The sequence below is a fragment of the Triplophysa rosa genome, linkage group LG18 (genome assembly GCF_024868665.1).
Source record: "Triplophysa rosa linkage group LG18, Trosa_1v2, whole genome shotgun sequence".
Classification (NCBI taxonomy): Eukaryota; Metazoa; Chordata; class Actinopteri; order Cypriniformes; family Nemacheilidae; genus Triplophysa; species Triplophysa rosa.
Window position 1 is genome coordinate 3544361 of NC_079907.1, and position 72089 is coordinate 3616449.

The 72089-nt window shown below is 38.8% G+C and overlaps 1 protein-coding gene across 1 annotated transcript; it reads right to left on the bottom strand.

Annotated features, from left to right (window-relative positions):
- Positions 1-5160: 5160 nt before the first annotated feature.
- LOC130569254 (cadherin-10) lies at positions 5161-47558 on the bottom strand. Its single transcript, XM_057358775.1, has 12 exons — positions 47283-47558; positions 39297-39632; positions 24774-25068; positions 21780-21899; positions 20784-20951; positions 19670-19857; positions 18755-19008; positions 16127-16263; positions 13929-14047; positions 13732-13840; positions 12094-12345; positions 5161-6290 (listed from the first exon to the last, which is right to left on the bottom strand). The coding sequence occupies exons 2-12, from the start codon at positions 39492-39494 to the stop codon at positions 5800-5802; spliced, it is 2331 nt and encodes a 776-aa protein (XP_057214758.1). The 5' UTR covers positions 39495-39632; positions 47283-47558; the 3' UTR covers positions 5161-5799.
- Between the last annotated feature and the right edge of the window lie 24531 nt (positions 47559-72089).

The following is a 72089-nucleotide window of genomic DNA, read 5'->3' on the forward strand; positions in this document are numbered from 1 at the left end:
CACAATTGAAAATTTTAGTATTCTGACATTAGCAAAGTAAAACTCAATGACTAATTTATTTTCATTGTCATGCAGTGTTGCCTCCAGGCTAAAAATCCCCCCAACCCGCAAAATATTTGTTACCGTATTTCTTTTTTCAGTACTAAGCTATGTTATGCAAGAACATATTCTGAATAGTGGTTTTATAATGAGCTGCAGAAAGTTGGGGGAAATCAGATCTCGCTAACTACCAAAATGTTCAGCAGAATACTCCTATTTAATGCAGCAAAGACTAAAGAGAAAGTCTTAAGAACAAAAGCGGCGTGTCTTACATCCTACAGCCCGAGAAAGCCTTCTAGAAATGAACAGGCACAGATGTGAAATGCTGATGACACTGTTTTTAAACTGGGTGATATCAAAGAGATACCTGTCAATCGATCTTTTGTAGCCTGGTGGGTCACAGCCTCGCACCTGCCGGTTCACACGCGCTCATTTCGAATAGCTGACGCCACTGAATCACGTAAGCGAGCAGAGAAGGTGTTCGCTTTACACGTTTCCGTCCTTGCTGACTCAACAGGTAATAGCGGCGCTCCAAAATGGCCTCCGGTAATAGAAACCTACATCCTCCAATCGGATTACGGCGTGCGGTAATTGACATCTTATCGAACGCGTTTGACCGTCCTCCAACAGTTAACTCTGGGACTGCCAGCGCAACAGAAATGAAAATCTTAAATGATGTTTTTTTCCATTGACGTGACTCTGGAGAACAAACAATGTACTAGTTTTGTACCAGCGAGCGCTCCAAATGATTGATGCGTGTGGGGATCTTTCACGCTACGATGCGGCGTCCCTTCGGACCGCAGGCGTTTTCCCACAGTTCATTGCAGTCCATGGGTCATTGGACTCTCCAAATAGCTCCCCGTGTGAGGCCCCGGCGCCCCGCTCGCAATGGACACTGCGATTAAACAGTTTCGAACACAATGAGAAGTCAATCCTCGCGTCAAGTTTCGCCCCGTCGGTGGCGAGCATCCGGAGAAATTAAAAAGTCGTGACTTTGACAGACGTCTGCGTGCTTTGGCAACCTAATGGCGGCGTTTTTCTCTTCTGATTGAAGAATTAATGATTCCTCCACATGTGTTTTAAGAGCTTTTAATGTGACACTGTCTGCTGCTCAATATCATTAAGGCTCATTTGAAATGTTATCGAAGACAAATGATCTCAATTAGATACAAAATTTACGGCAGCAGAACTTTCCCTGTTGTCATTATGGTAAAATGGTCTCTAGTCTTATTCAGGCGGTAGACTGTTTGATGATTAGGGGTTCATGAGAAATAGACACGGTCTGCGTGAGCAGAGAGTCACATTCCAACATCCATTATAAGTACATTACCTTGGATTGCAGCGGAGAACGGCTGCCCCTCTTTGAAAGATAAGGGCACGAGAAGGAGAAGAGGACGTCGCTTGGTCATTTCGGATTTTAACGACACATTTCTGGCACCAGACTGCCCAATAGCTCGAGAGCGCTCTTAGATCATCGGCCGGGGGTAATCTTCGCTGACAGCCTGTCTGGTCTGCGTTCACCTTGACCTCAGGTTTAATTTACAGATATGGTCGCGTCGGGTCGCCGCGCGCCCTTTACGAGCACAAAATACAGTTCGAGCGCACGAGCAGATGCACCAACAAACCCTCCAGGTGTGACGGCTCTTCTGTGACTCATTGGTCACATTCGAATGTTGTGCAGGGGTCAGGCGTGGTGTGTTTTTTAATTTGGATGGCGCTTGATTGCAATCGTGTACGGTTTACGGCGTTCAAATGGATAAATGTTTTGCGGGTGGATTATAGTCATTTAAATGGAACATTAAAGTGCAGTGATATCATGCGATTTGATGAAATGGCCTCCATTAGTATGATTGTTTTTTTAAGCCGTCTTGCCTGTTCACCGGTTAAGCATCATACTTAGACGTTCATTTCAGAGATGGCCAGTGGGGTTAATAGTTAGATGGTGTTTAAAGATTACATTAATGAGTTGTCAGTGAGGATACTGGATATTCACACCGGGGCAAGTTGTCACACTTTTTTACATCAGTGAATGTAAGGGTACTCTACTCTTAGTGTACTTCAAGTTTATTTTTATCTAAGTATACCAAGTATACAATGTCGTCGTTATCAATGTAGCAGTAGTGTACTTGTAAGTGTACCACGTGGGACTAAATTGGCCCACTTTGTGGTTTATAAAAATATACACAATATTTTAAATATAATATTAAAGTTTTCTTTAAATGTAAAAGTAGTTAACTCTGAAGACACGACTAACTTCATTTTGGATTTGTACTGGTTTCAAAACTTTGAAATATTCAATACTTTGTACACCTTGAAGTATTGTCAGTAAACGTCTAGTTTTTATACTGCAATCAAAGTTTTCTTTAAGTAAACTTAACATTATACTTGTAGTATTTATTGTTTATACTTGAAATATACCTTTAACTATACTTTGTTATGTTATCCATGTTAGGTTGGAGCATTCACACTGAACACATGTGAAAAAGCCTTTGTGACAACTAGCCCCGGTCTGAATTGCACTATAATTTATATTAAATATATAACTTGGGCCATAGTACTAAAATATTTGATCCATGTGACTGTGTGAACAGCTGAAAGATACATACAGGGACTTGTATATAATGAGTGTACATAATAACTTATGTTAAAACAAATTCATTGTACTCATTGTCTTTTTCTGGTCGGTCTACATACAGTGTGTGGGAGAATGTATTAGTCACGCCGAGACAGAAGTTATTCTATATGATGGATAAATGGCTTTTTCTGTGGAATGGATATATTTCTGCATTCCCCTGCTCAATGTTCAGTTATGACTGTAGGGGAGATTATGCTTTTTTTTTAAGAGACTGCAGAAACACTAGAACACTTCAGAACTAAAATGGTAGAGCAGCTCGGTATTTTTGCAGAGAAAATATCTTCACAAATGGCCAGTCAGGAGATATTGATCAAATGAAAAGTGGATCGTGTTTAGTGATATCACGCTTTTGATGCATTAGTGTAAGTGAAGTGAGGCTAGATTTACATCTCCTGCTCGGATTGAGTTGTGGAGTGAGTGTTGGAGGTAAATGATTATGGTGCCTCTGAAATCTTTAGCCGGCACGTGAGACAGTAGTAAAAATGTACTGCCGGGCACCTGCATAAACCTTAGTGCACCTGCAACCATGCACATCATGTCATCTAATAATACAATAGTGGCCAGGAGGAGCGAAAATATGTAGGCTATTCTATATTTAATGTTCTTTTGTAGTATTATTTTCATTACTTTTACTGTGGAGTGAAAACCAAAGGTTTGTTTGCCTTTTAGTGGATACATGGAATGTGAACAAGGTTATAATCCTGTTTAACCCTTTTATTTGTGTACTTCTACTCATAAGAAAGAAAAGCACTGATATGTTCAATTCTCCTAGGCTTCATTGGGATTAAACGGAGAGCAAATGGAAACTTGTGTCTCAGATATTCCTCGTGAGAAATAGAGCCATAAATCTCAACAATGTCACAAACTGAGATTTGCCAAATCTGCAATCAAAAGTCAAAATGATTGAAGATCTCGATATGAACTCAGTTTTACTCAAATTTACCCAACTCCAGATTATTTACTATACAATCGTACTCTTAATGTATTTTAATAATGGTTTCATTTGTTTCGGTTTTTCCCCATGCTGGCTTCTAAACATTGTTGTGAATTTCAATAATGTCTTCGATCTTTATAGAACATCCTTTATGTCTCAAAATCTTCTGACCTATAGTAATGCATCTCAATTGCAACGTTTCTGCCTTTAAAGCAATTCCTCTTGTATCTGAGGTAAAGGTAGAGCCAGTGGTTCCACCAATAGGAGATTGGGAAGGTGAACTCTTTGAACAATGTTTTAGCATGAGAAGATAAAAGCGTACGGGTGTGTAACACTATATATGTGCAAGCACCAGCAGAATGTCTTTACTTCTGCCGTTGCTTCTCTCAGCAGTTTTAAGCTCTTTCTGCTTTCACAATTAGATTATAACTGTTCTTTGGTTTGTTTTGTATCGGTTTGTTGTGTTTAGAAGTTACCCGCACGCGTACTATGAGCCTGGAAACTACGGTCAAGAAAGTGGGAGCTTTGTGTCATTTTTAACATCATCATGCATTTTAATTTTTCACTTTTACATTTTAATATTTCGACTAGGAAGTGCCCCTGACCAATGGAAGTGAAGGTCACAAATTTTACAGTTCCTCTGAGGGAAAGCTGAAGAACTGTTTCGGCATTGCAAAACGATTGTAAGTCACATCGACAAAAGAAAGATTTTTATTATTGAGCCATTCAAGGTCAGCATTGAAAATAGGGCACTTCTGCTTCTAATAGATGCTTATTTCTCTGTTAACCTTACCCATGTAATAGCGGTCTGGAGTTAATGAAATAAAATGGCAATTATATTCTACCTTGGCTCGGCCATGACTGCAGTCAGAGGTCTTTACACACCAATGAGAATGGACATGCTGGAGCTTTGCCTGCGGACAAAATCATATCACAAACCTAATCTTTTATTCCATCCCTTAAACTACATCATTTGTCCATTTTATTAATAGAAACGTTTTGGAAAAAAAAACACTTGGTCTAGACGATAAAGACGCAGGCTTTAACTACATTTTTGATAATTAGAATGTTTTAATCTGTGAAGAGTTTAATTAAATGCAGTAGGCGATATTAACATTGGTCTTTATAACATTAAACTACTTTAGGTGGATAGTGTTTAAGGATGCTGTTGGTTACTGAATTTTTACTACTTTCTTCTATTTTTAACATTAAAGAACTGCAATTCGTAACTTTTGCCTCTATATCGCCATCTCTGTTTGAAACATAGAATTGCAGGTTACTTTATGCGTCTTGTCAAATGACGTCAAACTGACAATTCTAGTAAAATCATTATTATATGCTTACCGTTGTGAATCCGGGCAAGCACTTCAAAGATTTTTATGTACTTGCATTTTTTTAACCAAAAGACGTTACAGATGTGTAAAAGATATAGACCATTTGAATTCTCTAAAATACTGTCTTTCAAAATGAATAGCCACTTCACATTCGTCTTACAAAGAAGAACATGCCATGAAGAGAAAAGATTTTACAAACTTTATTATCAAAATAAGTATAAAAATATAAATACTGTATAAAACAATGCGACAGCATTCAAACGACATGAACATAATGACCGATATTCTACAAATACACAATTCATTGTACAGTTCTAACTCTATGAGCTGAAATGAATCCACAGTTTGACAGAACCCATATAAACCTTCCACAGGAAAACTGCCTCTTAACAGAGATATCAAGTAGTTTACACAATGATCATACTTGTAAAACATTATACACACACTGCACCTATTTTAGACTTGGTCTGCGATAAAAGCTAAGCTTTTTTTAAATCGTTTTCTTCTGGGTTTTTTTGCCATAAACATCGATAGTGTAGAAAGCTACTATCAGTCACCTTGGTTATAAAACACATTGTCCACACCATTGATTACAACAAATCCCTACACTTAAAAGGCATCTTTACTGATTCTTTTGAAGGGGGAAAAGAAGGAGAGATAGACCAGAGGAGGAAGGACAAAGTTAAAAAAGACAGAATGAAGGAGCAGGAAAAGAGAAGAGGGCATGTCTATGTGAAAAGTTGCCAGTAGTTCAAGTTTTGTATGCGTCACACAGCAGAGAACGGGGGAGATTTCAGTAAGTATGTGTTCATTTAGTGCTCTGAGATCTTCAAGTGCGCTGCGTTGCATATCCAGTATTAAGTCTCTCTCTGGGACTCTTGCCCTATATACATATCCGCCAGTTTTTTGAACTGTGGTCCCCAGTGACTCAGATAATCGAAGTCCTGGTCCCCTTCGGTGGCGGCCGATTCCAGCGAGCTCAGAGACTCGGCCAAAGAGCCGCTGCCTTCGTAAGCATAGGTAGCCAAGGAGTCGTAAGGGGGCGCCGTGGGGTCCGAGTCGTTTTCTTGCAGTCGTCCGTTGATAAAGTCTCTGACATCCGTGTTGTCCTTCAGCGGGGACGTGCGGCGGAACGGAAACAGCATTTCGGGCATTATGTCCCGTCGGAGTTTGTTGGTATCGATGACCTCGGGGTTACGGAGGGTTCCGATGTCGAAGGCCTGCGTGTCTTCCTCTCCGCCACCCTCGTCGTTGTAGCTGACCACGTTGTCCCTCACGTCCTCTTTGGAGATGATCAAAGGCTCCTTTTTCTTTTGCCGCCGGAGGGCCGCGAACAATACCACGATCACTGTCGAGACGGAGACAAAAGAAAATGACATCACCATGGTGTAAATAAGACTGAACAAAGCTCTGTCATAGTCATGCATCCTCTAGGCCAGCGAGACACCAGACATCATGGTAAAAGAATTATGTAGTTAGGTACTTTTTTATAACAGCAACATCATATTTGTAGCTAGCGTAAATTCAGTTGAACTTTTATAAGGTTCTTGTGATTACAAAATTGTAAGCATTAATGATTTCATAAACCAGTGTGTTCCAAACCATTGACAAAATTTACATTTATAAGATACAAGACCTCCAATATGGATCAACAACTTCATTCTCCACTTTAAGTTTTCATTGAATTCTAAGCTGTGACATAAATCACAACACAATCACAATAAAATGATACACACAAAGCCAAAGACAGATACGGAGTACGACTGCTGTGGCAACCCGCAAGGCACACTCCACGGACCCGCGAGACCTTATGATTAAGTTCATTTAATTCAATCAAGAAGTGGCCAGGCAATCGATGCTCAGGGACAATGAAGTCGTCTCGATCAACAAAACCAGAAGCACACAGTCAGCTGAAAAACTGCGGCCGGGCAAACGCTATGGATGTGTTAGTTTTCACGGTGCTCAGAGAGGCAGATAGAGAAAGCGAGAGAAAGCGTGCATAATCTCAATCACTGCAGAGAAGAAAGAGCCGCTGCAGAATCACAGGCTGTTCTTGGATGGCTAAAGCAGAGCACAGATAAGACGCCCAGTAAAAACTGCACAGCACTACAGAGAGCTTAGCCCAAGATTCTGAGGAATGTTTCAAAAGGTGTCATGCGCTTAGGATACTCATGAATACAGAGAAGAAAGACGCAGTGTAATGTAGATAAAGACGTCATGCTGCCTGGAGCCATCACCTTGCGGTATTAAAACTTAAAATGAAAAGGTTGCTCTTTTCTTCTCTTACGTAGTACAGATTTGCAGGGTTCCAAAGGGACATGTATATCTAACGAGTTGCAGGAAGACTTCACTTATCAATTTTCATAGTTTCAGTTGAGTTGAAATTCAGCGTATCTTTCTCACACGGTCACTGGTGGTGGCCGCCATGCAAGATTCGATCAGCTGTGAACTGGAAGGCGATATTGTAGCACTTGTTGTGATCTATACACTGTAAAAAAATTCCCTGTTAAATTACAGTAAACAACTGGCAGCTATATTTGCCAGCACATAGCTGCAATTTTACAGCATACCTACTGTAATCTGCAACAACAGTTTATTACTGTAAAAGACATTATAATTTGCACAATATAATACTGTTATTTTACATTTATATTCATGCATTTGGCAGACACTTTTATCCAAAGCGACTTACATTGCATTATCCTATACATTTATACACAGGTATGTGCAATCCTCTGGGATCGAACCCACAACCTTGCGTTGTTAACGCAATGCTCTTACCACTGAGCTACAGGAAAGCTTTTATTAGTAATAAACAATTAATGGAAATCACAGCAGGAACACTAAAATAACAGTATTATATTGTGCAAATTATAATGTCTTTTACAGTAATAAACCGTTGTTGCAGATTACAGTAGGTATGCTGTAAAATTACAGCTATGTGCTGGCAAATATAGTTGCCAGTTGTTTACTGTAATTTAACAGGGAATTTTTTACAGTGTACTTCCTAAATGAAAAAAAGTAATATTTTATACATCTCAATGTAACAAGCATTAAGTATTTCATTGAAGACTGTTCTTGACAGCTAGCTCATATTTTAGTTAAAAACCCATTTGAACCAATTGAAATGATTATAATGTAGGTTCCACTCATACATTTTCTTTAAACAGATATAATTTCCGACAGATGGAAGACAATCATTCTTTCTAAATATATTTTAATGTCACTGTTGGCATAAAATAATGAAACAATGGTAGAAGATTTACAGTAGTAACATTGTCATAATTGATTCATTTTCATGTTGTTCAAAACCTGTTTGAGACTCTTTCCTCTGTGAAACACAAAAGACGACATTTTGAGAAATATCTTCGTGGTTTTGCGTCCATACAATGTAGGTCAACGTCGAGGGCCAATGTTGTTCGATTACCAACATTCTTCAAAATACCTTCTTTTGTGTTCTGCCGAAGAAACAGGTTTGGGATGGCATGAGGGAGAATGTTTAAAGAATGACATTTTTTAGGTCAACTATCCCGCACTGTGTATAAACATTAGACGCTCCCCTTTGTCTATTTAAAAGAAGAAAAAAACACATGGCAAGGCTTAATGAGATCAGGCAGACCATAGTTCACAATGTTCATAGTTTGAGCCAGAAGAGGCGAGAAAAGCGAATTATGTCTATAAAAAGGGAACAGGTGCTGTAGTTTGCAGCTTGTTTTTCCTGTTCAGTGGCGGCTGTCTCTTCGCAGCAGGTGAGCAGAGAGCTCGACCCAGCCTCCCACTCAGGTGTTAATTATGAAGAAGGCACGGCAGGGGGGCAACACGCTGCGTTCTGCCCAGCCCGGGGCCCGCGGTGCGAGCAGGGCTCATCCTGTGATCTGGAAGGGAAATGCTGGTGGAGGAGTCTGGATGAGGAAAGCTCTCACTCGGGCCTACGCTCTTGTAGCGGTGTGTACGGTGGGGTTCGGGGGGGCCATTAGCAAATCTACGGGAAAGGGCGGGATGGAAACAAAGAAGAGGAAAACAGGAAACAAAAAAAAAGAAGGAAAAGCATAATATTTTGTTTAGCAGGTGTATCTGAAAGGTTTATAATACAAGGTGTCAACTCAGCGCTAGCGGATGAATTTAGGGGAAGAACGTGAAAGTGGAGAAGGGGACGGGGTAGGGTGTCTGGTCTCAGTTTGCTAAAGAGAGGAGCAGCGGTGGACTAGATGGTGCCTGAGGGGGGACAGCAGAATATGAGATGGCTAAAGTGGTCTGACACACGGCACACAATAGTCTACACTGTGTAATCGGCAGAAACTGAGTGAAACTATAGTCATACATCATTTTTTGTAGATATTAACAGAAAAGATCTTAAAGGAGCCATGTTCTATACTTAGTAGCGTTTGTTTTGTGCCATAAAAACGGGCAGCAATGCCACCGAAGAATCATTCAGTCAAAGGTTCCTAAAAGAACCATTTCTATCTTTCTTTTTTTGTAGACCATTTTGCTAAATCTAAACAACAAAACCTTCTGTTTCAAATTTTAACCTCTACAAAAATACCCACAGAACAGGAATAAAAATATGAAACAAACATCTTCAAGACTTAACTATATAGCGGTGCTGTCTTTCTGAAAACTTGCATCTCCATGTTTTGTGATTTCATTTTTTTGCCATAAATCATTATTAGTCACCCTTTGTTTGTCACTGGGTTTTGCAAATATCTAACAAATAAAAAGTACACAGCAAAATCGCCAGTGTTAAAAAGGGTCAAATGAACACTCACAGTGTACTATATATAATCCACACTTAAAGAGTGTGGATTATACTGTATAAACACTGTGAGTGTTAATTTGACCCTTTTAACACTGGCGATTTTGCTGTGTATTAGAAAGTGCTGGTCACGGTATTTAATAATTTGGAATGTATGGTGTTTTTCTATTTCCTGAAAAACAGCGAATTTGGATTTCGAAAGGACAGCAATTATATGTGAAATCTGAAAAAAATGCTAACAACTGAAAAAGAAAAAGTGTTGTTTACATTTCGCAAATTGGTCTATAGTCTAAAGTAACCTTTCTTTAACCCTTGTGCAATTCTTTATGGAACCATTTAACCAAGAATGGTTCTTCTATGGCATCAAGAAGCACTTTTGTTTAAAATTGTAAAAATGTTGGTCAAGATTTCTTGCACTAAACATGACTATTTTTGCCCCGCCTTTAGAGTTAAATACGTTTTTCAACCATACCTTTCAGATAAAATCAACACTTTTTTAGATATGATGATACACTTGGAAATACCTCTGATTACTGACAAATGGATTGTAAACTATGTTTAATGTGAACTTCTGTGTACATAAATAACTGATGACATGATTGGACTAACATACGAACTAAGCTAAACGAACACTGAAAGACAGAGAAAGTATTTAAATCCATAATATGAATACGTTGAGGGCCACCAATCAAATCAAACAAACCCAACCCGCTTTGGCCAACATGAAAAATAAATAGCTAAATGTTCCTAAAGTTCTTCAAAATATGACGTTTGGGCGATTCGTACGGGGTCAGACAGCAGGAAATGTTGACGGATTGCCTCGGGTTAGATTGGGGACGCGGGAGATGCACTCATGCAGTTTCAACAATTACTTATTGATGAACGTTTTTAACGTAAGCACAACATGTTTTTCCTTTTTTCCCCTCAGACGCACGCTGTTCTCGACCGGCCGCTTTTTACTTCACAAAAAGGCACAAGTGGCGTTTTACGACGTCAGGAAGAAGCGAGCGACCTACTTACACCTCCGAAGAACACAAAGGCCTTTTTGTCGATTGCATACATTTAATTTTGAAAGCTATTTTTCCCCACCACTGCACTTTCTGAGCGAAGGGGGAAAGAGAGAGAGAGCACCTTCAGTAATGTCCTAATGGAGTGGCCTACTTTTCATTGTCTGGAGGAAATATTCGGAGAAATTTTAAGGGGGAAAAATGAATAAATAACAAGAATAAACAACAGAACGGATGATGCACGGCCCACACTGCGCTGCTGCATCATCAGACAAGAGGTCAAGACGGGTTTCGCTTCGTTCGCCAGACGCTGCGCAACGCACAAGCGTTTATTTTTGGTTCGCTGCATCAAAAAAAAAACAGATTCGGTATCTGTGTGTGGTTTTGAGATCCTAGCACGACCGAATATGAGAACTTGGAGTGCAAACAGCCCATGTCTGCCTAGCAAATAAATCATTGTTATCAAACATGTCACTTGCTTTGACAGATCCTACGCCTCCAAATGTTCTCCAAACTGGACGTCTCAAGAGTACCTGATGTAGTGTGGGGCATGGCTGGAGTTACATATTCTTAGTTTCTTACCTAGCTTAGGTTTTTAACCCCCGCAGTTCTAAAGATTAGCTTTGGTGTGACTTAGATGGCACAATTAACAAACTTTCATAGTCCACCACCTTCTGCGGGTTTTACAGCCAATCTGTGCCAGTACAAGTCAGTCTGGAACCATTAAATGCATTTCCACCAAAGGCCATACAAACTGTCTACCTAAACCTGTTGGTTTTGCACTAGGAACCATTAACGTCAGAGACCGGTGACACGGTGCTGTTCTTCACGACAACACTAACACTAAAAAACTCTAGGTTGCACCTGAACGTGCTCATTAAAACCAACAAAGCCGTCTCTACTAGAAGTGCTTGATGCGGCATGATGCGACATGCATTCAGCTGACGTACACGCTAGAACACCATTTCAGCAACTTTATTTCTCCCACCAGAACATTGTGACCTCACATCAATGCCGGCTCATGAACAAACAACACAAACTCACAGCATTGCCTGAGTCTGACTAACCAAACAAACCACGGCACTTCTTGGGGAAATCCATTTTTTGAGAGTGCATAAATGTGTATAGCGTTTACAAAGGGAAATGTGCTACATTTGAGGCTTCACATCACACATAGTAGTAAACACAAGCTAATGCATGTAAACAGTGCTGTGTGATCAAAGGTCCTGTGTTGCCTAAAGACTCTTTAAAAAAATGCCTATGGCACGCCTGTATGTGTATACAGCATATATACTTTGTAGTTAATGCGCAGTATTTACAAAAAAAAGAAAACATGCAAGTGTGCCGACTTAAAGTAAAAGCTTATGCATTACAGGCCGATCAATACTTACTGAGAAGTATTAAAATGCAGAGTAATATGGCCACCAGCGCTCCCGTGCTCAGACCGGCCGAGAGCAGCAGGGCTTCTGTGCTGCACGTCTGCACGTTTCCACGACTGTCGCAGGCGCAGACTCTGACCGTCAGCGTGCTGGTGCTGCTCTGGATGGGGTAATCGTTGTCTGAGATGACCACAGGCAGCAGGTACGAGCTCACCTCTCTTCTGTTGAAGCTGCCTCTGCGTGTCATGATCCTCGCTGTGTTATCTAGAAAGAAAAAGAAACGGTTACTGAAGATACTGAAAGTGCTTTTTGACTGTCAAGTTTAAATATGGAGTTGTGATTTTGATCGTTTGTAAATAATATATACTAATGTATCATTTGCATGCGAGGAAGCAATGCGGACCCACAATCCATCTATACCAGACTTGGTTGTAAACTTTCTGAACATTTTACCCACAAATATAACAGAAGCTTATTTAAGCATTGTGTGATATTTGAGTCTCTGGGACTCGTTTTCGATGTTTACCAAAAACGCAGATGCAAAATTATGTAATTATTAGGCGCAAAATATATATATATATATTTTTTTAACCTTAGACATTCTTATTTATTCAAGAAAAAAAAAAATGTCCACGCATATCATACACTTTCTCTTATATTTATTTTTATATCTTTTTCATTTGTTTATTTAATTAAAACAATAGCATCTTTTTTTATTAAATTGTCACTGTCCTGCCAAAACCTCGGATTCAGATTCACTGTTTTTCATGAAAAGGGAAAAACACTACTTTTTAAATGATTAAATACTGTGTTGTCAAAGTTGACAAGCACTTTAAAATTTTTTTTTTTTTTGGTTAGATATTTGCAAAACCCAGTGACATAATAATAATGATTCATGGCAAAAAAATAAAAATAGCAAAATATGGAGATACGAGGTTTCAGAAGGACAGCAGCGAAATGTGATTCAACAGAGCTAAATGAAAATTTTTAGAAAGATAATTTTCATCATTTAGAAATGATGGGATGAGAGACAGGGGTAGGAGCCAGGAAAGGACGAGGAGCCGACCAATTGATAAATATTAACAAATATATGCTGTTGGCATAAAGTAATAAAAATAGCAAAATATGGAGATACGAGGTTTCAGAAGGACAGCAGCGAAATGTGGTTTAACAGAGCTAAATGACAATTTTTAGAAAGAAATCATTTAGAAATTATGGGATGAGAGAGAGGGGTAGGAGCCAGGAAAGGACGAGGAGCCGACCAATTGATAAATATTAACCATATATGCTGTTGGAATAAAGTAACTTAACTTTGTAAAGTGTTTTTTACATCACTTTTATGACTGTATTGATTTTAAAAGCTGCGGGTCCACAGCCTGAGTAAAACAAACACGAGACGAGAGTTAAAAGTAAAGTGTGTAATATCTGTACAAGCCTCCCTCCGGTGGTGTAAACAGACGGTCCCGCCCACAAAGTCACACTATTGGTTGAGCCAATGTTGCTATGCCAAGCTAGTCAGGATGCAAAGCGAGCAATAGTTAAATAGCATTGATTGATGACTTTCTCCTATCTCAGCTTAATACGGGGAGTAATTTAACAATGAAAAATCACACGCATCACGTTTGAATGCATGTAATTCTGCTGAAGTACCTTCGTTGTCGAAGATGGTGAAGTTCGGATTGATGGTGCTTAGACTGAAGACAAACTTGTGGCCGACGAGAGGTTCATCCGTGTCCACGGCGCTTATGGTCTGAATGAGCTGGAAACAAATAACACACTTAGATTCATTTCTATTTCTTTGTATTTTTGATTTTGTATTTCATTCACTCGCATAAAACACGTCATACCTGACCGGCTTTGACGTTCTCGCACACAAAGGTCTCGTAGTACATGGCGAACTCGGGCGCGTTGTCATTCACATCTCGTACTTTGATAAACACCGGGACTCTGGTTTGCAGGGCAGTACCTAGACGCCAGTGATGAATGTGTTTCAGCAATCGTGGGAGATATTCAGTTTGCATTCAAGAGTCTAATTTCAGGTCTCTAAATTTGTCTGTCAGCTCTTTACCCCGGGCTTGTATTCCTCTACAGAAAACATGAATTAAACCACAACCATGGATGACAGTTTGATTTTTGTCATCAGTCATTTACTGCTGTGCTGCAGTTTCAGCCGCCGCTGAGAACGTCTCGGGGCTCTAGAAGTTTTTTGCCCATCTAAGATAAAGTTATCGCATTGTTTTAACCCTCATGATCTGTGCAGGGTCTGAGAGACCCGAAAACCATTGAAAAAAAAGCTCAGTTATGTATCAGGTTTATGCACCTTCATGATTTTCTCTAATCTTATTAGAACCTGATTATAAGCAACACTGGAAACTTGATAACATGCTTCAGAAATGACAAATTACATCTGTGTGGGGTTTCAGGGACCCTGGATTTTAAAACAAAACAAGAATAAATGCAAAAATCTCGCACGGGTGTAGTAGACCAGTGGTTCTCTAATAATTGGGTTCCTCGCCACAGCAGAGCAGTGCAGTGTTGGCTTGCTCACCGGGAGACTGCATTTATTTATTTATTTATTCATTTATTTATTAGATATTATTTATTATAATGATCTTGCTTGGTCTATAAACACCATGCACTGTGCTGTGTTTTACCTTTCTGTGTTTTTCTTATTTGCTCCTGTAAAGCTGCTTTGGAACAATGCACATTGTGAAAAGCGCTATATAAATAAAATTGAATTGAATTGAATTGGTTCTCAAACTTTTTCGTTGTAAGGCCCCCCTTTGTGTTAAGTGCATCGCTTTGTGGCCCCCCATATAAAGACGTATAATCTTAAACTTAGAATTTTAATTAAACCAAAAACATTCAGTTATACAATGCTGGAACCTCAATTCTTTTGGTTGGTGGTGTCATTTTTATGATGTTTGATTGCATAAAATCTATGATAAATTTCTATATTTCATAAAATGCCACAAAATCTGTGGCCCCCCTGGATCCATCTTGGGGCCCCCCAGGGGGCCACGGCCCCCAGTTTGAGAACCACTGTAGTAGACACACTCCTGGCAAATATTGTTTTATTTATTTGTTTGTTTTTGTTTACAATTTCTGTTTTTGCTGGGATAAAATTATAACACTTATGTAATTGACCATCATGTTTCTAAAAAGTGTCTATAGTATACGATAAAACAGCTTCAATATGATCTACCTATTGACTGCTTTAACGGCAACAGCATAAACAAACTTTTGGTAGACCTCTGCAAAGAATCTGTAACTGTTGAGTTGTTTTAATTTAATTCAATTCAATTGATATACAGTAACATATTAATATAAATTAAGTAATTAATTAAGGTAATTGTTATATCATAACCAAACAGACTGGAATTTACCTTTGGGCCCAAGGTTATTTTAGCTTACTCAAATTAAAACTTTGAAAATGTTTATTTATATTAAAATCAAATAAAATATTGCCCTAAAAATGATTGAAAAAAACTTCAAATAAACGTATATACTCAAATTATAATAATAAACAAAAACTAAAATAAAAATAAATGAATCTTAAATAGCAACATGACAAATAAACAAATAAATAATAAAATGACAAAAGCAAATAACAGAATTCAACAAAAATTAACATAAAAATTAAAAAATTAAAGCCAATTTAAATTATTAATCAAACTATATTAAACTTAAAACAAAACTATAATAACTATGTTTGGGCCTAGCATGTGCGATTGATGAAACGGTCTATAGTCTAATAATGATCTAGTATAAGTATATAAATCTTGGACAACGAACAAACAGTAAAGCTATTCTGAGCAGAACAAGACTAAACAGCTTTCAGTACAAAAAAAATGCATGTCGTGCTTTAAAACTTTTTCTGATTTCACATTCTGAATTTAAAAAACATTGAAAGCGATCTCTTGGCATTACTAAACGTACTCTACAAAGGGAACAAAAAGAGAACAATTTGGCTGCATTGAAGCGCAGATTACCGCCCAATCAAGAGTGAACATTGTCTCATTTCATATCTACGATACAAACTTACTGAGTTCTGTGGCCAGAACGGAGACGTTGTGCCATTTGGATGTTTCTCTGTCCAGACCCTGCAGTGTGCTGATGGTACCATTGTTGGAATCGATGTTAAACAGCCTTTCCAGGTCTGTGTGGCGATCAATGGTGTATCTGAAACAAGAATGACTGTAATGAATGCGAGACAATAGAGAGCTGATTATGGCCGGACGCGGGGACAGAACGTTCTGGGTTTTAAGACGTTGTAAACATGCCCAATTGAAGAGTACATCGCACATCCAATAATAAAGGGTAGAGAACAGAGACAAACCGTATAAATTAGCACAGAGTGGTTTAGTAGCGATGGATAGGTTGTGGGTGTAACAATGTATACGCTGGATGGATTGTCCTGTAAGTCGCTTTCAATAAAAGCATCACAATTTTGTACCGACATCCAAACATCAGCAATGTCAATACATGCTAGTTTTTAGATGATCAATTATGCGTTACGCAGCTGCGACAAACCACGTCTTAGCTCACGCAACTATCAATTATCTATAGCCGCATATCACGTGTTGTGAATTCCGAAGTGGTCGATTTGCGAGAGGCTGAATGCTGATCGCGATGTTCATCCCCTGCCTTTTGTTTCCATGAAATAAGAAAAGGAAATCTTTCCTATTAAAGCCATTTATCAACGTCAACTTACATATTCTGCTGACATTTAAATATGCAACTGAGTGTGGCGTGCTTGAGGGAGCCAGACGGACAGGCTTTTCAGACGATCGCTCATAGTGCGAACGTGGACAGGAGACGAGAGACAAGGCAGAGTCTTTCACATCAAGTTTTTGACTTATAGAAGTCAGAATTTCGAAGGGAGGGCGGAGGGGGGCAAGACAGCGCCTGTATTCATCTTGCTGAACTTCCGCAGGGAAATCACCAACTGAGGCTCCATGAATAATTTGCTTCCCCCTGCCTTTACACACGCATGCACGCACGCTCGCACTCTCGGGGACATGTTGATGGATTAGATTTAACTGAGCACAAAACATCTGATCATAAACCAAACTGTGAAAGGAGAATATGCGTTGTGCTAGATTTTCATACGGCGGGATGACTAGGGATGAGAAGAGGAACTCTTTGTATATGTGGGTGCTAACAGTGGATTTCTATTAGCTTTTATGCCATCTACATGCTAGTGTACTCATGCACAAAACCACGGAGACATTTCTCAAGATATCTTTTGTGTTACAAAGAGGACTACATTCCAAAAAGTCATACAGGTTTTGAAAAACATTAGGGTGAATAAATGATGACAGACTTTACATTTTTGGGTGAACTCTCTCTCTTTATTTTGCATAAATACATTTAGGTTGGACTTCAACTTAACTCAGAGTTTCATTTTCCTGTTTTCTCATTTCGTTCGACTGTTGCACATTTTTATTCGTCCTTACGGAAAAGCAGCACTTGTTTGTTAGCTGGATATTCAAAGCATTTAATTAGCGTGTCGCTGTGTTCAAATCTCTATTGGACCGTTAAATGGCCTGTTACAATAGCCACGATTATCTGTTGACAGAAGCTTCCTTATTAGCTAAATCAGCCTGGAGTTTGTAATGAAACTAATGTAATGAGCGCAATACGATTCAGAGGGAGTGCAACACTAAGGCATTATAAACATCAATTCCACAGCACAAAAACATTGAAGGTTTTTTGATCTTTTGAGACCGAACAGTTCATTGATCTATAAAAACATATTGCAACTTTCTGTACTCGAAACTTGTGTAATGGAAGATTTATTGAAACAGAGCTGCCACATATGAGCCATAAAAACCATGCGACTGATTACTACACACAACAGATTCGAAAAGTCTTTGAATAGGTTAGTTCAGTGGTTCTCAAACTTTTTCGTTGTAAGGCCCCCTTTGTGTAGAGTGCATCGCTTTGCGGCCCCCCAAATAAAGACTTATAATCTTAAATTTAACATTTTTATTTAAACAAAAACATATTCGGTTATACAATGCTGAAACATCAATTCTTTTGTCTGGTGGTCTTATTTTTCTGATGTTTGATTGCATAAAATCTATGATCAATTTCTATATTTCATAAAATGCCACAAAATCTGTGGCCCCCTGGATCAATCTCAGGGCCCCCCGGCCCCCAGTTTGAGAACTACTGGGTTAGTTCACAAAAAATAAAAAGTGAAAATTCTGTCATCATGTATTCATTCACCCTCGGACTCTTTCTTATGCGGAACACAAAAGAAGATATTTTGTGAAATGTTTCAGTTTGTCTCATTGTTTGGGGGCCAATGCTTTCTTCAAAATATATTCTTTTGTGTTCTACAAAAGAAAGATAGCCATACATGTTTGGAATGACATGGGAGTATGTAAACGATGAAAGAATTTTCATTTTGGGTGAACTATCCCTTTAAGGCCCCACCAAAATCTGGGGAAAGCATGCATCATGTACTGGTGAAGCAATTTAGACGGATGTTTGGTGTAAAACAACGAATGTTGTGACCCATCTTCATTACATTTGCCATACAAAGAAACGTCTAATACATTCAAAGAATATTTTTGAACACTATGTCTGTACACTGAATCAAACCCACCACCTTCACTCTCACGATGCCTAATTATGTTCTTAAAATCAACTGATGGTTACTCACTTGACCAGGTGATTGACCATATCAGGGTCCCGGGCCGTCACCGTGCCAATCGAGCTCCCGCCAGGGGTGTCCTCGTCCACTTCGAAAATGTACAGGGCTCGACCGAAGACGGGCGGTTCGTCCACATCGGTGACCGTGATCCTGACCACCGCCGTGTCGCTGAAAGGCCCCAGGTGCTCGAAGCGTCGATCTATGTGCGTGTTGGTCACCTGCACCCGCAGCGAGTATAACCTTTTACTCTCGTAATCCAGTGGCTGAAAGAGAGAAGGTCACGAGGGAGAAGATAACATGTTAGGCGGGTCCTCACGTCCCGTCTGAATAAAAGGAAGGCTTACATTTCAGATCTGTTTCAGCTCCGCGCGGATTAACGGCGTGGTCCGGCTAAACTTTTGTAAATCGAAACCCCGTCAGTTTTCGATACTTTTATTGCAGAGCCGTTATCGCTGCCCCTTTCTTTCGAGCTGAATGTCTTTTCTATTAAAGGCAGAGCACATCGTCCATTCAGTGCTGCCTTTTAATTATGAAACGATTAAAGACTCAAGGTGCGATCTTTTACCTTTCGTCCATTCAGGCCTGCTATCTTTTATTCTAGTTCAAGCAATAAGATTTGCATAATTGCCTAAGTCCCGTCAAAGCCTGACCCAACATAGAGTGGATATAAAGCTATAGGCAGATTTCAGCAGGCAAATGGATCCCAGCACTATACAAAAGGCAAAAAGGACTTTTTTGGTTGTGAATAGTATTAAGCACCTTTGTAAAGTTGAGAGGACACGAAGGCTTCGATTTAGAGGATTATATTCTATGCACTTTCCTTCGTACCGGTGCGCACATGCAGGGAGAATGAAAAGGAAGAAAAAGCCGCAGGATTTTATTGCAAATGTAATGTATAAAACATGAGCTATAGGTGCTGTTTACCCGTTTCACAGTTATAACTCCTTCCTGGCTGGTTCCGTCCGTGATTACATTAAACACGTCTTGGCCGTCTCCATCCAGGATGGAGTACCACAACTCTGCGTTCTCGCCAACGTCGGCGTCGTACGCTTTGATCCGGCCCACCGACGAGCCGATATTGGCCGACTCCGGCGCGGAGAGATGGTAAGTGCCTAGAGGAGGGAGAAAAGGAAAAATAAATCAATTGAGTAAACAGTCAGGTGTTTGTACGGACCCTTTGTTCTCAACCGAGGCGCTTCGGCGTGTATTTGTCAATTTATTTATCCTCCTCTCAGGGGAGAAGCAAAGCTGCGTCTCTGTGGTTATTCTTTAATAGAATTTCAGCTCCGATGAGTCATTGGAGGAGGTTCCTTTTAAACCAGAACTGTTTCTGATGTGCCTCTTGTATTGGATTTGAGACTGTGGCAAAAAAGAGGGATTATCACCCCAAATGAAGCTCTTGCACTCTCTCTCTCTCTCTCTCTCTCTCTCTCTTTATTCTCATCCTCTCTCGTTCTAAAAGCTTCTTTCTGTTGAAATTTTGTTCTGGGTTCATATTAGTCAGTCGGAGAAATGGCTGTACATTCCAGATGAGTTTGTGCTGTTCTGTGGCCGTTGAAACGTGACACATAAATGCAAAACATCCAAACAACTTCATTCAACGGCCTAATTCCGTATGCTGATGATGTTGATGTGATGTCTATTTGCAAGTCCAAGCGATGTGGAGTTCATAAACATCCTCATAATCTTATCTGCATAAATTATTAATAGTTGAGTGGAAAACACATTAGATTTAGATCCTTCAGACGTGCACAAGGCTTTTTTTTCCTCACTGCTAGATGCCGCTAACGTTCATACATTGGACCTTTAAATCAGCCATATTCTACGCTTCATCCCTGAAGTTTAATGAGACGAAGGACAGATAAGAATATTTTAACGGTCTAGGTATTACATTATTTCAAAATGGATTCGAAAGTAGTTATGGGCTCAAATCCCAGGGAACTCATGACAGCCAGACGCTTTTGATAAATGGGCTTGTCAGCTGCGTAAATGTAATATAAACGAAATACCACAACATGCACATGAAAGGCTTGCTTACTGTGGGGAAATCGAGGGGGACTGTTGTTGACATCCAGAAGGGTGATGTTGACCGTAGCGGTCCCAGAGAGCCCACCCATCTGTCCAGCCATGTCCTTAGCTTGAATCACCACCTGATAGTGTTCCCGATTCTCTCGGATCATGTTCGGAAGGGCCGTCCTTATGACGCCTGACAAAAAAGATGAGCACAGGTTTTGTTAGGTGCACCCTAATGAGCGTTCTGTCTTCTTTATTTATACGTTAATGTCACGCTAAAAAAAGACGGTCGGATGAGACGAAACCAAGGAGATGAATTCCATGCCTTCGGGTATTTTAAAGAGAGAGTTCTAATTGAGCAGGATGTCAATCTTTAAATCATGTTGTGATGAGGTTATTAGTGTATATGAACGCTGAATTCTTCACCGCAGTACGCTTCAATTGTGAAACTTAATAAGGCAGATGGAGAACGGCCAGTTTTGCTGTCGATGTCAACAAAAAAAGTGCTTTGTGGTTGCTAAGGTTCTGGTCTCTGTGCACTGCCATTGTGGTTGCTAGGGTGTTCAGGGCTTAAAGTGACAGTTCACCCAAAAATGAAAACTCGGTCATCATTTACTCATCCTCTTGTCATATCAAACCTGTATGACTTTCTTTCGTTTGCTAAACTCAAAAGAAGATATATTTTGAAGAATGTTGGTAACCGAACAACGGCGGTACCCATTGACTTGCATTGGTTTTGTGTCTATACAACAGAAGTCAATGGGTACCGCCTACCGCCTAGTTGTTCGCCTATCATCATTCTTCAAAATATCTTCTTTCGTGTTTTGCAGAAGAGAACTTGAAAGGTTGTTGATTTGAATCCCAGGGAACGTGTATATCGAAGAAATGTATACATTATATAATGTATAATTGTAAATCACTTTGAATGAAAGTGTCCGCCAAATGCATGCTGTAAATGTACCATAAATGTAAATATCCAATATCATATCAAAATGTGCTCCGTAATATCTGTTCAACCTACCAGTTTCAGGTTCCACTGAGAAATACGGCTGGCCCTGCAGTATGCTGTAAACCAGCTTGGCGCTGTTTCCATACGCTTCATCATCTGCATCAGTGGCGGTGACTCGCATTACAAATGCACCTTGAGAAAGCAAGCGAGAGAGAGAATTATAGAGATTTGTGCGCAAACATTTCCTGAAATTTCAGACCCAACAAGCCCCAAAGAATCTGTAAAACGTGATTCACTCATCCTTAAAACCTTAACCTGGATTAAAGCCTAAACATGCACCATGACCCATATTTAGCTAAAATGTGGGTATGTAGACACGCCGCCACCACTCCAAATCCCCAACACGAGCAGCGATCAAGGGGAATGTGCGATCGCTCGCCACGCTTTCATCTTCCTTATCTTAATGTCTTGCTTATCTAAATCCTGGTCTCATAATTACTCCGGCAGCACGGTGGGATGGACGCGTCTTTAATTGTAGGTTTTCTTTCGCTGGCTCTCTCGTCGGGTCACTCCATTCATTTTCTGCTCTGATGCAATCTGCCGTATGTCGCTGAGAAACGTCAGGCTAATAATCTGCTCAAAAAACATTATAATTAGACCAATTAATCCAAAGCTAACATGATTTTGGGGGGTTTCGTTTTCAGCTTGACACCACTTTGGACAGCTGTAGGAGGAAAAATACAAATGTGTATGGTATAAAAGCTCTTTTAAATCTGCAATCTAAATGCAATGCTTAAAAAAAGCAACGAGACACTAAAGGGCTTGCGTTATAGCGCATTTACAATATTGTGCCTTATCCAATCAGATCGTGCCAAATGTTGTTCATAAAATGACCGAAGACTGCTATGTACCATTAACAAACAACAGTTTGATCTTGTGTTGCCTTCAGATAGAACAACTTTAGCCCAGCAAACGTCAAGGACAAAATCACTCACATTCCTATTTGCTAACAGCCACGCTTTCCATTACAATCCCGCGTCGCTTCCTCCGCTTCGTTTTTTTCATATTTGTACTACTGACATCTTACTGTTCCGTCTTCAGAATTACTTTGGAGGTGACTTCACGTTTTCTCAGCCTCACCTTTTGAAGGTGGACCGAATGCCCGTGTTGTTTCTGCCATGGATCAGCGGCGTCCTTGGCATCGACAAGACCTCCGCCGAGCGCCGTTCCCTCTCCGAACGACTCGGAGAATACTAATGAACGAGGAAACATCTGTCGCCCTCCGATCCCATTCCGATAACACGGAGAGAAACAGAGCCTCTGTCTTCATGGATGGCCAAATCTGATTAACGGCAAGCACGTTCGCAACACATGGCCGGTTTGTACGGTTTAAAAGCGAGTGCCACCGCGACCCCTCGGCTTGGCAAGCGGAGCTGTTCGTGAATTCATGCACAGCCAGGAGAAAGTAAGAGGTGAAGCGTCAAACGAGCACAGCGTCCCATTTACGTTCGAGGGCCGTGGATGATGAAACTTTGAACCCGATAGAGCAATAAAGAAATGAAAGGATGAACAAGCTTGCTGGAAAAAGAAACGGAAAAGAACGACGCAGCTTGGGTTTCAGAGGACTTGGAGGAAAACTACTGTTGCTTCTTTTGGCAGATTGTGTTGAATAAATAACTCCCCACCCAGAGTCAAAGCGGCTGTAACAATAAATGCTTTCACATTCGAGTGAAATGAGAATCAGAAGTGACAGTGCACGGACCAACCTGCCATTTATCGTGTTAAGAATCTGTAAAACAACACGGCATGTACTCAAGCTTGCAAAACACAGGTACCGTTGAGAAACCCAAGTGTCTCAACAGAGAGGATCAGGCGCTGTAATGTAAGAACCAAACAGAGAGTCCCTGAAGCTTGAGTGGTCCTGCACGTGTCTGAAAAGATGACTGCTAGTGTTTCAAGCCTGAGGGATCTACTTTACAACAAACTCCACAGCAGTAATCTCTCTCCAATGAGAGACTTACTGAATTATAAATTCCCAATTTAAACACTCCTTTTCGAGTAGATCCCTCAGAAGCCCGTCGGATTGGTTGATCTTTTTCGAGAGTGTAAACACTGCAAAGTATTGGAAAAGTATAAATTTCATGTTTACCAACGTTTCCATTGTGTCAAGCGCTCTCAAACAATACTTCATGAAGCGACAAACCCAACTAGGTTCACCAAGACATACAAACACTTCAAGCATAATTTCCTCATTTCCTTGTGATTAGTCTTTGATTCATTCGCCGGTCACAATGATTAAGATCCACAATGATTATCTTATCATAGCACAAAATCTTTAATCAAAGCCGGCTGCCTTGTTTTTGTCGCAACCGCAAATGAGTTTTGATTCATTTGCGATAAACCTGCGGGTTAATTTGTTGCTCGGTGAAGGGTAATTGATTTCTAGCCACAGCATCCCATTCGTTTACTTTGATTCTTGTCCGCTTCTTCTAACGGGTATAAATTTACCGATAATTGAACGAATTCAGACGAGATATCGGAAGATCTTTATCCTTCCTGCGAATCACGTGAAGTGTGCGTTTGGCGTAGTTTTAATCAGCGATGATGATGAAGTGGCTGGGGAACTTTTCTACTCAACATGCAATCATTTTGAATGATCCTCATGGGAGCTTTTGTTTTTCAGCACGGTTTGTCCAGAACTACTTCGATTTGGACTGGATGTGGAGGCACTTTGGCATAATTTGGGTTCTTGTGTGAGTGAGTGTATGATTGAGTTAATGACGCGGTACTTCTTGCAAAAATAACTTGCACCTGGATGTGAAAATCTGCATAAAAAAGCAAAATGTTTTCGTAATAGTTTCCATTAGATGCAAACTGTCATTAATTTGACGCTCTGAGTGAGTTTCACCATTTAAAAAACAAGTAATTGGTAATAGTTTAGTCCCAAAAGAACATTCTGTCATTATTTATTGACCCTAGTGTCTAATCCAATAAGCACTTTTAGAAGACATCTTTAAGAATACACACACAACCATCAACCAAACTATAAACCCGATTTCTACTCACCAACATTAGACATCTCTGAAACGCTGGCCACATAGGTGTCCTTGGCAAACTTTGGCTCGTTGTCATTAATGTCGTGAATCTTGATGATGAACTCAGAGGCCCTTTCAAGATCTTGTCCAGAGGTTTTGTTGACTGCTTTGGCGCTCAGGGTGTACGAAGCTTTTTCTTCCCTGTCTAGCCTCCTGATCGCGTGGATGTCACCCGAATTCTCGTCGATCTCAAATACAGTTCCAGCCCCGTCTCCGGTCAGCACGTACTTCACGCTTCCATCTTCAACATCCATGTCTGAGTGAAGCTTAAAAAGAGCAAAGACCGTTTCAGGACATAAAAATCTACATAATCGTTTCACTGGGATTAACAGTTCTCTGAATTTACTGATATCTTAGCGTGTGGCTGGCAAATTGTTCGCAAATATGCTCAGTCTGTGTAGCCAAAATGTTCAGCTACTGGCCTTAAACCTTGTGCAAATAGAAACAGAAGTTAAACCATTTGCTAAACACAGTTAAAGCCTTTCTGGTGGAAGTCAGAATGTGTGTCGTGAGCAATGTTTTTAAATGAGTTCTGAGTATGAATGTGAATTTGCTCAAAGGTCCGGGCGGTTTAATTTCTTTGTGGGTAAAACTAGTACTTCTTTCATTCACATCAGCATCCGTAATAACTTCAAAATTCTTACATGGATTTGTATTGTTACATTTGAATGACAAACACACCAGCAAATGGTGATCTAGTCATTATCTGCATGCACAGACTTTAGGAGGCAGAAAGGGCCTGTGTTTGCTATGGTTGATGGCATATGCCAGATATTTTAGAAAACTGTCAATGGCATCCTGTACTTTCAGGCTGTGGAGGAAAGATATGACCTGTTTTTGTTCAGAACAGTTAAAATTACACAAAACGCTCCTCCAGAGCAGAACTTTCATTTTACACCTGTCTCTTAGCAACAGGAGGAAGCTGGGCAACCCTCTTCATCTGATTGCGTTTCATTTTTGTCTGATGATTTAACATGAGGAGGCCAAACATGTGACAGCTTATAACACACTGGACAAAATATCCAATCAGTTCAGACACCATGAAGTTTTTCATATTAGTAAATTATCAATCCACATCAGATGCAGAGACTCATTTTCTTGCAACCCACGTCACAGAAAGCAAAGGACATTTCATTTTTTAAAAGCATGGTATTAAAGGGGTCATATGGCGCGAATACGTGTTTTTCTGTGTCTTTGGTGTGTTATAAGTTTCCCATGCATGTATTAGACACGTAAAATTGCAACAATGAAAGTGTCAGAACAAAAGATGTATTCTATCTAAAATCAAACGCTCACCCAGACCTGCCTGAAACGCCTCGTATAACCACACCCCCACAAATCAGTTCGTGGTATGACTTGACCAAGACCGCCCACATGTATATGGCAGTACGGTGGGCATGCCTGTCAGGACAATTGCTTTGGAACCTGATGTTACAAATATGGTAAGAGGCGTTACATTTGCATTCGACCAATCACTGCGCACTGGTTAACTGGCCAATCATAGCACACCTCGCATTTCAGATTATCTTTTTAAAAAATATGCGAGTTTCGGAGAGGCGGGGCAAAGAGGAGATACAAACATGCACGGTATGTGCAAAATACAGCGTTTTTTTAACGTTAAACCGTGTATACACATTGCATTACATCTAAAACAAACGATGATATTCGTTTTAGCCGTATTATGTGACCCCTTTAAATGTAAATACGATCTTTGAATAAACTTTCATAAAAGACCAAACATCTGGCATTTTTATCTGAATAAATCTAAAGGAGGGAAGACACAATGGAAGCATTTCATGTATGTCGTGACGTCGTGTAGAGAGAACCAATGATATATTTCATTTACACACAAATGACAGAGAATAATACATATTTTGCCAATTTCATTGTTACTGATTCTATAAAACATATAATGTGAAATAAAGCGATACTAAATCGCTTAGTTTGTCGTTTTGTTACTACTAGAATAGTTACATGTTTAATTTATTATGCGCCGTGTCCATGTGCTTCGCGATTTCTTAGCTTTTACAAACTTCAACAAGTAACGTTAGGCACCACATATTTGAGAGATTTTTAGTTTTGGAATACCATCATTTTCTCCGGTTCACGACCCCGATGTTAAAAGTAAGTAGCAAAAAAATCCCATTTGGGTGACATCAGAACAGGAGACGAATGAAAACAGTGAGTAAGCGAACGTTGCACCTTGCAATTTCAGAATCTGACTGAATGCTCCAAAACGCACGCTATATTTGGAAACGATTTAAATGCATTTCTATCATGTAGATAATTCAAAGTGCCACAAGTTAAATAGCAATTTGGAGGTTGCCTCATCACAACACAAGCGTTGCTTCTCTATCTAGAAATGAATTAGATATCCACATGTTATTATAGAAACAGCAGAACGATGCACGGAGAAATAGGTGTCGTTTTTATTGTATGCTTTTTTCCACATTGTTGGTGCGCAAGATTGTTTCTTTTTTATATCACCCAGTAGCTTTTTAGTTACAGTGTTGCGTTTGAAGTTTTCTGGCCGCATGCAGTGACTGTTTTGATGAAGTTCTTTAGTTTTCACGACGAGTCAATTATACATGTTTTCGTGTCGATCGATACCGCGTAGTTTATTTCATCAAAACACAAACAAACCATCTTTTCTGAATTATTCCCTTTGTTTTGAAAGTAAATGGGTATTTCACTTACAAAAGTTACATCTGAATTGTCTGATTTAGTTTTGTGAAGTCTAGTTTCATGCAGCGTCTCATTTCGCCTGCTTATTCCATTCACTAAACGTATTTACAATTTGTGATGGAAAAGTACACTCGAGTGTGCACTGCAGCAATAGAGTATGCAAGTACTGTGGTATAACATTTACGAGTGTGCATGGATCTGTACCTGGAAATAGTAGGTCTACTTTTTAAGGATACGCATTTGAACATGCTAGTATGCTTTTGGACACTAATACTAATTTCAAACAATATTGAGGACGGATAGTATGCACATTGTGGTGAAGCGGGTGTTTGTTTTTTGTTTATTAGTCTCTGATGGAATTATGTCTGCTTACATCACCGATAGCAGTATGACATTACAGTTTTATGGACATAGTTTGAATTCCGATTTTTTTTGTTAAACACGCTGCACTTAAGACTGCATGGAAATAAATATATCGGGGAACAGCTTTGTAATAAGACTGCTGTAAAAAACAACTGTTTTGGCAACATATGGCACTTTTAACATGTGTGCGTCCAGATGGTGTAGACGAAAATTCCACACATTGTGTTCAAGTAATATTAAAAGCAAGAGCACAGTTTGTTTTGTGCTTTTTCATAACATCCTGCTGAAATCTAATATATTTTGAAGAGTCTGTACTTGACAACCGTCAGACGTGCTTATAGTAACATCATGGGGAATATTTGGCTTTTTTGAGTTGAAAGACACAGGCTGTGGTATTAAAATGACAACGTTGTGTCAGTGTTTGTTGTTTTCACCAATCGGTCCTATAGCCATATGATGTGAAAATTTAATATGTGATTTTACTAAGAATTCTAAATATATGAAAGCAAGCTGCAGTTGTTGTTATGCATGTTGCACAAACGGCAAACAAGTTTCTCAGGGTTGGATGGTGCAACAGCCTTTTTGTGACATGGCAGCGGTCTCTCTATGAATATTAATTCTTCATGGCTGCTAGGGAACCTTCCTAGACTGCCCAATCATGTAAATAATATTCATATTGTAAGAAGGAATGTGTCGCATGTATACAGTTGTGCCATAGATAAGACAATGAAATGCTGAAACGTTATTACTGTGAGCCCACAATGCAATATAAAATGTTGAATGAAAATACCATGGCACACTTTATGACAAGCGTCTCTCGTGGCCTGGACTTGATAGCGGCAGCCAGTGTTTTTAATCAACCTTCTGTAACATGATGACAAAGCCACAGTGTTTACCATCACCAGAAGAATGACAGAAAAGTCAAAATAAAGAAATCCAGAATTTGTCAGCGGCAGAAGGGAAAGGGGTTGGGGGAGTGTCTGCGTTCAGCTCAAAGCCACTAATCTATGCAAACATTAGCATGCGAGTCATTAGCATGTGGTTAATGAAATGTTTGTGCTCTCTATCTCGCGGGTCCACATCCTCCCGGGTGACAATGCGAGTGAGGGACACAGCATGCCGTAAATCCAAAGCAGATATAAATAACTTGAGATAAGATCCAATTATTTTTCCGCATATTTACAGGCAATGACTTCAGACCCGACCATGATGAGGGTAAACAATTTTTTGGAAATAAATGACAGCCCAAGCTGTGTTTCATCCCTCTTTTGCTGATGAAAATGTCAAATGAGTTTTAGGTCAGTATAAAGAATTGTTTGTTGTTTCATACAAAGCCGAGATCACACTTTGATGCGCGTACAGTGGAAACAAGCATTTTTATTTTATCCTTGGAATCTTTTAGTTCCGACTTGTTAGTTTGTATTCACGGCAAAGGATGTTTTTCTTCTCTAGTAAAAATAGATTAATTTGAGAAGTTCAATTTGTTGTAATAGAATGCATCTTCTATTTGAGAATTTGGTAAAAAAATAAACATAATTAAAATGGCTGTTATGCTTAATTTATGGATTAATATCTACTTCCCAAGTATTCTTCGCTTGTTTTTAAATATACTTTTACTGAAGGACGGAAAAGATTCTGATGAAGACAATGATTTGTTGCCATGACTGTGCTGTACTTTCAGGGCAGAGTTAACATTTAAAGCAGACAGAAAGCCATGACAGATGACATCGTCCGCGGTCTGAAATCTACCCTTGTGTGACCTTGATGTATTTAAGAACTGACAAATGAACTGCTGGAGGCCTTTAAGTCATACGTCTGTCCACACTACGCTTCAACCGCGTCTTATGACAAACAATGTGCACGCTTATTACGCCTTATAATGAATAATCTATGTGTAATTCTGTTTCTTTCATTGTAGAACAAAGCATACTGTATCTACAAAGCGTATTTTCAATAAAACACCGCACTTTCATGTTGGTTTTGACCAGACGAAGCCGATATGAAGATGTAGATTCCATTTTCATCCCGGCTATGTATAAGGTCCCTTGACAGCACCGTAATTAGTCTCTCTATGTCCTTTATTGTGAAGAAATCCTTCAGCAGTGCCGTGGCCCACACAGACGAGAGTTTGAAATCCATAAAAAGACATCTGAGACAGAGACAGACAGCCGCATAAAGGCAACAGAAACCCCGGCTTTTCTGGGCTAATTGGTATTTGTCAGGTGAGCGTCTGTACACGCTTAAAGGGGGCATATGAAACATTGCATTAGTCTTTGAGGTAAACACGCGCTCGAACGACAACAACGGAATTCATTAAGTCACTAATGTGAGGTGGACTGTGGTTGAGATGAAAAGGTGATGCTTTGCTTTATCTGATTCTCTGGTCTTCTAATCACAGTTATTTAGACAACAAGAGCTTTATATGTAACCGAAGACATGAAGATTAACACTATTCAGAGGCATTAATGCAGTTCTACATAAAAAAGTTTTCAATTATCAAAGGTTGCCGTGTGGGTTGTGTGCTTTTCTTAGAGCAAACACGTTCAGGCACACCTGTAGAAAGCAAAATGTACCCTTGAGAACGGAGGTTTTAGATCAGCAAACAGTGCATTACAGATAAATTAACACGGCGGTTCACATCAAAATTGTATTTAATCTAAAAAACGAAAAAACAACAACTCGGGCATCATAGGCTACTTGATGTAATTGCTCAGGTTGTTTTGCTTTTTGGCTTTTTTGTATCATGAACAAACCACACACGTACGGTTATTATAGCTATACAGGCACATTAGTAACTTGCCTAATTGATTGTAAACCCCAGTTATTAATTTATTTCCCAACAGGTCCATATCACAATACACCAGATGTTTTTTTTCCACTGCGTGGCCAATGTTTTCCATTTGGCTGCTCGCGGGATGCTCACTGGAAGACACAGGGTGTCCTAATTACTGCCATCTTAAAAAAGAAAGAGAAAAAGGAAAAAACAACAAGAATTTTACAAAATGAAAGAGGAATGGCACTTCGGTCCCTCTGGGGACAAACTAAACGACGTTTTAAATAACACTTCTGTCGGAGACCTTTTACAGTGACTCATGAAAAATATCAGCAATTTGATTCGGCCTCATAGACCCCGATTTTAGCCGCACCACAATCCCTCTGTTCATTTCAAATGCACCACGGGGAGAGTGCGCCGTGGCGGGGAATACTGATCGCTCGCTTATTTGCTCCGAGGGCACTTTTTGGCACAACACGGCACGTTCGGCGGCATCAGCAACCCTAAACAGCTACCCTTTTGTTTATTGGCATTGGCGTTTCTCTGGTTGCCCAAGTCAAAAATTCGACCAGGTCCCTAAAGAGGAAACATGAAGAAACGCGTTACACGTGCCAGCGTCATGAGCAAAAGCGTACTTTTCTCCCGTTATTTTTGAAGGATGTTCTTGATTATAATGAGCTAACAGTTGAATATAAAGTAAAGTCAGCGTGGATTTATCCCGGCCTTGCTTTCATTTGCCTTTGCTAATTCGCGTAGCACAAAATTAGCCTTTGACTCAGAGCAGCTTTAGGAATTAAATCCCCTGCACACACACAGTGGGATTGTCAGCCGAGCGGGAGAGAAATCATTGACAATTCTTGTCAGGTCGGTAGCGAACACTTGCTTACTGCTGCAGAGAGGAGATTGTGGAAATGAGAGCCCCGGCCCAGAATGGATACAGAATAATTATGCTCCCCCCTCCTTTATTTCTTTGTGTATCTCTTGTGAGCTCACTCATTCCCAGTATGAAACAGACACAATCAAGTCGACTAACTCGACACGCGTACGTTCTCCAAAGTCAGACCCCTGTCCCAAACCCTTTTGTGGTCTTGCTGTTTTGCGTTAATCATAAGGCCTGCACGGTTCGCTTGGTGGCTTTTCTTTTTTTAGCACTTTTTCCCCGTCACATGTAGAGGTTTACGATTTCATCGCATGCAGAGTTGAAAAGCGCGTGAAGCCAGACTCAGCAGAGCTCTCTCTATCACTCTCTCTCTAATCTCCTCTGCTGGCTGTGGACTCCGCCGGTTCATTTGAGTGGATGAGGACATGTACTGGAACTGCTTCGATAGCTGGAGGTTCCTGTGAGGCCTGACTCCGCATGCGACGGAAAGAAAGAAACATCTGCAAGATGTCTATCGTTTTTTGGCAGGCACGTTCGGCATATTTTTTTGTATTCTGTAAAACAATCATTCAAGCCCTGTTGCAGACGAGCTTTAGAGAATAGAAGTGTGCGTCTGTTTGCGGGGATGTTGCTCCGGGGAGCGCTGCTGTCTTTCTTTATGTCATCATTGCTTTTGGTTTTGACTAAATGTTTCCGTTGATTCTGAAATAAATTGTTTTTTAGAGCAGAAACATGTGGATTCTGTTGTCAAATAAATGTCTTTTGTATTAGCTTGTTTTTTATTGACCCTTAAAGGGATAGTTCACCCAGAAATGAAAATTCTGTCATCCTTTACTGACTATCAAGTTTTTACAAATTTGTATACAGTGAGGGAAATAATTATTTGATCCCCTGCTGATTTTGTAAGTTTGCCTGCTTGCAAAGAAATGAAGGGTCTATAATTTTTATGGTAGGTTTATTTTAAAATATTTAAAAAAAATCAGGGGAAAAATGTTATATAAAGGTTATAAATTGATTTGCATTTCAGTCAGTGAAATAAGTATTTGATCCCCGGGCAAAACATAACTTTGTACTTGGTGGAGAAACCCTTGTTGGCAAGCACAGAGGTAAAACATTTCTGATAGTTGGTCACCAGGTTTGCACATAAGTCAGGATACATTTTAGTCCACTCCGCTGTCAATCTTTAAGGTTTCTTGGCTGTCGTTCAGCAAATTGGAGTTTTAGCCTCCTTCACAGATTTTCTATAGGACTAGGGTCTAGAGACTGTCTAAGACATTTAGGGGAAGTTTCCCGGACAGGGTTTAAGGCTAGTCCCAGACTAACTTAAATGTTAGAAGTTTCTTGATCGAAAACAACTTGCAATGACATATCTTAAAATATATCTGTGTGATTGTTTTGTCTCAAGATGACCACCAGTAATGTTTTTTGGTAAATTATGCTTTTAAAAATGACTTAAATATCCTAATATAACTAAGGCCTAGTCCTGCCTTAATCTTACCCCTGTCCGGGAAACTGCCCCTTAATGTGCTTCTCCTTAAGCCACTCTTTGTTTGTCTTGGCAATATGTTTTGGGTCTTTGTCATGTTAAAGGCACATCCACGACCCATCTTCAGTGATCTAGTTAAGGGGAGGAGGTTCTCGTCCAAGATTTTACGGTACAGTGGCCCGTCCCTCAGCCCCTCAATGCGGTGAAGTCATCCTGTACCCATAGCAGAGATAAAAAGCCCTAAAGCAGAATGTTTCCAACACTGTGCTTCTCTGTAGGGATGGTGCTCTTGGGGTCATAGTCAGCATTTCTCTCCCTCCAAACACAGGAGTCCATTTTGGTCTCACATCACTTTCTCCAAACCTTTTCTGAATCATCTTGATGTTCATTGTCTAACTTCAGACGAGCCAGACGGGCCTTCTTGGGCAGGAGGACCTTGCAGGTGCTTCAGGATTTCAATCTATTGTGGCGTAGCGTGTTACCAATGGCTTGCTTGCTAACTGTGGTCCCAACTGTCTTGAAATCATTAACAAGCTTCTTCCGTGTAGTTCTGGGCTGATCTTTAACCTTTCTCATGATCATCTTTACCCCATTGGGGAAATCTTGCTGGAGCTCCACACCCAGGGCATTTGATAGTTATTTAGTATTTCTTCTATTTCCAAATAATCGCTCCAACAGTTGTCTCCTTCTCACCAAGCTTCTGTCTGTTGCCTATTCAAGGTTTGTGCAGGTCTACAATCTTGTCCCTGACATCATTTGAATAATGCTCACAAAATGATCAAGATCACGTCAGTCTGTTTGTTTCTTTTCATTAAGCGTGAGTATTTACGTGAAGGGGATCAAAAGGGCGATGTAGAGCGAGGAAGCCAGCACGCTGAGAAAACAGGATAGTATGATCGGGTTTATTTGCACAATGCATTATGGGGGCCTGGAGAAGGTTAATAGGATTTTATTCACATCAATAGAGCTGATGGAGGGCCACGTGAGCCTCTGTCCTCACATCAAACTCCTGACACGACAGTGACGAAACGCATGAAGGCCCCTCAGGACGTCTGAGTCTCTCTGCATAACAGAGTCAGGGCTCCTGGACGCTCATAATGACCAATGGATGGCCAGTCACAAGTTTCACTGCATTCTGGTTTTCTCTTTTATAAATATCACGGCACGCTATGTTTCGCAGTGGGAATCTGAGTTCTTTTTATGCTCGAGTCATCAAAAAAATTCTTTTAGAAATCTGTTTCTTTAATCCTGCTTGTTTTGCAGTTGTGCAGGATGCTGGTTCATATTAAATCAAAGCAGTTGCTGTTTCTTACATGTCGTAAACTAACTGAATTATAAATCATGGGGTACTTTGCTCTTTAGATCATAATGGCTAAGAATTTTCAGTTTTTGATTTTCATTTCTGTTTCAGCTACACTATAGAAATCTGCTCATTTTTATTGTATGTTTCATGTTTTAGGCTAGTAAAGTCATCAGAACTAAGAAATATCACTAATAGAGATGTGAAAATTATGCAGTGACCTCAAACGTACAAATCAAAAATGTCTTTTATTTTAGCTTCTGGAAAGTAGTCAACATTTATCTAGTGTATTACAGCTCTTAAAACTTTGGTCGTCACGAGGTTCTACCTGGGATGCCCATGCATGCCACTTACTGGCTATTTTTCCTTCACTGTCCTAATTATTGATTTGATTTATTATCCATTTTGTTAATCCGTCTATAGTTTGGAACATATAAAGAATGTTTAGTATAGAGAAATCCTTCCATAAGTTTTTGTTTGCAAATCTCAAAGGCTTTGAATCACAATTAAGGGTCATGAGAAATATTAGTTTTAGACTTTTGACTTTTAGCACCTCGTGTATGAGCGTAAACTACACACTATAAATGCCTTGGAGGGCTGTTGTTTTATTGAAAATATTCTTCCCATTTTGTGGATTATTTCTAGCCCCACACTGGAAAATAAATCCTCGTTTAGGGCTTGCCTTTGACAGGGGGCCAGTGGAGGCCATGGTTGGATCGAAATAAATATGGCACCCCACAAGGCTCTGTAAAGGTTGCTGAATTATCTTTATGAGGAGAACCATCAATGGATTTGATGGCTTCTCACTGGGGCTGTAAGTACCCATCCATTGGGTCATGCAAGTTCTCACACATCCCTCTCTCTCTCTCTCTCTCTCTCACACACACACACACACACACACACACACACACACACACACACACACACACACACACACACACACACACCATAGTAAGAATAGGGGAAGAGAATAAAATGAATGATCAAGTAGCTCCACAGTGCTCTACCCAAACCAGCATGTGGGCGTTTGCACCCCCTCGCCCTCCTGCAGTATTTATGGGAGCCCTGTGTCTTTCTGGCACTTTAATTGGGAGGGAGAGTGGACAGTGGATGAGAAGAGGGCCAAAACCATGTGATTGCTGTCATGCCAGAGGAACACAGCAGCCAGAAAAAGGAGAGTGAGAGAGGGAGAAGCAGAGAAAGGAGAGAAGCATCAAAGCTGGGAAGAGATCCAGATATCTGCTGATTCTGACACTTCTTCAACCAGCTGACGCTTTGCAGTCAGGGCTGTTTTGTTGCCTTGTCACAAAAAATGTGACGCTTCGAGAACGGAATCGTATTCTTGGTTTTGATTGATATATTGTTGTCGTTCTTTTTGTATATTATATATATATTAGTGCTGGGCAACTATTACAATTTTATTCGCATGGCTTTTCTGTGATTAATCGCGATTAATCGCATTGTTAAGCGTAAAATTCAATGATGAATTCAAAAGTAGTGAACTTAAACATTAATGTAATCAAATTAAATATAAAACCAAAGCTATCTGCCACAGGCAGGGCATTAACATTCTGTCTAGTTTGATATAGACTAACAAGTTATGATTATTTATTTTATTGCTTTATACAATTATAAACTATACATAAACAAAGTGTAAAGTGTATTTAAAGCATATCTTTATATCGAAATAAAAAATACTTAAAAAAACTGCGTTAATGCACTGCAAAATAATTGTCGGCTTTAATTAAATAATGCGTTAACGTGATAATAACTTGTTAACTTTCCCAGCCCTAATATATATATATATATATATATATACAGTATATATACATCTTTTTATATATCTTGATTATTGTGACTTGCTATCATTTTTTCGGTAACACTTTAGATTGTAACTAATACAAACTAACAATGAGCAATTGACTTTTTACTCTATTGATCTTTTTAAATGTAAATACAGTTGTTTGTGTTAGTTCTCTGTGCATTAACGTTAGCAGATACAACTTTCAGCCTTTTAAAAAATGTATTATGCTGAAATTAACATGAACTAACAGTAATAAATGCTGTAGAAGTATTTGGTTATTGCTAGTTTATGTTAGCTTAGCTAACACATTAACTAATGTGAAGAAATACAACCGTATTGTAAAGTGTTGCCGGTTTTTCACACATGCATGCGAAACACTGTACTAAAAAAACTTGAGTTTTGTGCTCTGCTAGTCAACGGTGCTGCTATTAAAAAGCAAATATTTCTAGCATAGTAAATGTAATATTTTGTTCATATTTAAAGGTCCAGTGTATGAAATTTTGCGTCATCTGGCGGTGAGGTTGCGAATTTCAACCAACACCTCACTCCACCCCTCCCTTTCGAAGCACTACGGCGGCTGACACAGAACTAAGATGTTGTCACGTTTTCGCTTCTTTCCCAAAGAAGATAACGTATTTACGAAACACGTGGTGTAGAGCAGTTTGTCCATTAAGGGATACTGTAGAAAAAACTGCATAAAGCAGAATTGCAAGAATGTACTTCTGTTTTGTTAAACCATTTGGCAACAGGCTGTTGAGAGCAATACAATAAAAAGTTAACTTCTAAATTATTTTTTGTACAAAATCATCAATAGAATCATTAAAAAACTGGAATTGTAAAGAACAGAATTGACCCAGAATTGTTTCATGTTTTTTTCTGCAATATTTTCCACAAACAGAATCCTTTAACATACAAAACGAAGAGAGATGTTGATATGTCAGTGCTACAACCTCTCTCTCCACCCCGAATGCGTCACACGGCACTTGTTTACTCGCACAAGAGAGGTGGTGATGGAAGCCAGCATCTTTGTCATAAAATTGGCCGTCGACAACCTCTGCAGACCCCCCTCAACCCCATCCACCAGAATTGTAGCTGCTGCTCTAAAGTACTGCTGTCTGTGCACTTGACAAGCGTTCTCCCCTGATCTGACGAAAGCTGTGAAGAGCGGTTCGCTTGTCTCGATTTTAACTGAATCTTGTCTCGCTGGCAGGCCCACCTTTAAAACAGCATGTTTCTCTGAAGCGTGCTATTTTTTGTGGATCTTCAGGGGTTGAGTATTAGAAAGTTGTATTTCTTAAATTATTTCTAAGAGTTTTTCGGCAATTATTCATTTACGCAAGTATCTTTATCAGCTTTGTTTTAGATGTAAAACAATCCTATAGAAGTTAACAGAAACAAATGAGATAATTGCTGACTCGCAGTAAAAGTTTAGAAGCATAAATGCATGTGGATAGTTGGATTGTATGGCATTGGGAGGATGTGATAAGAGTTTGTGCTTAAATATCTGACTTTTGATTTCACACACTTCAATGTCAGAACCAATGCAAACACAAGACTAAGCTCTGAAGCCCTGAGCAAAACATCTCAGTTCTCCTCCGTTTGGCCACTGTTATTTACAATGTGGAGGACAGTGTATTCAACTTCCTGTGTATCTTCATCAGTTGCCATAGCAACCGTGTAAGCATCATCAAGGAGACTCAAATGTAACAGCTGAGAGGAGCTGTGAAAACATAAAATAAACAAAAAATAAATGGATTTTTACAAGTTTTAACTCATTTGAAAACCTTTTTTGTTTTATGCTGCAGTCAGACTTGACTTTGAGCACGCAAAATTCGTTCGGACGGCGGAACGAAAATGGGCGGGAACGATTCCTCCATTTTTGACATTCCTGTACCGAGAGGTCACGCTGTGACATTTTTAATCTTCTATTGGTCTAACGCACTCACGTGATGCAATTTCGAAGGTCAGAGTTCACCAAACCTGAACTTTTGCGAAATGTGAAATATCTTCGGACGGGCTTGCCTTTCCGGTCTGTCGCATTCGCATGCGTATGAATGGAAGTCAATGGAGGGAAAAGTCAAGTGTGACCGCGGCTTTACTATCTTGAGGTCCCCTTGGAAGTTTGAGCCTGGCCCTGTTTAGACAATGCTTTGTATGTCACATCTCAACTGACCAAAACAAAAAACAATTGAATCTAATCTTACACAGCAAAATCACCAGTGTTAAAAAAGGTCAAATTAACACTCACAGTGTTTATATAATCCACACTTTGAGAGTGTGAATTATATATACACTGTGCATGTTAATTTGACCTTTTTTAACACTGGCGATTTTACTGTGTACTATTCACACTGAGACACATTATACCAATGGATTTTAAACCCCACATATGGATGTAGTGTGTGGTTTAGTGCTGTTCATACCACAGAAGAGCAAACAGATTTTTTGTTGCTGCCCTCTGTCTTTCAGAGTTATTCAGCTAAAAATGTGTCTCTGTGCATGTTGAAAGCTTTCACACCATGGTTCTTGTTATCAGGTCATGGACGTAATGTGCGATTTTGAATGAATTCAGCACAACCATTTCAATTTTAGAACATTAGTGTCGTTTCTATAAAGAGAATTATTATTGCACTTCATATCCCAAACATCGATTAATACTAATAGCTTTCATCCTTATTGATTTTGGTCTAATACATCATTTGTTATCATGCTAAAAGCATCGTCGAGGAATGAGTTCATCTGATGTTTGTGATTCACATTCATAACCGACCCTTGGTTCATGTTTTACCATGTTTGTTTTGTTTCACATTCATAACAGACCCTTGGTTCATGTTTTACCATGTTTGTTTTGTTTCACATTCATAACAGACCCTTGGTTCATGTTTTACCATGTTTGTTTTGTTTTCATGTAAGTCAGACCGGTAGACGTGTTGCTCGCAACACAAAGGCCATGGGTTCAATTTGCAGTGAACAGATATTCTATTGTTATAATAATAAACGTGTTGCTTTTCATGTGCAGTTTCTTTGGATAAACAGGTTTCCAAATGTGTTAATGTACTGTACTGTAACTTTGTGTGCAATACTTGTAGTTGCATAATTTAAGAATATACAGTAACTATATTTTTAATGTGTATGTTCACTTCCTTTATAAACAGCTCTCAATCCTCTCTGTCTCTTTCTTTTTTTACAGAAATGGCCCTTACTTTTCCGACATACTGCTTCCCTGTTCCTGTCCACTCCTCCAAGAGAAAGAAACTATTCCACATCCATCCTCGTTTAGTGCGATGTAGAGTCTGTCCATCCCGATCCGACGTGCTAATTCCAGGCACGGGACGGATCAGCGCTCCGCTCCAGCCCGGCAAGCAGAACAGCAAGAGGAAAGTAAGTTGATTGATTATCATTGTATCCGATCACTCCTGGAGAGCCCTCGATAAGGAATCAATTAAGTAACAGAGCTGTGGCTTGAAGATACTGCTGAATGGTGGAAGAGACAAAATGGGACATCGTATCCTTAATTTGCTTCCATTCTGTCTTCAAGCCTGTGGAAGACACAGAAAAAACATTGAGGAAAGATGCAATATTAGCTGAAAGCTACTTTAAGAAACAAGCTTGGAAGATTGCCCCGGGGGGTGAAGTTCTGCAGATTAGAACAATATCCTTATGCATTTATGGAAGCCGAGGAAGAATCATGTAGGCTAACTAGGAAAAGAATCAATGATATTGATTTATTAACATACAGAAAAGATCAAGGCTATACACACGCTACAAGACGGAGGGTGTCACCCAGCACATATTTTAAAGTCTTGTGTGCATCACCCTCTCTGATTATAGTTACGATCTTCAAATTCCATTCGTTCACAAACTCACAAGGGCTGTTTAACGATTAATCGCGATTAATTGCATCCAAAATAAAAGTTTGTATTTACAAAATATACGTTTGTGCACTTTGCAAAATGATTTTTGTGTTATGAACACATATACATGTATATATTTAGGAAAATATAAAAATTAATAGATATTAGGGCTGCTCGATTATGACAAAAATCATAATCACGATTATTTTGGCCAATATTGAGAACACGATTACTTACTAACTTTTGAAACAACATAGAAATGTATTTAAAACTTGGCTTTTAAACTGTGAATTCTGCTGAAAAATAAATGTAAAGAAATAGCACAGCTGAACCACTGTAAATGAAAGCTGTGTGCTGCGCTCCTCGATTATTTTGTTTTTATAATTGTTGAAGGCCAAAATTGACGATTACGATTAATTTTCGATTAATTGCACAGCCCTAGTTTATATATATATAATTTAAATTATATATAAATATTAATATATACTTGCAAATATTTCCTAAATATATACATGTATGTGTATGTGTTTTTAAATACAAAAAAATATGCACAAACATATATTATGTAAACGCAGACTTTTATTCTGGATGCAGCCCTACACTCACGTAGTAACGTGCATATTTTTTTAGCTCAGTTTTATTACCTCTGCACTGATCGGTCGGCCCAGATTCTAAACCATTTCAAGAAGATCACCGTGACGGAACGTTGGAGTTTTGTCGCAGTCCGATTAGCTTCAGTCTTGCAAAGAGCACACACGGCTCGATGGACTCAAATGAAGAGTAGCTAGCAATTTGCGCAGACCCCCGAGCTCTGTAAAGAGCCCCCAGACGGTGGGTGGTCTCTAATTGATGATCTTCATCAGCCCGAACATCTTTAAACATTTGCTTAGATCTCGATTTGCGGTTACCCCAGCGGATCCCCGAACGCGCCGATAGTCAAAGAGTCAATAGCAACCTCCACGTGCGCAAAATGCTAATTACAACAATCCAGCACAAAGTCGCGTGAAAGAAGGAAAAGCGGCGCTCGACGAAGCGGCCCGTCCTCCAGGACTAGTTCTGATAGGTAATTTGGGAGGGCGTATGCATAATTTATTGGCTTTTGGAAGTTAATCCTAATAAATCTTTCCTCGCTCGTTTGACGAGAGCCCATTTTCCAGGCGACTGTAGGAAAGGCCACAGAGTCAGGTTTCCCTGACAGGCATTCATTACGGCCCTCATCTCCGGGGGCCTCGCGAGCAGACGAGGAGCAGATTCATAATGTTGCGGCGTTTTTGTGTAACGATCCGAATCAAAGAAAAGAAAAGACGGGGCGGCGGGGGAAAAGCCAAAAGAAAAGAAATAAAACACACAGTGTGTCAGCGGGGCCATCGGAGAGAACAAAGCGATTCCATTCTTTGTCTATGAGCAAATTAGGGCTTTGCTTCTGTTTGATGTGACTGAAGCTATGCATGTAAATGAACATTATCTTGTGAATACGAATCAAATGATTTACTTAATGAGATATGGAAGAAGTTAGGAATTATTCACTAGGCGGTGTTTGAAAGTGTCCCGACTACTGTAATTTGTGGAACCGCTGGCTTTGCTAATGCGCCTAATGAATCCTGTCAGCTGCTGCTGAGGAGGTCTTTTGTGCTACAATCTTCCATTTAGGCGTTTGTTTCCACGCAGCTCGGGGTTGGCGAGAAGGGGAGAACTTTGACATTGACAGGATCTGCCAGTCTTCATGAATGAAACATGAGTTTTTTAGCAGAGCCGGCTTTTGCATCCGGTATGAATCGAGCACTGGCGCAGATTTAGACCTTGTGTATGAAAAGCTCTGCCCACATTTTTGCGTGGCCCGACGGTCATACTGCCATTCTGACCACACAGATGCATGCAGTCATCAGCTAGCATATAAAAATCTGCTCAAGTCGATGCTGTGACCTCGACGGACAGATCCAGATAAACATCCATCTGCCAGTGTCATGGTCCACAACTGAGATGATTGATTTAATGGTTTCTATGACACGTCTTACATCTGCACTCTTGGCTCAAGGGCGAGCGTGGACAAAGGAGAAATAAAAATGAGATCTTATTTGTGTGTGTTTATCTTGAGACTAGATCATCTTGGCGGTTCCGGGTGTTTACGTCCAGTTGTGCGGAGGAGTTCTTGGTTTCGTTTAAAGTGACAGTCCACCCAAAAATCGAATTCTTCATCTTTATTCACGATTTAGCCATGTCATTCCAAACATGTATTTTTTTGTTCTGCAGAACACAAAAGAAGATATTTTGTAGAATGTTGGCAACCAAACAACATTGGCCCTCATTGACTTTCATTGCATGGACACAAAACCACTGAGACATTTCTCAAAATATCTTGTGTTCTGTTTGTTTTATATACAAGTTGTGTTTCCGTTCATGTTTCTTGTGCAGAAATAAAACACTTATGAGACACTTGTTGATGTACTGTAAGAAAATTCAAGTAGAAGAAAGATAAATAATCTATGGTTTTTGATTGCAAACCGTTTGAGACGTTGTCGAGATCTCTTTTGGAACTCCGGAGATTAGCTCACGTGGGATTTCAAGGGTGCTGTTCTCAAGAGAAACATCAGAGAAGCAGACGAATGTTTATCCACGCATGTGTTCAGTGCCCAACCGTACAAAGCCTGCTGAAGTCTGCTCAAACGGCTTCAATTGTTCTTGAGCGCTGTTTGAGATTCGACGTTCTGTTCCTTAGGGTGCTTTTGTTTTCATGAGCCACGGGGAGCCACATTATCAAATCACACGCCGTACACCGTTTTTGCAAGTTTACACAATATAATAATGGTGCGCGGGCCTCTGTACATCCAGCTCTGCCCGGGAAGACGTTCACACTGAATTTGTGAGGCTTGTGAAAATGACAGTAAGCATGCTTCTTTCTTCTTTTTTCTTTAGCCCTTTCACAGCCATGTGAAGAACGTTCTTCAAAAAAACCAACAAAAAAAATAGCAGAAATCATCTGCAGCAATGTACGCGTGGTGATTCTCATGATTGCATTTTCTAATTATCATTCAAGGCCGTCCTTGAGTTTTAATAGCATTCGGGATATTAATCTTTGATACGGCGCGCCTGTTAAACATCGAGCCGGCATTTCTTTCTTTTTTAAATACTCCTTACCGAAGAACAAAAAGAAAATATCATGCCAGATGTTTAGGACTGCCACTTAATTATCTCACATCGATTAGTGTGATATGAAGTTGTTTATGCATCGCGTAAGAGGGAGGATCTGCGATTCTGCACGGGGAGGAACTCAAAACGTGAGGGAGTCAAGGGAAACGTCTTCTCACTTTTCTATTAAGGGCACCTAATTAGTGTGTATATGTGAATTTAGGCGTATGTGGACAGGCTAGCTGAGGCGTAATGAGGTAATGCTATGTAATTATGAATTAATTGGCGAAAGGGATGGATGAACAATTCTGCACGAGTGACCTCTTGATCTGTGCAACACCATAAAAACATTTGGAGTTCGGCCGGAGGCAGTGGACGGATGACAAAGTTCAGCCAAGAGGATTTTTGTAATTTGCCATCGTGACGGACAGTGATATACCGCTCGAGTCTGCAGCATCAGACTGTTACACGTACACATACACACCACACAGAGGATCGTGATAGCCAGTCTGTGTAATTGCCGTAGTCCTGTCTGCAAGGTACTGCAATATTTCTCCCGAGGTTTATAAAAGCAGTCTGGGGCAGCGTTCTCTTTAGGGAATACATCTGCTGGAGTTCAACTCGGCCTCGTTCGCTCACGCTATCTGGATCCAAACATTCTGGCGCTCTCTCTCTCTCGCTCGCTCCCTAGTACATTCCCCCCAAGACCATATCAGACACGGATCATTTAGGGAATCTGGGTTATTTCTGTCCACACCTGACTGTGTTCTGATGGATGTCTGGAGCCATATGTGGGGTACAGCAGCTCGTGTCTGTGCATCTGTTTGACTTATTATTGCTGGAGGAAAGTTTTTCCTGCTTCTGTTTTATGTAGGGATGCACGATAAATTATCGGCCATATCGGTATCGGCCGATAAATGGTCATTTTTAGTGTTATCGGTATCGGTCGATAATCAGATTTAGGCCGATATATTTTAGCCGATAAATTATGAATCATTTCCTCTGGTTGAACCACTTCAGCCGCACACTGCTCAAAATCCAGTACAGTAATGTCTTTCTGTCGTGATCATTCACTTACTGTTATTAGCAAAACATTATTGATGTAGTATGTAGATATTTATGAATTTGTAAATCATAGGAACCAACACATATTGTTTGAATCAGACTGCTGTCTGAATGCTTTCTGTCTTGAGACCTGTTGGACTTGTGGCTATTGAGAAACACCTTTCTGGGTCGCTCTTTCATTTGTTTATTGGATAGACATTATACCAGAAAAGTTTAAAAGTTAAAGAATCTTTAATTAAAAGAAAAGTAGGCTTGGTACATGATTTTCAGGAGAAAAATAGAATGTTCAGTCTCAGAAAATGTTCAATTAATATTTAGGTGCTGTATATCGGCCAATATATCGGTTATCGACTTCCAATGTTCAAGAATTATCGTTTATCGTTATCGGCCAAAATTTACATATCGGTGCATCCCTAATTTTATGTGACCTTAAACGGAGGGGCATTGAAGGATGGAGACTTCATAAGGAGAGATCTTCAGTTTGAGTTCTGGTATATGAAACACTTAATAATATGTCAATTGCGTACAGTTGAAAGATTGAAACATTGTCCCTGGACCGTCTGATATCGGACAGTTATACACAATCATTTGACAGCATTCGGCTGCTCTGTAACGGTTTGAGATACCAAAACTCAAGTTTCTAGCATTGACGATCTCCACTTATGAATGAAGTCTACATGCTTTAATGCCCCATTTCTCGACTATTCAAGGTGACAACAGAGGCAGAAAAAATGTTCCTCCAGCAACATAAAATAAAACATCAATGTGCATTACATCGAGAAAACGTGCAATAAAACCATGTATTGTCTTTATTTGATTGATTCATCTGCTACTATTATAAGTAGTTGTATATAATGTATGTAAAGCTGTTTTGCAACAATGAAAACGGTCAAATTGAATTGTAAGGGTTAGCTGCTTTGCAAGTTATTATCTGGTGTAGTCAGATAAGGATGGATGTACAGTTTGTTTTTGAGATGTATTTTGACAATCCTATTCATCACGAGATAATAATAAATATGCGCCCGGGCTTGTAAGTGGTATGTGTGTGCGGACACGTGTAGATGTGTGTGTATGTGGAAGTACATTTATCAGGGTCTAAAATGGTTCCAGACCATTCGGCTTCATAGCTGCTTAGCATTGAATTTCGTGCCACTTGGTGGAGCTAACTCCCTCTCAGAGAATACAGTCAAAGTCTCTCGCTCTCGCTCTCTTTCTGCCTCGATCTCTCTCCTCTTTGACTCTTCTGTTTGCGTCTTCTTAATGTAAAGCCTGTATTTTTGTGCAAAATTCTTTTTTTTTTAGGTAAGTTTTAAATACGGTATAGACATTATAGGTTGTTTTACTTGAAAACAGTGCACCGGTATGAATGATGTGTGAGGATATGACCTAGGAAGTTGCCTTTGATCAACAGTTAATGTAACAATAAAACAAGAAGTGTAACAATGTGACATGCGACAACATTAACGTTTTTAAATACCGTCTAAAATCCAGTTTCATTTTTTTACCTAGAGTAAGCTTTTGTATTGTTTCTCCATCATAGAGATTGATGGACATTTCATTAAAGTCAATCAATAGGTATTTTGCCTAAAATTCCTCAGGATCAATGAAAATATCCCCGAATAAGACAGCTGTTGTCATTATAAAATGAACGTGTCTAGCTCAGATAATCTGGAATTGGATCTGATGATAAATTGAGTTATGTCTTTTGACGTTTGGTCTTTTGTCTGAAACCCCAGGGGAGTCATGAGGTTTCTGGAGTAAGCAAAGGTCTCCATTTGCTCTCTATTGAATCTCACTGCCATCTTGAATAAACAAAACTATTTTCAAGAAATCTTATGTTATTTATCTTATATGTGCACTCTGTCCAAAACTCCCTGATTTAAAGAACTGGATCAGTGATGTATAAAAGCTCAGTGTCTGTAACATACGACTGTAAATCTAGTTTATCTAGACATTCGTCTTCAGCGTGTGCCCGTAAGTGTGTGTTGTCAGTGATGGATCCTCGGTGCTCGCAGGCTCCTGCGTGTGTTTCCAAGTGAATCGCTTTGCATCGAGAGAGACGTTATAACTGCAGCTAATTTACAAAAGGCCATTATATGCTGAGGAAATGCAACATGCACTTCAGAGGTTAAATTGTGTTGGACAATAATGATTGCTCACTAATGACCTCCAATACAGAGATTCACTTTATCAGACGTATCAGACTCTCTCTCTCTCTCTGTTTGTGAAAGAGCGAGCGAGTGATTAGGGAAGGAGATGTGGGGCAGACTCATGCGGTGCGTCCAATTCAATACATATTTATGAAAGATTTCAGCATCTCTCACTGTCTTTAACCCCCAAACACACACACACACGCAGTTTATCTCTGCTAGCCTGTAAAAAAATCTGACAAATAACACGCAGGTCAAGGTGATAATCTTCTTTCAGAATCAAGCAAAGCATTTGTATAATTGGAGAATTCATATCAGAGTGATTTAAAAGAAATTACAGCAAAGCAGTTCCAACAGCCCGCATGAAGTTGTATTTGCATTTCGTTGTTTACCTTTCAAACGTTTATTTTTTGCAGAAATTAAGGATTTTAGGATTTTTATCTCTCACCAAAACAACAGTTACGGTTTCAATAAGAATCTTTGTCATATGCAAACATCTATATGTGCCATATTGTAAACTCTAAATTTTTCAATTTTAATTACTTTTTACTTTACTCTTTATAGTGCTATAGAATGCCTCACATCAAGCATTTCAATGTACAAACTGTGTCGGACATCATTTTACATAAAACAAATACTTTCGCCCCCATTCAGAAAGCCCAAAATAGTCATGATTTGAAAGCAGAAACGAAGCACCTCTGAATCTGACTTCTCACGGGAGAAACCATGACTTTTCATGTCTCCACTAACCCAAGATCCATTAAATTCGCAACAGCTCAAGAAACACCTACTGTAAAACTTCAACCACGATGCTCTCTCAATTCATCTCTTTATTTAAAACACTTTGCCGATTCTCAATACAGCCTGTTCAAAAGGTCCTTGAAAGCGAAAAGCAAGAAACCGAACCATCTTATGTGCGTTTTAGTTTCCAGACGCATTAAGAGCTTCTGCCTTCAGGCACCTGCGAGAAGAAACTAACAAACCATCTACTCACACTCTTTTCATCCCTCTTCTGCGGTTTGACGCGTCTTTCTCGATTGTTTTAAATCCGACTCAGCCGCACTTTAATCAAATATTTCCCCCGGTGTAAAAGGATCTCCACGGCAACCGCTCCGCGGGGGACATCTGTTTTAATGATAACCTTTAGATTCGGCGTGCGAGAGGGAACATTTACGTAGATGACTGCTCTCTTTCCCGACTCTCCTCATCCGTCTGAAAGAGAGTGGAGGACCGACGGCGCGCAAGAGCAACAGAGCCAGAGAGGGAGGGACGGAGAGAGAGTGCGCGAGCGAGCGAGCGAGAGAGAGAGAGAGAGAGTTCTACCTTCCTTTTCTATATCCCATTGTTTTCTGCTGTGTTTTTGGGTACAGTTTTAGATCGTAAGCTCTACGCTTGTCACCTTCTCTCTGTTTCAGAATGAAGATTGTCCCAGGGCTTACAGCGGGTGTAAGGGTGTGCGCGAAAGAGTGACGCCTTTGATATCTGTTTCTCATTTCACCCCCTGCTTGCTCTGTCCTCTTTGCTTCTTATTTCTTTTTCTTTATCATTTCTCATTATATTGTTCTAGTTTTTATTATTATTATTATTATTATTTTTCTCTTCATCTCTCTCTCTTTCGCATGTCTTTTCTTTGAGTGTCAGGGTGATTGTGACAGAAGGATTGAGCCCATGATTGGCTGCCACTCCATCGTCGCCGATGAAAGACAGCGGGGAAGGAAGGGTAAAACGAGAAAGAGAGAGAGAAAGAGAGGCTTTACTCCCCTGGAGCTGCGGTTTTGACTTAGCTTGCCATAGACCGCTGGGGTGGGGAGTTTAGAAAGAGACACCGCCAAGCAGAGAGAGAGAGAGAGATAGAGAGAGAGAGACAAAAGGAAAGCAAAAAGGAAGAGGTCAAGGAGATGAGGGCCACAGACATTAGACCGTAGGCAATAGATGGCAGTAGCGGTCCATTACTAATGGACGTCGCGTGATGGATGGACTCATCGATGCTAACTGTCCAAAGCGATCCAAGCTTGATCTAATCAGGGTTCAATGACAGCGGAATGAAGGAGAAAGAGCCCATAATAAGTAAATCAACACCGGGAGAGAGAGGTAGGAGGTGGGGTGGATGATGTCCAGGCACTCTGCAGGAGTCTATCATTACTTGCGCTCTTCTTCGCTCCATATCGGTCCATCATCTCATCGTAGACCATGCCAATGGAGGAAAGTGATGGAGTTTTCTAATGGGCCAAAGAAAAATGGAGACGACTTGACTGTTACAGGAAGTTAAGGGAGTGATAGACTGATAGATCAGCTTGAAATGTTTAATGTGACAGTTTTTAAGAAGTGTTGGTCCCTCTTTGTATCCGCTTCAAAATGCACATTTTTTCACAGTTTTTGGAGTAAATATGAGGTTAATTTAAGCTTATTAATAATTAAAAAAAAACTTAGCTCTGTATACTGTGGTAGGCTATATGACACCAGTTTTATTGCACTTATACTTTTTGTTGTCCTCATGTTGTTCTAATTGCTTCCATTGTTTACCTCATTTGTAAGTCGCTTTGGATAAAAATCTAAATCTAAATGTAATGAAATTTTCAATTGAAATATGTCTTAAGAAAGGTGGCAAAAGTAAGTTTGCCACAATCCAACCTGCTATTTACATATCGGCCATTAAAAACACCTGTTGCTTGATCAATAGTCAAAGTCCCACTGCATTTGATATTTTTATTACTTAAACCTCATATTTTAGCATTACAATAGCTTTTTTCTGTGATCATTTCTTCATGCCTTAAAATGACTTAAATGTAACTCCACACCCTTGCTTCATTTAGTATATGCAGATTCATGAATATGCAAATTAGTTCCCGCATGCATTCATACACCGTTCATTTTAGGTACATAGATGCCTCATTCGACGCGCAGAGCTGAAACAGCAGCGATCGTTTCAGCGCCGAGTCTTTGCGTCATCTTTACATGTCTATGGCTCAAATCTGTTAACGTGATTGGTTACAGGGTTATGATGTCGTAAACCAAAACAGTTTCAATTTTTTTTTATATCTTCAAAATTATATTTAGTACGTGAGAATTTTTTTTATTGTGATGAGAGCATAGTCAGTTGTTTCTATGGTTTTACTGCAAATACAACAACAAAAAACGCTTGTTTTGATTGAAACTTATATAAACACCCAAAAATGAAAATTCTATCATCGTTCATTCATTCTCATAACATTCAAAACCTGTGTATGATTCTTTATTCAGTTGAGCACAAAAGGAAAATTTTTGAAAAATGTCTCCGTGGTTTTGTGTCCATACAACAGAAGTCAACGGGAGCCAATGTTGTTTGGTTACCAACGTTCTTCAAAATATCTTTTTTTTTTTGTTTTCTGCAGAAGAAAGTCATACAGGTTTGGAATGACATGAAGGTGAGTAAATACTAATAAATACTAATAAAATAAGTTACATTTTGGGGTGAACTGTCCCTTTAAGGTGGATAAAATGTGTGGTTGTAACTGTAAGATGTAAAAATGTAAAAACATCAACCAGTCGCATGAATGTTTGTCTCTCAGCCCTGATGTGTCCAATTAACACAGTCTGTGGGCTTTTACACACCACTTTGTTGCGATGCCAATTGCTTTTCCTTCGTAATTCACACTTTTGACTTAGGTACGAGTGTGGGTATACTCACTGTAGTTCGTGGGGAAAAACAGAGCACCAATAAAAGAAAGATAAAACATTCTGGATGTGTTTTTTTACAGAGATACTGTAAGCACGAGGTTTATATTCGCCTCATGGGAGATGCTTTAAACCCGCACAGCTCCAGAGATTATTTGTGCAGGACTGGATTTCTCTCACGGTTTATATACGCCTCTTTATAATGTAGTGGTTTGTCTTTCTCACAACTTGGCTTGTGTGTGCAGTTCTTAGCAGGGGTATTGTTTTTTGTTCCAACCACCATCTTCATAATCATTGCTGAAATGATATATTAACATGACTGCTGCTGTATTTTAATGCTTAATCTTAAAGTTTAGCCGAGGTTTACAAAAATACTGTTAAACTGGTGTTGGTCAGTGTTTTACAGTCAGTGTTGGGCAAGTTACTCTGATAAAGTAATGAATTACTAGTTACTGATTACATATTCAATAGTGTAATTAGATTACTGTACAAATTACTCTCTCCAAAAATATTTAATTACTTATTACTAATTACTTTCTATATTTTATATCAACGTTGATTAGTTAAGTGATTCAAGGAAAGACATGAAACGGCTCTTTTAATTCATTCAAATAAATAATATAAAACTACATAAAGTAGTATTATAGACCAAGTCTATGTGAGGATGATACATTAAAGCACAGATTTTAAAGTTAGACTTTGAGTTTTGATGTCAATTCCACTATTGCGCACACATATATTACACACAGCATTTAGTTTAATTACATCAGAAGTAACTGTAATTAAATTACAGGAATAATAAGAGTAAAGTAATCCCTTACTTTACTTTTTCAAGGGAAAAGTAATGAAATTACAGTAACTAATTACTTAGTAATTAGTTAGACCCATGCATATCTGAAAGCAACTTTTATAACAAATGTCTCTGATGTGATTTTATCTCTTGGCCTATACATGGGGCATTGCTGTTGTTTGATGGTGACTCTTTAGAATCATGCCGTGATCCAGGTTTTTATAAACCTCAGGGATTTGTTAGACCTTCTCTCTCTCTGTTCGTCTGATCAATTATTGTTTATTCTATAGAAAAGCATAGTTATGAAGTCTAACATCTCCAGTTGGGGGCAGTATTGGGTTTATAAACAATGTCCTTACTGCCCTCATTTTAAATAATTGCACATTAATAAAAATGATCAAATATTTATAAATGATTGAATGTATATAAATAGCAGAGGTACCATATGGCAGCAAGACCCACAGGAGCTAGATGACTGATGTTTTATATGATGATTTACAGATATTTCTTAGAAGTGGTAGACTAATGTAGTTCCCACATAAGCAGGTACAGTATAAAAAAATGTGTCTCTAGGTGTTTACGTGCCTGTATGCTCACTGCTGGACACTGTAAGGGTATTATTAACTTCTCACATATATACATGCCTATTGTTCTAAGCAAGCAAAGCTCGTCTGTGCCAGAGTATAAATGTCAAAGTTAGTTTTAGTCATCAGGCCGGTAAACACCGCAGCGGGGGCCAGATCCTGCGGTGCTTCGTCTGTTTTATGCTCTCTTCTTCGTGCATTTATTTATGCTGAAGTGGGCAACCATGGATGAGTAGTATCGATCACAGCCACAAGACAGCGATGCGATACGAGTGAATCTCATACATGGTGATGTCAGTGGCACAGCGGTGATCCACACCAAACATCAAACAGGGAAAAGGGCTTTCAATGGTAGATTTTCACCTCAAATGCTCAAATGAATTCATAAAGACAGATATACACTTTTTAATGTTTCATATGTCATAGGTTGTAATTGTTCACATAAAACGTAATATCAAAGACTTGAATATTTTTGCATTTTTTCCATTCTTAGGACATATCCACCAAGAGCACGTATCTCATTCTTTGTTTCATTTTCCATCTCGCAGTTAGTAGCAAAATGCATTTAATAAGTTGCTTGTTTGTTTGTTTCTTTAGTTATTCCCATCTATTTTTAAACCCTAACCCTGCATATTGATCTTGCTTAGAGCTTAGAGATGTCGGTTGCCACTACCGGAAGTTTGCAGTTTGTACATGTTTGCTTTATTCTGTTGATTTTCATAATTATTAAACAGGAAAAGCTATGTTATACTCTAAGCTGTTACTATGGCTGCTATCATTTATGTTTACTTTCGAAAAAGGGAGAGAAATGTGTGGTTTGCAAGTTGACAATTTATTTCTTTTTCATCTCTCAATTCATTAGGTACACTGTTCTTTGAAATTGTTAAATAAATAATTCTACATGATATATAGAAGGCTTCATATAGGTCCTGTGATCGGTAATCGGTGATCGTATCGGCCGATGTTGGTTCTAACGACCGGTTATTAATGACCGGCTCCAAAAATCTTGATCGGAGCACCCTAGTTGCTTTGGACAGAGGTGTCTGCTAAATGCATAAATGTTAATGTTTTGTTGGCATAATACATTGATCAAAAAAGAAAACCTTTGATTTATTCTTTTTGGTTCGTGTACTGTACTGTATATGTTACTATAGTAAATGTTCTAATACAGTGTATACAAACATAAAACGAATAGAGGAATCATAAGTTAGTAGGTCCATTAGAGAATCTAGTAGTTAGACATTTAACCTTTGGTTAGCTCAGCCTCTGCGGATTAATGGAGATGATTGCCTCCATGTGAGTAAACCAACCCAGATGCTGAGATAATCCTGGAAAGACATGTTGGCATGGCGATAGACCCTAAAGCGCATCCACTATCTTTGTTGGCTAGGGGGATATTTCTGGTGCATCATCACCAGATGCTTCCATGGCTGTCAAGTGCTCCAGGGGGTTCTGGGACTTAAAATGAGTTCTGAATGATTCAGGCTTAAAATAAGATGTGTTTGTGTGTGTGTTTCTCTCTCTCTGTGTGTTAAAACTTCCAAAGGAGTTTATTTATGATGTATGATTGTATCATCTTGTCTTGGTATGAAGGTGGTTTTCAAAATTTCAAGTTTAAAATGAGCAGAATTGTGACTGTGATGCATAATCGTGTTTTTATGTACAAAAAAAAACATGTTGTCTCACGTGTTGATTGCGGAGTTGTTAGTGAAACGCTTAATGGAAATTTTTGTTTTTCTCTCTGTGTGATTCTCAGTTGTTCAAGAGTATCAGCCAATCAGCACGTACTTCCTGCGCCTGGAAGTTTTCTATATTGGCAAGAAAACAAAAGTAGTGTTTTATTAAAGTCAGATCATGAACAGACATACTTTTAATAGTGTGGTCAATTAAAAAAAATCTGAAAATTTAGTATAGCCTCAGTTTTCTTTGGGTGCCTTGGATAGCTGTTTTTTTGTTGTTGTCAGTTTGTTATATGAGTGTCAGCGTGTGTTCGGCTTAAATGCAGAGGAAAAATCAAAACCACATCTAAAAATATAAGAGCTGTTGTGAGATTCTGTACGCATTAATTCATCATGAAATGGATTGCTGAAATTTGCACCAGAATCCAGGCAGCAAACAGTGATCATTTATGTAAGGTATGTGAATTTTTGGGGGAAAATCTGATCAATTGTATTGACTGCTACTCATAAATGAAATGTGAATAATCTTATATTTTTATTACTGTCCAAAAGGCATCTACTATGAGAAGCCTTGTGTTCAATTTTACCCCCAAATTGGTCTATTTTGTAGTTGCTAAATGGTTTTCATTGTTTTCTGAAGACTGGCCATCAATTGTCAGTTTGCAGAAAACAAACATTTCTATTCTATTCTCTTTTGTTCCTATTTCTGACTCAAAGTGGTAACTGCACATCCAGGTTTACTGTAGGTGCCTTTCTGGATTCCAGTTGTTTCTGTCAATTTTGGCAACTCGTTTTCTTTATCTCTTAAAGGGGTCATATGACAGGGCTGAAACGAATATTATGGTTTGTTTTAAAAGTAATGTAATGTGTATACACTATTTAACGTTCAAAAATGCTGTATTTTCCACATACCGTGCATGTTTGTATCTCTTCTTTGCCCCGCCTCTCTGAAACGCGCAGATTTTTTTACAAAGCTCATGGCTCTGAAAAGCGAGGTGTGCTATGATTGGCCAGCTAACCAGTGCATAGTGATTGGTGGAATACTGCAAGCGTGTGATGGAAATGTAACGCCTCTTACCATATTTGTAACATCAGGTTCCAAAGCAATTGTACTGACAGGTACGCCCACCTTACTTGCGTATACATTTGGGCGGTCTTAGGCCCGATTCACATTTCGCGTCTAAAACCTCGAGCTGCACTGCGTTCTCCTTTTTTTCCAAAGCACCTGGACTTATTGGGCCATGGGCCACAATAGCCGTTGAGACGAGGAGGTATAAACAAAGGATATGTGGATTATATGCACTGAAAATACCTTGCTACTAGATTTAGTTATGCTGTGATCATCTGTGTCTCCATTTTCATTGAGCTTGTCTATATTGGCTGGTTGGTTCTTGTCACATGACCTGCGGTGCGCTTGCGGCTTTCTGAAAAGTTGAGACTTTTTCATCTCGATGCGGTGCCGACGCACCTGAAAAATGAGTGCGTCGCCCCCTATAGTGCGTCGCCCCCGCGAAAAAGACGCGAAATGTGAATCGGGCCTAAGTCAAATCATGCCACAAACTGACGTAGATTTGTGGGGGTGTGGTTACACGAGGCATTTCAGGCAGGTCTGGGTGAGCATTCGCTTTTAGATAGAATGCATCTTTTTTTCCGACACTTTAATTTTTGCAATTTTACGTGTCTAATACATGCATGGGCAACTTATAACACACCAAAGACACAGAAAAACACGTGTTCGCGCCATATGACCCCTTTAAGTGTTAAAGTTACTGTACATGCTATTTCTGTCACATTTCAGTGTACAGTTTAACAATGTGGCAGACAGAGACTTAAATGTGTTTTTTGGTTTCTTTTTTCATGTAACGCATAATTCTAACTCCTGATAGCATCATTCAAATCCACGATAACATCCAAAGATAAGTAAGGCTCGGCAGTTTTTGGTTTGCTATGCTTATGTTTACGTTCTTTAATCGCTCAGGCTATCAGCTATAGGTATAGAATAAATGTCTCATCGGACTGGCGATGGATTCGCTCTCATCTCCAGCACCGTCAGCCGCAGTGAGGCGTGTTTCGTTTCAACCTTCCCTGAACTGTCAATTCGCGTGAAGCCAACGTTTAGAAGCGCTGCCACACACCTGCCTCAACTGTGAATCACCTTTGACTGCATAATGAGTCGCTCCGGCACTGATAGGCTCATTTGAAGTGAAGACGGCGGAGTGGACAATTGCTCTTAGTAAAATCCAATTCGCCTTTTTAGTCTCTTAAAAGCTTCTCAACCCAGCAATTACTAAAAAGATCTCAGGAATAATTATATATTTATTGACTGATTTGACGCAGAGCAACTGTGGGCTTGACAAGAAAAGTAGTCAAGTGAAATGTCACTTTTAAAAAGTATTATGGCATTATTGTGGTTCAACGATGGTTTTAGATGAGGTTTTACCGTGGTACTTGGATATTTTTGTTGTTTCTGTAAGGTACTTTAAATGACCATGAATATAATAGTCTAAACATGGGTTTAATAGGTTAACGTGTCCAAAAGTCACTAATGCCAAGCGGCCTTTTTTTTTTTTTTTTGAATGCTGCTGTGATTACGAGCAAGAAAAACGTTCATACACATTTTCCTAGCAAACACTGGGTTGTGGATAGCAACAGTTATGATTACAACCACAAATCAGCACTCCTGATAACAGCTGTCTCTGAACTGTCATTATTACAAAAGACTTCTCGTCTGCTTCTATCACGCGCTGCAGAAAAAGACAAAGAGAGGTAGAGAAAGAGAGTAACAGATTATCAGCAGTATTTTTAGTTTTTTATTTGAACCGTGGATGAAGACTGTGGTCCTGGCACAGCACATTTGTTACAGTTATAGCCGACTGGAATTTGTGGATTTTGTGGTTTGTTTGTTTTATTTTGGCGCGCCTCGTTTTTTATTGTCATAGCTGACAGGACAATGTGAATCTAGAGGAGGTGATCTATCATAATGTGGAATAGAGTCGTGAGTGTGCGAGATGGAGCTCGTACATCACTGCCATGTTTACCTGTAAATAACCCGGTTTGAGGCTTCTCATCATTTTGCCACACATGCGGACAGAGCTGGTATGACTGTTACGGCGACTGTGAGCTCTTTCACAGCATAGACCTTCAAAATTCTGTAGAAACCACACAATCACAGTCAGCCTTGTTTGATCTTAATGGTCCAGTGTGTATTTTTTTGCAGGATTGACAGAATTGCAATATTATATACATATCTTTGTCTTTAGAGGGGCATCTTACATAATGAAGCGTTATGTTTCTATATCTATATCTACATACACCTTGCATGAAATTCGCCATGTTGTTTCTACAGTAGCCCTAAACGGATAAACTGCTCTACAGTGTGTTTCGTAAATGCATTATCTCCTCCGGCAAAGAAGCGAAAATGTGACGACATCTTAGTTCTGTGTCAGCTACCGTAGTGCTTTCGAAAGGTAGGGGGAAGGGGGCCGTTGATTGCAGTTTGGAACCTCACTGCTAGATGCTGCTAAATTTCATACACTGGACCTTTAAGCTTGCATTGCATTATGGGTCATGCATGGGGCATGTCCCATTTTTTTTTAGTAATTTATATTATTTTAGTTATTAACACCACCAAATTATCACGATCATGTAAGTTTATGATATTTTGCAAGTTTTTTTTCCACGAAATTTCACTATTATGACTTTTTTGACAAAAATACATTTTAGGGCTAAAACCAAATGTCCATAACTTCAAAACTCATTTATTCTTGCATGTCTTGAGGCAAAATATAAGACGACTAGTCAAGAGACAAGCAAAAACCAATTAGATTTGTTATTGATGTGCCACCATATTTGTTTTTAGTCCTTCTGTTTATGGTTGTAAAATTGTTTTGGGATCGGTTTTGCTCAATACGCTTCAAATATTCATTAGATTCTCTTACACATTTATCGTTTCACTTCAGAAGAGATTTATTAATCCACTTGAGCATCAACATAATGAGTTCCATATAAGGACATTGGATGATGGCATGTTATGTTACAAAAAAAAATGTGTATTCAGCTAAAATAAGGAAGTTATATGCATCCGAGATTGACGTTTTTTATTTTTTAATTAACTATTTATTTAATGACTCGGAAACATGTGAATGATTCTGTTGTTTAAATGCATTTGCAGAGACAATGTAAAATGTAATACTTCTATATAGCATTGAGTAAGTGAAAGTCTCATTTACGTAAAGTCTCGGTTATGTCAGTTAGTGAGGTGTGTCAAGGGTGCAGACATCCATCATCGGTTAAAAAGGCCAGAAAAACAAATCTATTTTCATTGAGTCTGTCAACCACTATTAGTTTTCTGTGACAGAACAGATCAACGACAGTCTAACCAGCCTCAAGAAAATGACAAGGCTTTGTGATGAAATGTCTCTCGTGGAATTTGTCGTATGGGACATTTTGGAAATAACGTGTCCGGAATGTTCCCTTGAGACATAAAAACAATGATTGATAATTTGTAACAGCACTGCATCACCGTATCCTTTGGGAGGCAACGATTTGAAATAACTAGCACAACTTATGATTGACTGCATAGGTAAGTCTCATAAACCATGTTGTTGTTTTTTTTAAACATACCTGCCATACAAAAACTTAGAATCATTATCTTCCAATTTGCGCACCAACTGTCATGATTCGCAAATGAGGACCCAGGTGCAGACAGCGGTGGAACGGAAACACAGGTTTATTGACACAAAACACAAAGCAAAACACCCTCGATGGGGGATAAAACAGACGAGGCAGGGTAACTAACTAAACTACATGAAACTTAGACAGGACTAAACTAACTACACACACAAGACTAGGCAGAGCAAAACGTAACACTTACAATGACGAGGAACACTGAGTAATACGAGGTAATCCAAACAGTACAAGGTAGCCCAAAACAGTACAAAGTAGCACAAAACGAATCAGCACAAGACAAGAGACACGAGGTCAATATATAGGGGAATACAAACGAGGGATGATAACACAGGGAGGGTGACGGGCAGGTGACAAGGATCAAACACTAAGGAGAAGTTAACGAGGGAACGAGAGGGCGAGGCTAAAAGACGCCACACCGGAGAGAGAGAGAGAATATGGAAGGCCCACAGGGCCAAAACGTCTCTATCCACATTAAACAGGGGATCCTGCCGTGATTCTGCCACAAGATCAAGAAAGACATGACAAGATGAGGCAGAATCATGATACCAACGAGGATAAAATTAAGAGAACAGTGAAATAATGAGATATAATTAGATGGGTTCCAGTCATCCACTTGGTTTCAATCAACTACCAATTTACTTTCATTTTGGCCGAAGTGTAGATTGTGTTATTAAGGTAGATAATGTTGTCCTTGATGCATTTCCCAAAGTCCAAATTCAGCATAACACAGGTTCTCATTTGACCATAAGTGTATGGCATGTTTAAAAAAGTCAACAAATCAAAATTGAAATTGGGAAAATGCGAAAATGGAACAACAATACTGATGACTCAACTTGCACGACTCAAGTTAAAGTCCAATCAAATGCTTGGTGAAACAAAAGTCCTTACACCGCTAATTTAGTACATTGCTGAAACTGTCACTTATTTAGATTATTCAGAAAAATATTCTTTACTTTGAGAAACATTCTAGTGGACTCGGGGAGAGAGACAGAGAGAGAGAGAGAGAGAGAGAGAGAGAGGAGGGGGGAATGAAATGACAAGAGAATAACCCCAAGACAATATCGTCAATGAACTGAAACAGAAGCATTAGTGTTCATAAAGAGAAGCGGAAAAGATGGCGGAAGATTAGCCTAGCAGATAGTGAGAAGTGTTAATTCAGCCCTGTGTGCCGGCTGACATAATGGGGGCTAGTCAGGATTTTCTCTCAGCTTTACATACTGCAGGACATGATCATGTTAAGAGCGAGTATTCTTGGCCTCTGACAGCTAGTGAAGTTTAAGTCCCATCAGTATTCCAGTTGAGCATAATGGGAAGGTCATTACTGAATGCAGATAAATGTTACGAGAGATAAACCACTGACCTCAGATCAGATCTGGAGAATGAAGAAAGGTCAAATTTACATTTTGTCCTCGCTCTCGCTTTCTCCCTCTCTCATCTAAAATGGGATGCAATCATAGAAATGCACTAAAAAAATAATTGACACTTATGGCAAGGTTATGACTGATGGTTGTGTGTTTACTGTATACTTTGATTAACGAAAAGTCAGCAATAGAGACATGGCAAACACACCCAGCTCTCTCTCTCTCTTTATCCAGGTCACATCGGTATGACTGATGCAAATTTATAAAAAAATATGTTTACTTATGATGTTATTATAATATGCTCGAATATTTATATTTTATTGAGGGCTGTCCAACGATTAATCACGATTAATCACATCTAGAATAAAAGTTCTAAATTTTGTATTTTCAAACATATACATATACACATATATGTACATATTTATTATAAGAAATGATATATATATATATGTATATGTATATACTGTATATATATATAGAATATTCAACAAATTTATAATAAAATTATATAAAAGTATATAAAATTAATAAATACTTGGATATAATTCAAATGATCTATAAATATATACATGCAAATATTTCCTAACTATATACATTTATATGTACGTGAATTTGTTTATAAATACAAAATAAATATATCTGTTTTAAACATAAATTTAATCATTAATCGTTGAACAGCCCTAACTTTACTATTTAATAATAGATATTTTTAGCTGCATAAAAACACTCCGAATTAGTTTACATTAATTTCAGTTCAAGTTTTCTTTTGTTTACTTAGTTTTCTTAATACTTGCAAATGATGCACCTGATATGCTTTACCCTGACTGTAGAAATAAGCTTCCACTTTCTTCTATTTGTATCCAACGTAAGACATGTTCATCTCTCTCTCTCTCTCTCTCTCTCTCTCTCTCTCTCTCTCTCTCTCTCTCTCTCTCTCTCTCTCTCTCTCTCTCTCTCTCTCTCTCTGGGCCTCTCTCTCTCTCTCTCTCTCTCTCTCTCTCTCTCTCTCTCTCTCTCTCTCATCGCTCATCTCTCTCTCTCTCTCTCTCTCTCTCTCTCTCTCTCTCTCTCCCTCTCCCTCTCTCTCTCTCTCTCTCCCTCACTTAGTTAAACAAGCAATGGAGGGGTGTGTGGGGTCCTTTGATCAGAAACTTCATTTCCAGACTGAGAGTTTTTCCTCCTTTATTACAGCGCGTTTATTCACCAGGACTCGCTGGGAAGCCAATGAACCGATTATTTCCCTTGTCGCAGCTTATGATGAAAATACTACTACAATAGTACTACTATCTACAATCTGTGAAGAACTGATAGAAGAGAGGTAAGGGAAGTAGGAAGCTCTGAGTTAATGTTGACATCAAATCGACGTGGATGTAGAGCTCCTGTACATACAGGAAGGAAGTGGATTAGGTTATCTCATTTTCTCATTGTGACCCACAATGTCACGAGTGCACGTGAGACGCCGATCGTCAGGCTTATTGACCCTCCACAGAACCGGCATTGAATATCCAGAAAGATATCGGCGCAGATCGCAAACTCCTTGATGAAAAAACGAATGAATAATTCATTTTGATTTCTTATCTGATGTACTCAGAAACCGCAGAGGTGAGTCAATTCCCAACAGGGCCTGAAATCATAACTGCATTCAAGGCTGGGCTTATACCCGGCGCTCGACAGTAAAACTCTGGAGCAGCTCCTAAACTTCACGCGCACTGAAAACAATTAGCAGCGCTGTGTTCTGAGGTAGATCCCTTATCGTGTATTGATATCTGCGGTTTGCTAAAAATGAACGCTGAGTTTGTGTACTGTATGAGTGTGTACACGTGCCAGATTTATCCTGATGCTTACTACCTATACGTTTGGAGAGAACGAGAAAATAAGTGTGGTTTTGTAATTTGGTTTTCTTAGCTTGGGTTGATCAAACCGTTATTGAAATCAAGTTATTAGGGAGGATGTGTACTGCAGGGTTGAGGAAATGTACCGTACAAACTTCTACCAATTCAAAGTAGTTAAGCTTTAGACAAGAAACCCTGTTTAAAAGTAGTAAAAGAATGAGGCTGTTTAAGAGATTTTTTTTAAACACTAAACTAGCAGTTTTATCGCCATATTATGATAAACAAATGAAATACTACCATGTATTCTATGTGTTTTATGTATTTAATAACTTTGTTTTTCTTTCTTTCTAATGCCTCTATTATTTATACTAATATGCGTTTTCTCTAAAGCTAACAATGTAAAATTATGGAAAGCGCTTTAGAAGTTATGTTTTAATTGAACTGAGGTTTTATATACGCAAAGCTTTGTGCGTTTCTGTACATTAGAACAGTATTATACTGTATATTATGAAATAGCTAGTTTCTGAAAGCAACACTAGTTTGAAAACAGCTGAGCTACTGTCATACTACTGAAAAATGGATCTCATTATTTCTTAGCGTGAATCAGCTGTGCACCATATGGATTACACTGATTCGTTTTTAAATCTAAGATAATTATTCAGTTAATTAATATTTTACATAAAGTTGGACCGAAGAACTAGAGCACAGGAGTTAAAAATACCCGCAGTGTTTAGTAACCATTGCTTAAAAACAAACGTGTGATTTAATCTTCTGTTCATTCTGTTCATTTCATGTATTTCTAACTACCTGACAGATAAAACTGAAGCATTCTGATAAATCACACTCATATATCTGTAACAGCCCTACTGTATACTGTCTTAACTGTAAATGAAGCGATGTTTTTAGCCAATCAGAAACCTTTCTGTCTGTGAGTGCACACTCCTTTTGTCTTTGGAGGGCGGGGCTTTAGAAAGATGGTATGTGATTGACAGGTAAAGTTCCAAGTTTCATACTGCACTTTTAAATCAGTTTCTTAAAAAAACATAGTCTTCTAAAACTGAGGTCTGTGTTTTATTCATTTAGTTTGCACCGACAGGAACTCTGTCGACAGTCTCATTTTGTTTCAAATGAACTGTGCCTCTTCAACAAACTATGAACACACAGTTATGGAATACTAAATGCTCATTTCACACTTTAAATGCAATGAAATTCAGATTTTTGTGTTTTAACTTTTCTCATCTCGCAACCTGCAAGTGGTTTACACCAATCTGGCCCATAGTTAATTATGTTTCCTATAGCTTCACTTTAAGCAAATATGCGAAGTCCTGTGAACCTTTAATAACTTCATAGGCACAATGAAAGGCAAATGCAGAGAGCAGAATATGAATGGATAATTTAGCTGCAGTTATTACTTCACAACGGTGAAATATTTCCTCAACAGGCAAAGTGATCATTTACCTTCCAGAATACTGCAGTGTTTTATAATGCAAACTGCCTTTCTTTACGGCCCATTGTAAAAGTTTGGGTCCCTGGCAGAGCCACAAAAGAGTTTATTAGAATTACACTAAGAGCGAATGTGAATTCAGTAGATTCAATAAACGCATTCAAATGTGTGTTTCTAAAACCATATACAGACTTCCCAAATGAAAGGTCAAGGCTAGATGGGATACATCTACGGCTGAAATCTCTCATTTAGGGTTTGGGGTAGGATTAGGATGAAAACTGCGCTCATCCGGTGATATTTTTTGAGATTTGGACCGAGATGTATCCCTATTGCCAAAACCCAAATGAAGGCTATTATGTAAATTAATTCTGCGAGGCCATTGTACATCTTTTTGTATGAACATCAGTATTTAACCCCAACCAACCTAGTGACATAATTTGTTATATATACAGTATATACTGTATATGCATAGGTATTGGTGTGAGTGCGTGTCGGTATATGTGTTTATGTATACATGTCTATACAGATACAAACACGCAAACATGTATATGTATATATATACAGTATACACACGCACTCACATATATAGTAGACATAAATACAGTATACATACTGTATATGTATACTGTATATATGCTTTCATGCCATAGGACACATTCACACTAATATTTGTCAACTACCCAATTACATATGTTTTTTTCCTTTTTTAATAAATGTTTACTGCTGATAAAAAGTCTATATAAACATATCCGTTGTGGCACAGAAGTTGCGTTTCTTAAACATATGTGCACATTTTTGTATTTTAATATTTCTTAAGTATGAAAGGGTCATTTTTATGGCTTTTAAGTTCCTCTTAATAATGTCAGCCCATAAGTTTTCCCAACTCTGTAATCTGTGTTTTTATGACTTCATACTCAAAGGACAAGATATTAATAATATTCTCAGAATTTCGTATTATATACAATATATTGTATAATTTGATGGATGGATTGACGGACAATAGTGATCACATTTTACAGATTAAGAATGTTTCTCATATTTATAAAAAATATTATCATATACTGTATATAACATAATGGCTGAATGTAATAACATCACACTATCATGGATGATGGATGGATAGACAGAAAATATGAAACACATATTTATAGTACTATAAACACGTATAGAAACACATTTTACAGTTTAGAAATATTCTCATAAGAATATTACTGTGTGTAATATGATGGCTGAACGGATGTACGGAAGGATGGATGAACGGATGGATGGATGGATGAATGGCTGGACGGATCACATTTACAGACTGTAGAATGAGATAAAAACCGTACACCTCAGATTTTCTAACAGTGAATGCTGAGCCTGCAGAGACTGGTAGAGATTTTCACTTGCTCATTATATTTGACTGTGAAATGAGTAGTTGGTTTTAGGGCATCCTTATTAACCAGTACTGCACTGCATTTGGCAGACATCAATGACTGACTTTGACTTTATGCCTGGCTTGGCAGGATGATTAATCATAATTACCTTAACGTTAACAAGTACAGGTCTTTCAGTCCCCTAATGATAATGAAACGAGATTGAGGTCTATGAGACAACATACATTGGTAATGAGGTGGACTTTCCTTAACGTCACTGCATCATCAGTACATTTCACTATGTGAGCTATTATTTCTGTGATGTGTAAACTTTATTTTGATAGAAGTTGGTAAGTATCAACTGGTTGTGGGAGACTTTTTGATGAAAATTTGGTCTTGGAAAACTTGAGAGTTTATATTTTAAGTCTTTTGATTGCAGATTTTATTGTCTGAGCAAATGTAAGTTTGAGACATTGTTGAGATCTTTGTTGAAACTCTGGTTGTAATGTGGTTCTCAGGAGAGAAATCAGAGAAATGGAAGGTTTAAAGGTACTGTGTGTAATTTTTTGGAGGATCTATAGACAAAAATCCTTCAGATGTGTATGAAGACCTTACATAATGAAGTGTTATGTTTGTATTACCTTAGAATGAGCTATTTCTATCTACATACACCACGGGTCCCCTTGCATGGAATTCGCCATGTTGTTTCTATACAGTAGCCCTAAACGAACTGAGTGTGTTTCGTTAATACTTTATCTCCTTCAGCAAAGAAGCGAAAACGTGACGACATCTTTGTCCTGTGTGAGCTGCCGTAGTGCTTCAAAAAGGAGGGGAAGGGTTGGTGTGAGCCGTTGGTTGCAATTCACAACCTCGCCGCTAGATGCTGCTAAATTTTACACACATGACTTTTAAAGCGGCTGTAACACACGCAGTTTCTGCCAATCTCATATTAATCTTGACTACCTATAGAGTATTATTGCATACTTCGTATCTTTGAAGAGTATTTAGTTTGATCACATTCATAAAAGATAGCTACAGCTGTACGATTATTTCCGAAAGCATACGGCGCGTGCGGGGGGGGAGGGGTAGGCTGAACTAAAGCACGTGTGCACCCATTGCCAACAAAACAAAGACATCATTTTCACTCAATGTCCGGCATCTTTTAGCGCTGGGACGGCTCCATATATCAGTCCTATATAAATCCAGCGTTATATCCACCATTTATATAGCATTCATCACCCAAATGCAGTGAACAAATAAAAAAACCTGAACTTCACGAACGTATGCTCTCTCTCTCTCTCCTGCACACAAGTGAAAGTGACGTCTGCGCATGCTCCTTCTCCTGCTCTCCTTGCTGTCGCGTGGGCGTGCCGCGTGCTTTTCCGGGAGAATTGTCCAATAAGGGACTAAGAAAAATTGTTACGAAACAGTTTTATATGTTCGAAAGAAACTTTCCGAAACCTGTACGATCGCTGGGGGAGTGTATCGAGCACAGAAATACTACGTAATACGTCCAACTCGTTTTTTGACAAGTTGACCGTGTTAAGCACGAGAAGACGGCACGTTTAACATTGTAAAGAAGTCAGAATGCATGACACACCGTTGCACGGCTGCTTTAAGCACAAGTCCCTATGCAATCTCACTGCTGTCTAGAAAAAAAATATATATATTAGACGTCTCGCATGTGTAATTTTCCTTTTTCATCTCCCATGATGTCAGAACATCACATACAATTTACAGTATGCTTTTTATATGAAGTGTACTGTACAGAATTACCTCACGGTGTTAATATGTGAAATGTAAGGGATTTTCTGTGTAAATAGCTATTTAATGTTGATTTTATTAGCATTGTAATGTTCAGGTTTTTTTTAGCGAGCAGTCATAAGAGACCAGATATCCAGATACTACCTCAGAGGAATAGATGCAAATAAAGGATATCAGGTTCATGCAACATACACGCACACACTACTGAAGTATGACACTGTTGCTATGGGACATGAACTGCCCACTTGGGGACTAAACCAGAGATATCAACTTCTAGAAGTGCTTGTTAGCATACCCTGAATCCATACTGCAATATTAGATTCCACAAAGGAGTCGAGACCCACACCTTACATTTAGATTCTATTACACTCGAGGAGGGCTCTGGTTTTGTGTAGCTTGTCGCTACATTACTTCAGAACAATAAGGAAAGTACCTTACCAGACCACAAAGAATCGTGCCTGCAGCTGTTTGTAATAGGATAGTTACAATCTAGTTCGATGCATGTGGATATAGCAAAGTTTGTGTTGTTGCATGTGTTAAAGGAACAGTTCACCCAAAAATGAAAATGCAGTCATCATTTACTCATGTTAATTTCTTTGTTTTGATGAACACAGAGAAAGATATTTGGAAGAATGCTTGTAACCAAACAGTTCTTTGTCACCATTGACTACCATAGTAAGAAAAATTGCTTAAAGGAGATATTTTGAAGAATGTAGGAAAGCAAACCATTCTGGGACACTTTTGACTACCATTGTCATTTTTCCTACAATGCTAGTCAATGGTGGCCAAGAACTGTTTGGTTTAAAGCATTCTTCCAATAATCGTTCTCTGTGTTCATCAGAACAAAAAATTGACACAGATTTGGAACAAAACAACTTCATAGAAATCAAATCAGCAATTAAAGGTGTAGTTCACCCTAAAATAACAATTCTGTGATCATTTATTAACCATTTAAAACCTATATACTGTATGACTATTTCTTGTGTGGAAGAAGAATATAAAGAAGATATTTTGAGAAGTGTCTCAGTAGTTTTGTCTCCATACAATGGAAGTCATTGGGAGTCGGTGTTGTTTGGTTGCCAACGTTCTTCAAAATATCTTCTTTTGTGTTCTACAGATGTCAGAATCAGAAGGAGCTTTATTACCAAGTATGTTTACACACACTAGGAATTTGACTTGGCGACAGGAGCTTAGTGCAGAAGAAAGTGTACACATGGTGCAAACATAGTGCAAAAATACATTAAGATAGAAAAAAATGAGAATGAAATAAAAACAATAATGCACTATATACAAAAAGTGAAAAAATATAGACAACAAATAATGGTTTAAATGAGTGTACAGATAAGTCAAACAGGTTTTAAAAAAAGACATACAGTACTTTGTCATGAATATCTGCTTGTTTATGTCTTTAAAATCAAGGGGGAAATAAAAGGTCAATGTGATCTTGGGCTGTCAAACGTGTAAAAATGACAGTAGATGAGAAAGTCCTTGTAACAGCGGTTGACTTTCTCCAGCTGTAATGTGGCTATTGAAGCAATCACACCTGTGTCTTTAAAACGCCGTTCAATCAAGGCCGCTGAATGGCATCCCAAAACGCTCGACGAATTGTTCTCCATTATTGCGCCTGTAATGGCTCCATGCGTAGCATCTTATTTTAAACCCAATTCCTCCCCGAAAGGAATAAAAACACATAACATAAAATGTAATACAGCAACATAAAAAAGAAAATAGGAAGACCTCAATATTCTTTGGGTACAGTTTTATAGATTTATATATGCTTTGGATCATTTATCTGCATCGTTTCCCTCACCAATTCTGATCTTTTTCATGGTATATTTGCTTTAAAGGGATAGTTCACCCAAAAGTAAAAATCCTTTTATCATTTACCCACCCTCATGTCATTCCAAACCTGTATGACTTTCTTTCTTCTGCAGAACACAAAAGAAGATATTTTGAAGAGTCTTGGAAACCAAACAACACTGGACCCCATTGACTTCCATTGTATGGATACAAAACCACTGAGATATTTCTCAAAATATTTTCTTCTGCATTCTACATAAGAAATAGTGATATATAGGTTTTAATTGACATGAGAGTGAATAAATGATGACAATTTTTATTTTTGGCTGAACTATCCCTTTAAGTTTCATGGGCCTGCAGTCGGGCATGCATCAGTTTCTGACCTCCATATTCCACACCATGAGATTATTAGAAGAATTTGCCACCATTAGCAGGAGTTATATTAAATAATAGGTTCGGTGTTCCATCTTTAAATCAAAGTTAATTACAGCCAGGAAAGGGAACCTACTGCCAGAGGACAGAATATCCGTGTACTCGAACAGCTACTGCCTTATTGGCCCCAATCAGAGCGCAGAACAGCAATTGGCTGCGGTAATGCTATAGTAATCTGCTCAGCATCACGCAACCTTTGCTCCATCAGGCAGATTTGATAAATTAAACGTTCTCTGGGTGACCCTAAATGGATTAGGACAAAAGTAGCTTTAAAATATAGCTGCAAGTAGCAATTATTCAGGTCCAAATGTAATGACCTTTTTAGCCCTTAAGCGCATGCAGTTGTTAGTCATATTTTAAAACAATTACTGCTTTTTTTAACAATGATTCATTGGTGACAATTTATAATAAGGTTGGATTTGTCAAGATTAGTTAACGCATTAGCTAACTTGAATAAACAATTTACAATACAGCATTTATTAATCTTAGTTCATGCTTATTTTGGCATTTACAGTAGTGATAGATTTTTTTTATCACTATTTGTAATGTTAGCATTAGTTAACGCACCATAACCTAACATAGATTAATACATGCTTAAAAACTATTAAGGCGCATTTACACCGCATTGACCCAATTCCGATTTTTTTCCTCCAATGTGGTACAGATCGGATGTGACCCATGATCGTGTAAGCAGGAAAAAAAGTACATCGATTCTGATATTTTCAGATCGGTTTCAGGCATCAATCATATGTGGAAATAAATCTGTTATGAATCAGATACGTGCAGTTGCGTCTGCCATGTAAGCAGACAGATCGGATATTAACCCGTCAATGTGAGTTGTACATCATTAACTCCATTCAAACAGAGCGATGATCCCGGAAAATTGCTATATACAATTGCCAGGAAACAAGAGTTAAGCGAGTTTGTCAATTATTCGAAAACTAAAAAGAGATTGGTATTTAGCTAAATGCATTGAATTGCATGTACGTCCTAATCATCAAACTGAAACTCAAGACGAGAGAATAGCGTTAATGCAGTTTTAAAGTTTGAAATTAATCTAAATTTAAACGCACCACAATATAAAAAATTATCAACACAAAAATACAAATCGCTTTAATAAACTTGATCGCTCAGCAACCTTTAAAACAATGATCTGTCCCACGTAGCGGAGAACCTCGAGTTTCTCTGCAGACACCCGCTTTACTTTTAACAGGCTTCACTTGACCGAGCATTTACTGATTTTTTCCTCAACAAAAACACAACATTGTAAACAACATGAACATTATGATCATACACCGACCTAAGTTTTTATGTATTGTCTGTAGTATTATGTGCAGTCTGCTTTATTAACAGGTTTTTCGTTCGGATCGTTAAAAAAAACATTAAGTCATTTTTGAGCTCACATTTTTTTGTACGTCATAAATGAAAAATGCCCTGCTGTAATATCCTGTGCCTTTTATATTGCAGAACAAATACCAATTCATTTCTACTTTAAGACTCCACTGCGTTCTGTTATAATTTGTATTGAGGCTCTGTAAAAATGCACTGAAGACACCTTCACCTGAACAATTTGCTTTTATTTTCATTTGACAGTTCATATTTATCTTCGTAAACTGGCTGAGCTTAATCCTTCTCTCAGAACCTTCTTTTCGTTCTTATCGTCATTCTTCTGCATTTACCAATAAATATATAAATAAAAGGTATTTAAGTAAAATACAAAACAACACTATATGCTACATAATAATAACCAAACAATATAGCTTATTTGGCCCTATTTGGCTAAATATAGAAGGAAAGCGGCAATAAAAACAAACCGCGCTATTGAGCCACCTAAAAACACTGCAAGGGAAATTCTGTCACCTTGACAGCCCTATATTCACAATTAAAAAACATGCACACATGACATTAGATTACAGTTCATTACTCTTCACGTGTCTTTTTGTGTGAAGGCACACTGGGGGACAAATCCTGGGACACATTTTGCGTGCATTTTCTGGGATCTCTGTATGAAAAGACTATTAAATAAGCGGCGGTGGCGAATGACGTTTTTACTTCTTTTTCGGTCAGTACGTCTACCTCGGGTTGTTTCGCCATGTGCCGTGTAAATGCAGAAATCGGATACGTGTCACTTTTGTAAGCAGGTCGTCAAAAAATCGTATGTAGTCACAAAAACGGAATTGAGCATCAAGAACTGCAGTGTAAATCGCGGCCTTATGGATGCACCGATATGTAAATTTAGGTCAATAATGATAACTGATAATTCTTTAACGTTGGAAGCCGATTACCATATATTGGCCGATATACAGTATCTAAATATTAATATACGTACATTTTTCTGAGCCAGAAAACAAAAGACAAAAAGTGAACAGCAGCTTTATTTTAAAACATTGACTGCAGGTAACATTTATTTTCCCCAAAAAAATCCTGTACCAGGCCTACTTTACACTAGTTAATGGTTCTTAAACTTTTCTGGTATAATGTTGATTTAATAAACAAATTGCAAATGTTCTTTCAGTGCAACTCAGAAAAGACAAACCTTAAAAGTAATGTGCAGTATAGACCACTTTGCTGGCCCATTTTTTAAATCTCACATATATATTTACATTTTAAAGATATTTGTTTAAGATTTTGATTTGGTTACACATGATCTGTTGATTGTATTTTGTGCAACATTTGTATAGTGTTAAAAAAACTGAAAAAGGAAGTTCTTCTGGACCAGCGTTGTTTACGTCTTCCGAAATGGTCTATTATCGCGGCATTTATAAATGACAGATAAACCGTGGAAAAACTTTTTATGGATATTTTATCAGGTAAAATGTCAATTAATTTGTCTATTAATTTGATTTGACAAATTTTTGTATTTTTTATTGCTTCATTTGTGTTTTTTGTTTGTCTTCTTCAACGCGTCATTGACTGCAGAGAGCAGCTGGGGTTATGAAATGAAAATGAGCGGAAAGCGATGAGGTGAGCGCATGATTTATTGCGCCGATAGAGTGACCATTTGATTACAGTTCCCATAAAAGATGAGAGTGAGTTACAGCCAAAGCTGCACAATTACAAGCTAATAGCGTGCAGCCATCATCACTCATAGTTTCAGGCCAGCCGGGGAGCACTGAATTCAACTCCAGTATCTGTGCCTGTCCCTTAGACTAGAAAACGCACACAAATCTGGTGCTGGACACGCAAAGACCATTGACACATTGAATATGTCACTGAATAGATTCCAGTTGAAAGTGAGCGTCTTTGTGCACTGCACGCCTTAAAGTAAGGATTACAGTATGTGATTGTTTGGAAAACATGTATCTGAAATCACTTTATTTTAATAGGAATATTAGCATGATAATGCAGCAATACGCATACTTATTCTGTAGCCAAAGCTGTTGTAGAAAATAAACCTTTGGGGTCAAATATAGCCTTTTTAATTTCAATTTATTGCAATTTGTGTAATCTCTCCCTGTGTAGTGCTTGGAGAAAACAAACAAGCGCGAAGAAGCGTAAGGAATATTTCCTGTGGGATTTATATCCTAGGTAACATCAGAAATAGATTACCTCACATTTCAAAATCAATGGCAGGGATGTGCAAACCAGGATTACATGATGATCAAAGGAAACGTGATCCAGGTGGCCATAGTGTGTACAATTCACTAATGGTCTCGTGGAAGAGCCCTGGATTTAACTGCACACTTTTAAGTGATGTCTACACCTGTCGTTCAGCTGCTTTTGAGAGTAGCACACTTGACTTGAAGATCTTACTGCTGGTGCAATCAGGTAAGAGTTTGTCTTTCGATACCTTAAGGGTATGTTAGCAAACGGTGACAAATGGCAGCAGGTGAATGCTTCCTCGTTTAGAAAAGGTGTGGTGGTGACGCTTGGAGTTTGCGTTACATTTGTTTTTTTATATGCATGCATGAACCCAGACGAGTAAAAATGCATGCACAAGCTTCGTCCTTAAACATGTAGCAGTATTTTTTGGACTCTTAACTGTGACATTTGACCAATACAGATTTAAATGTGATTTCATTTTCTCAGCTCAATATAATGGTGTAAAAACTCAAGGTATGAAATATCAAGATAAAATATCAAGTTAAAAACTAAAATATCTATACCTATATACTTGTATCTCCTTGCAGCTTTGGAAACATTGTTTGTTATTTTATTATTTGTATGCATTATTTAGAATACCTAGAGTATGATATCATATCCTGTTGCCATATTCAGAAATTCTGCATTCAGGAATTTTGTATGTTTTCTCCGCAAAAACAAGGTTTTTGCAGTTGTTTTTGTAGGAATATGTCCAGCTTAAAGATATCTAAACCAGGGTTCTTTAACGTACTTCCGATATCTGACTCTGAGGAAAAATAAATGCGACTGGCTATTTTAAAAAGGGGGAGGAGCCATGCAATTTTGCAAAAATGTG

Bases quoted from the DNA above. Each gene is read 5' to 3' on its own strand.
- LOC130569254 (XM_057358775.1), bottom strand. From the start codon at position 39,494: ATGATAATCAATCAACTTACTTTCCTCTTGCTGTTCTGCTTGCCGGGC. The intron at 19,858-20,783 runs GTAAGCAAGCCT...TCCCTCCTCTAG, and splicing joins TCCCCCTCGATTTCCCCACA to GCACTTACCATCTCTCCGCG. The intron at 12,346-13,731 runs GTACTTCAGCAG...TTTTCTTTCTAG, and splicing joins CACCATCTTCGACAACGAAG to ATAACACAGCGAGGATCATG.